Source organism: Sarcophilus harrisii, chromosome 6 (assembly GCF_902635505.1).
Source record: "Sarcophilus harrisii chromosome 6, mSarHar1.11, whole genome shotgun sequence".
Taxonomy (NCBI): domain Eukaryota; kingdom Metazoa; phylum Chordata; class Mammalia; order Dasyuromorphia; family Dasyuridae; genus Sarcophilus; species Sarcophilus harrisii.
In genome coordinates, this window is record NC_045431.1 from 233,354,868 (window position 1) to 233,426,956 (window position 72,089).

At 38.0% G+C, this 72,089-nt stretch overlaps 1 protein-coding gene across 1 annotated transcript; it reads right to left on the reverse strand.

The window, feature by feature from the left end:
• Window positions 1–4,078: 4,078 nt before the first annotated feature.
• On the reverse strand, window positions 4,079–47,174 carry NUP160 (nucleoporin 160). The gene is made up of 36 exons (XM_031943753.1): window positions 47,055–47,174; window positions 45,515–45,623; window positions 43,762–43,972; window positions 43,255–43,477; window positions 42,359–42,437; window positions 41,521–41,635; window positions 40,892–41,050; window positions 40,091–40,168; window positions 39,790–39,887; window positions 38,319–38,403; window positions 37,216–37,284; window positions 30,752–30,835; window positions 30,276–30,446; window positions 29,974–30,073; window positions 29,559–29,724; window positions 28,612–28,739; window positions 28,346–28,506; window positions 27,461–27,594; window positions 27,135–27,205; window positions 26,871–27,030; window positions 25,661–25,730; window positions 22,805–22,903; window positions 22,359–22,478; window positions 17,368–17,463; window positions 17,112–17,206; window positions 16,939–17,035; window positions 16,747–16,852; window positions 15,790–15,950; window positions 12,931–12,991; window positions 12,478–12,588; window positions 12,141–12,264; window positions 11,644–11,745; window positions 10,103–10,244; window positions 6,046–6,171; window positions 5,304–5,408; window positions 4,079–5,089 (listed from the first exon to the last, which is right to left on the reverse strand). Exons 1-36 carry the CDS (start codon window positions 47,155–47,157, stop codon window positions 5,003–5,005), a joined length of 4,206 nt encoding a protein of 1,401 aa, XP_031799613.1. The 5' UTR covers window positions 47,158–47,174; the 3' UTR covers window positions 4,079–5,002.
• Between the last annotated feature and the right edge of the window lie 24,915 nt (window positions 47,175–72,089).

A 72,089-nucleotide genomic window follows, 5' to 3' on the forward strand; every position in this document is an offset into this window, starting at 1 on the left:
CTATGCCAAGAAACCCCCAAATGGGATCAAAGAGTGTCAGACACGGCTGAACTTGAGAAGTAATATAAAGAAGTAAATGTTCAGTCCGCCTCAGAATCAGGAAAGTCCAAGTTCAAATCCTGCCTGGGACTCATAGCTACAGCTTTCAGCATCATAGGCAACTCTTCAAGATTATAGATTTTAGATTCATAATTGATCTCCAAGTGGTAGAGGAAGTGCCTGCCCTAAACCATTGAAATGGCTGTTCTGATAACTACCAAAAAAATTATACATGAGAAACTGAAAGATTAAGAGAATTACCTCTGATCATAGAGCATCCACGGCAATAGATAACATTAGACAATAGATAATAGACATGTCATCAGAGACAAAATGTGAACAAAAGTAATAGCAAAATTCTTTACAAATGTTATCTCATTTGATCTTTAGAGTTTACTGTTCATTGTTCTGGAAGAGGACCAATGACATCACAATGTTGGGATCAAGAACTGTCTCTGCTCAGACCAAGATGGGCCTATAAGGATCTGCCACAGGCCAGGCACAGAGTCTCTAAGCATTTGGGATAGAATTGTCTAAATTTGCACATCTCATGTTTCTTTTGAGTTACTGCAATTCTGCTTTGCCCATAGAGCACAGTGCCTTCCTTGAGCATGCACACTATACTGGCTCCTATGCCGATGTCTGACATGTGTCAACAATTCCAGAGTTCTTCAGAGACCTTGAGTGTACTTTTACCAATTCTTCTCACCTCTGTGTGAGCACTTTGCCTATGTGAATTATCCATAAAATAATCTTTTTTTATTGAAGTTTATTTTCAAAACATATACAAGGATAATTTTCCAGCATTGAACCTTGAAAAACCTTGTGGTCCCATTCCCCACCCCCCTTCTCCCCACCCTCTCCCTTAGATGGCATGTAATTCAATATGTTAAACATGGTAAAATATGTTAAACCCAACATAGGCATACACATTTATACAATTATCTTGTGGCACAAGAAAAATCAGATCAAAAAGTAAAAAAAATGAGAAAAATTCAAACAAACCCAAAGAGTGAAAATACTTGTTTTCTTACTCATTTACTTGCCTTTTTGATCTGATTTTTCTTGTGCCACAAGATAACTGTATAAATGTTTACACATATTGGATTTAACATGTATAACATATATTGAATTGCTTGCCATCTAGGGGAGGGAGTGGGGGAAAGAAGGGGAAAATCTGAAACATAAGGCTATGCAAGGGTCAATGTTGAAAAATTATCTGTGTGTGTTTTGAAAATAAGCTTTTTTAAAAAAGTGAAACTGCTATGTTGTGATCCACCCTCAGTTCCCACAGTTCCCTCTCTGGGTGTAGATGGCTCTGTCACAGGTCTATTGGGAACTGGTCTGAATCATCTCATTGTTGAAGAGCCATGAGTGTCAGAATTGATCATCATACAATTTTCTTGTTGCCATGTATAATGATCTCCTGGTTCACTCATTTCATCAGTTCATGTGAATCTCTCCAGTCTTCCTGCTGATCATTTCTTATAGAACAATAACATTCCATAGCATTCATATACCATAACTTATTCAGCCATTCTCCAGTTGTTGGGCATTCACTATTTCCAGTTTCTCATCACTACAAAAAGGGCTGCCACAAACATATTTACCCATGTGGGTCCCTTCATAAAATAATATTTTAGTTAAAAAAGGCCTTTGGCATTTGGGCTGTGTGGCCTGGCCATCAGAGTCACAGTATCTGTGGTACAGTTTGAGTGCTTGCCATTTCAGCTATAAAGATGACCTCAGTGTCTGGGATCCTATTGATCAGGAGAGGTGTTTTTTTCCTAAATTTTCCTAAGACGATTCAAGTAGAAGTGACTCATCCTTACATGGTGCTGGTGTCCTGTCCAGGTTTCACAGACATATAGCAATGAGGTCAGCCCAATAGCGCTAAAGACTTTCAGTTTGGTAGGCAGCCTAATATCTCTTCAATCCCATGCTTCCCAAGCACTAAGCTACTGCTCTGGCAATTCATGGGTTAACTTCATCATCTGTCACATACTTCACAACAAGCCTGTGAGGAAGATGCTATTATCCCCATTTTTATTTTGAGGAAAATTAGACAAAAAGCAAGTGCCCAAGGTCAGGCGGCTACTAAATATCTGAAGCAAGATTTAAATTCAGGTCTTCTGGACTCCAAGCCCAAAAATCTTCCCACTTCACTACTTAGTAACCCAATTAACCACTCAACCAACATTTATTAAATCCCTGTTATTTTCCAGGTATAGTGCTAAGCCCAGGGAATAAAAAAATTACAGTTTCTCTCTTCAAAGTGCTGACACAGATTAATTTGTACCTTTGGAAACCAGTGTGGGCTTTACAAAAGTTTCAGTTGGATTTTGAAGGAAATTGGGTATTCAAATTGATAGAAAGAGGAAGTGCATTCCAGGCTGAAGGCAAAGCCAATGCAAAAAAATAGATTATTCTGATTCCAAGACCAGCCTTACACGGATGAAAGGACTAGACTAGATGAACTCTGAACTGAACATTTTCCGAACATTTTCTTCGGTTCTAAAATTCTGTATTCAGTCACAAGGATGAGGAGTCATAACTAACTGTGAGTCTCTCCATCCTTCACACAGTTGTCATATTGATCCTTAAAAAAGAAATGAGAGCACATTTCTGCTTGCTAGCAATTCTATCCAACAAAATGTAAGCTCCTTTGAAAGGCAGTAATTATTTTTATTTTGTTTTTGAACCAGCCTAGAACTGCTTTGTTGACCCGAGACAGCGGTAGATGATCAGTTGATTTTGTTTTTGTTCAGTTTCAGTCATCTTGGACTCTTTATGACCCCATTTCGGGTTTTCTTGGCTAAGGTAATTGAGTGGTTGGCCATTTCCTTCTCCAGCTCATTCTACAGATGAAGAAACTGAGGCAGACAGGGTTAAGACACTTACCTAGCTAGTATCTGAGCTAGATTTGACTTTAAAAAGATGTCTTCTTGGTTCCAGGCCTGGTATCCCTTCTACTCCTTGGAAAAGACTTGAATATATGTCTTCAAATATATGAAAGCTGTCATGTGGAAGAGAGATTAATTTCTTCCTGGTTAGCCTCTGTGATAGGACCAACAGCATGGGGAAGCTTTCCATAAAAGAGAGCTGACCTTGATTGGCTTCTGGCTTTGCTAACACAACCTCGTGGATATCTAATGGAATAAAAAGCCCTAACTATGTGAGTCCAGGTCCCTCAGAAGTGGATTCAGAAGGTCATGAGTGGTCCCGTCTTATTTCAACCTTAACAATCAGACTCATTTTATTTGGAGATGTGGGATGCTGAAGAAGCTAAATGCCTTTGGATCATTGTAGCACATTCTTCTGGTGTTAGGACAAATAAAACTTTGCTTTTCTTAGCTATTGTGTGATTCCTAATTGCCTTGTTCTTTTTGAATTTTAAATAGCAACTAAGAGAGTGCTGATGTGGAGAGTTCACTCCCACATTTCCAGACAGAATTAGGAATGCTGGGTAGACTTGATGGAATCTGTTTAGTTACAAAATGAGGGAGAACTAGAATTGCTGAGGTATCTTTCTAGATGGTAATCTTGTAAATGAAATTCCCTGAATTCCTGATAAAAAAAACAAAAACAGGCCTACCTTCGGGCTCCCTCCCTCCCTTCAGCTCCCTTTCCTATGTTGTCTTCATTAGAATGTAAATGCCTTGGGAACAAGGACTTGTCTGACTTTCTTCTTGTACTCACATTCCCAGTGCATGAAGGCACAAATCATCCATTGAATGGCGGTTTATGTGTTGACTGATGCCTGAAGCTCCTCCAAGAAGGAACAAAGCCTTTCAATTCCAGATGATAAACACATCAAATCTCAACATTGCTAAAATGTAACCCATCATTTAATCAATGAATGTAAACATATGAAAGTCTGTCTGGCTTCTTAACCCAAACAAGAAGTACAATGAATTTGGTTCTGATTATGGCCCCAAAATGCAGTCTTACAGAATAGTAAAAAAAAAAAAAAAAAAAAAAAAAAAAAAATCCCCAAACTACAATATGCACAATAACCAAAGTATACACTGCTTTTTTCTTAGAAGATGATGATCAATAAATTTTAATATACAGAATAAAATCACAGAAGATTTTACTATCTTCTTTCGAAATCTTGAGGCCCATATGCCTCTGGAGTACGGAGGTTAACATTTTGGTCCAGCCCTTAGTAAAGCTTGAATGGAATCAATAAATGACTCACATCCAGCCAGGTTATATTAAGTTAGACAGTACATTGTGACAGAAATGAATGTAGAAATTTGCTGTTTCTATGTCAGTTAGACTTTGAAACTTGCAACATTTGTATCAATATAAAATCGAGTCGTTTCAAATTTGGCTTCAGGGTCAAAATCGGATATGTCATCCTCTTCAAGCACCTGCTCATTAGTTGAGTCCTGGCTTGGGCAAGATATTTTACATTTTATCGAAGGTCATACAAAAACAACAGTAACACAAGCCCACATGAAGGATCAAAAGAAGGAGCAATGTTTTCGGGTTACTTTTTGTATGGAAAATACGTGTCAGTTCTGGATCAAAATGATTCCATTGAACTACAAAACGTAATGGGGAATTAAGAGGGTTTGCAGTGGTTGATTTTGGCTGCTTACTACAACAAATCACCAGCCTGTTTTCTTGGTTGAAGGTGGTTTTAATTTGCAGATAAACAATGTCTTCAGTAATTTAAAAAAATATAAACTCTACAAAAGCTCCTGAATCATATACAAAAGCAGCTGCTTCAGACCAATAGTGAAAACCAGAAATTGTGTATTAGCACCACCAGCCAGTGAGTACAAGGACCTCTGCATGACTTCTATCTTCCTGGCCTTTAGTAGACTTCAGGCATAACACTGTACATATCATTTACAGTTCATAGAAATCAGCCTTGAGCGCAGGGTTCCTGAAGAGTCAGGTCTCAATCCCTGGGAGGCACCAAGAGGTTGCAAAGGTTAGAATGTCCACGATACTAGTGTCGGCGATACACCAAATCCCGTGTTGCCCGGTCAACTTTTTCCTGGTAGTCATTCAATTTGTCAAGTATTTTCTGATGCAGCTGCAAGGGAGAAAAAAAAACAAAAACAAAAACAAATGCTCACGAGGCACTTTAGGAATCTAAAAATTAAGCTTATTCCAGATACCGGTTACAACCCAGATGCCTAAGAAGAGATTGCCAGCAAACTCCCTACTTTATTCACTTTCACTTCTAGGCCTCAGGAAGTGAAGGGCAAAAAAGTGGGCCTTGGCTCCCAGTGAAGAGTATCACTTACAGCAAGGTTGTGTGTGTTGGCACTATTTTCTCCCAATGATTGAAGAAGCTGGTCAATAGCAGAGTATGGAAGCCATACCATCGGAGAGGTTGCAGACAGTGGAAACTAAAAGGAAAGCATAGCTTTTATAAAATGAATGAAATCACTTGAAAAATTCTCAGGTTTTTACCCCTTATTCTGAACCTTTAACAGAGTATATGCTTTTATTATTTTCTTCAGAGCTCCTCCTGCCTCCCAGTAACAAAAAGACCAGATTTTTTAAAATCTCATTTTCTTTCTTGATTTAACTGCTTGTAGGCACACCATTTTTTTCCTTCCTTAAAAGAATAAATTCTAGTTTCACTTAGCATTGCATTTTCTTTGGAAAGAACATTCTCCTCTGGGTGATTAACATAGTCAACCATTTCTATAATTAGAAATTGTGATTTTAATTAATAGGAAAAAAAGTGCTCTGATGTGGACTTCCTTTGTATTTTGCTGACTAAAAGAGAAAAACAACACTGTACCCATCTATACAACTCTCTTTTTATGAAGGACAATTCTGACCATAAACCCCTAAAATGAGAAAATGAGATATTATTCCCATTTTACAAATGGAAAAATAGATGTACTGAACATTTAAATTTTAGGGAGGAAAATCAGTGATATAATTAATTAGAAACAGAATAGTATTAACACCCAAAGAGAAGCTTAATTACAGAACCTGGTCTAACAATAAAAAAAAAAGTTAATTTGTGCTCACCTCAATTCCGAAGTACTGATGTCCTTTTCCAAGTACAGCATCAACATATTCTGAAACCAAATCTACAGCTTCTTCTAAAAGGTCATAGTTTAAGTACAGACGGAGTAATTCAGCAGCATCAACCTTCTATAAAAGGGAAGGATGGCAAAGTACAGTATTTTGTTGACTTCTCTTCTTACAGAGACATTACATTTAAGAAACTGGAACTTTCAGTGAGTTAAGAAATATAAACACTGTCTAGGGTCCTGGAGCCTTAATACCGAATAATAATGCATTCTGTAGAAACTGATTTTTTTTTTTTTTTTTAGAAAATCTCTTAGGGATGAAACAGTGTCATTTAAAGACTGGTTATTCTTGGAAAATCTGAAACAGGTAGTTTTCCAAAAGAGAACAAACTTTATGGGGACTGTGCTGCTAGTTAGTTTGATAAATGAAGGGGAACTGCAGATCAACTGAAAAAAAGTTTCATTTCAATTTTTCTAGAACACTATTATATTTTTGTAGCAATTAAACACCTAGTACTTAAGTGAACTTAAATACTTTAAAATCACTCGATAAACAAGCATTTATAACATACAAAGCAGGCAATATAGTTAAGTGCTGCATACAAAAAAAGACAAAACCTAGCCTTAGATATCTGTGGCAATGGGTTGGATTTGTGGGGTAAAAGAAGTTCAAGCTGACTCTGAGGTTGTGAGCCAGTGCAGCTGGGAGGATGTTGGTTCCCTTGACTGTTAACAGCAAAGCTCACAAGAGAAGAGGATTGTGGTTTTTTTGTGGGGGAGGGGAACAGGGAAGACAAATGATTTCGGCTTTAGATAGGACAACCAATTGAAAATGTCCAAAAAGCAGTTGGTGACATGGGACTGGAGCGCAGGAAAGAGGCTAGGACCGGACATACAGATGTAGAAATCATGTGGATAGAGCTTACTGGCCTCATGGGAACGGATGGGATGGCCAAATGAGAGTACACAGTGAAGTGACCCTGGGAAAGAGCTTTGGAGGACACCTGTGTCCAGGGGGTGTGGCTCAGATGAAGTATCAGCAAAGGAGACTTACTCAGAATGAGTGAAGGATGGTTGACTGAGAAAAGGCCACTGGATCTGATAATGAAGAAAGCACTTTTAACTCAGGAAAGGGTAGATTTGGTTAAATGATGGGACTGGAACACAGAACCCAGATATTTTAGATGAGAGGAGGGATGAGGAGGGACCTATGGCAGATGGTTTTATTTAGGAGTTCAGCAATGAGGGGAAGGAGGGTTCTGGGATGACAGCATCAAACAAAATTTTGGTTTTTGTTTTTAAATAAAGTGAGGGATTTAAAAAAAAAAAAACAATTTGTAGGTAGCAAGGAACCAGCCAGGTCTCTGTGAAGGTCAGAAGATGGAAGAAGTAAAAAGGTAAGTTTAAAACAAGACTTTTGTGTGTTATGGAACAGGCACTCTGAAAAGCCATGTGGAAGGGTTAAGATCTAGAAGGGCAACATTTTGAGAGTTGTATTGAGTTGGATAGGTCTGCAAGATAGGCAAATTGGGAATCTGAAAAAGCAGTAAAGGCATCAAACAAGAGGAAGGCATTCTGTTCTATCTGCAGGCTAGTCGAGAACAGGTGAAAAGGTTGCCAGCCAGTATTTCCTAGAACAGCAGATAAATAAGAACAGTATTTATAGGGAAATGTAATATTCTTCTCTAAAATGTAATCTTTTCTTGTTGGGGTTTCCTTGGGGTCTCTGGAGGCAGCCTTGTTTCAGTTCAGTAATCACCTCAAAAGCAGCAAAGTCCAAATCCTTTACTGTCTCCTTTCCTGTGGTCCGGTTAGCTTTCTTAGAGGTCTATTTCTCTCTCCTTGGTTCTGAGAGTTTAAGCTCTAGCTTCTGAATCTCCTGGACTGCCTTCTCTGGCTTCTGAATCTCCTGGACTGAATCCTGGTTGAGACTCCTAGCTTATATATGCTCTCTTAAAGATGTGAATTTTGTAGAACTCTAATAAGTACTAAGTATATTACCGAACTAGAGAACTGTTAAGTACCATGCTAAATTAGGTAACTGATTTAGCACCTTATTTCAAGTTCTGGCCCATAACAGGGAAATACCTCAAGGAACAAAATGGAAGTAACAATAGCTCCAAGTCCTCAAGATGAAAGGGCAAGGAATCTCGAGTCAGGGGACCCCAATGTGAATCCTTACTCTGCTCCTTGTTAAGTGTTGAGGATCAATCATCTCCCCCCCCCCCCCCCCCCACCCCTTCCATTATAAAAGGGTTAACTATATCTGGATTCAAGTCTCTGCTGAAAACCTTTCCCAATTCATCAGGTGGATCCAGCATTGGAAGGATCCTCCAAGCCCATGTAGGCCAACTCTTCCTGTTGGAGGAGAAAACTGAAGCTCAGGGAGCTTCTGTGACTTGGACCCACAACTAACAAGGAACAGAGGCAAGTCCTGACTCCAAATTCAGCCTTATTTCCATTCTACCATGAAACTCATCTCCCTCAATTGTCAGTTGCCATTTCATCGATCCTATTTAGCCCAGTCTATTAGTTCCTCGATGTTTTACATATCAGTTTTAGATGGTTTTAAGCTTTATTTTACCTTCTCTCTCTCAACAATCAAACCTTCCTGTACCTGCCATGTGCCCTGCACTCATTTGAATCTGCAGAACTCTCAGTCTTCAACAGAATAGAAATAGGTGGTCAATGGCTGATAAGGAGAGCTTGGTATCCTCAAAGCAAAACCAAAAAATTCAGGTTTTCTTAAAAGCATTTTCTCCTTCTCTGCCTAATATAATTTCCTTTCTTGTGAATTTATTTGTGATGAAGGTTGTCCCAGATCCTCCTTGATATTTCAATGTGGGAGGATGGAATAAAACTTTAAAAATAGGGGAAGACCTGAGTTCAAATCTCAGTTTTACCAACTATTAAGCTGTATGGACTAAGACATGTCACTTCGCCACTCATTTTTTCAAAAATTGAGGGGGAGTGGTGAAGTGACATGTCTACCATGTTTCCTACCCGTCAGAGGTCCTAGGAGGAAAAATGCTTGATAAACCTAAATGCGAATTATTTGCAAGCCAAGGAGGCCCCAATTATGGTGTCACTGCATGTGTGTATGTGAGGGGAGATAGGAGTGGTGGTCTTTACATTATGTCCACATATATAGAAAGGGAAGTTATCAAGTTAAATATGCTGGTAGGAGGCATTCAACAGAAATGTTTGCTGAATAATCACTTAAAGGAGTCCTGATCTGGGCAACTGAAGGCCAGACTCTTGACTGCTAGGGTGTGTGTCTTGAGTTCCATTTCTTCACTTCAGCCAAAAAAATTGATGTTTTAAACCATGCCGAGAAGCCAAATACCCTAAGTCAGAGTCCTTGAGCTGTGCTCTGCCTCTGCTGGCACTAGCTGAAGTGTTGGCCCATTTCTAGGCACTTCTGGAAAAGACACTGATCAGTTAAACTGAAAGAACGGTTGGAGAAGAACAGCCAGGATGGTGAAGAAGATGCCTGAGATCATGCAACATGAGGATGGTTTGTGGACTGCACATATTTAGTTGAGAGAAGAAACTCTGGAGTCCCTGAGAAGTATATCCGCAAGGCTGTCATGTGGAGGGTTAGATTGGCTGCACCTGCTCTCATGAAATAGCTTTAGGTTTAATAAAGTGGCAAAATTTGGCTTTATATAATCAAGAACTTCCCCACAATCAGAGCTATTCCAAAACAGATTGGGCAGGAAGCTACCTTGTCAAAGGATTCTAGTTAAGAGTATGAACTGGATTCAGTTTCCTTCTAATTCTAGGTTGGAGTGAAAATAAAGAATATTTATGCTAGCTACTTGAGAAGGCTGTTGTGGGGAAAGCACTTTGAAAACATGAAAGAGCTAGAGAAATGATATGATGTATGATGGATTTTTACATAATAAAATATACCCTTATACTTAAAGGCAACAGGGTCACACACTGAACTATAACTAGATTTTTCTTCCAAGGTACTGTTGCCTCACTACTAATCAGGTTATGGAGAAAAGTGGATGGAAAGCTTTTATGAAAACAAAGGCACTACTTACCTTGTAACTATTTATAAGCCAATTGGGTAGAGGAACCCCATGGGACAATAGTTTATTGATTACACAGTGATGATATAAGTTATTTTGGCATTTGTATTTTTCCAGGTAAGATGACAACAACCGCCACGCTTCATCAGTAGCACTGGAAAAAATGATTTTCAGATTCTATCACAAGCTACACCAGTAGAATTTAAAATATCTTTTTAGAAAAAAAATCCAAGGTTTTGGAAAGGGGAATGTTGAAAATTATCTTTGCATGTATTTGAAAAAATAAAAAGCTATTATATATATATAAAAAAACCCTACACACAAAATGTGTCAAAGAAACACGATATGCTTTGTTCAGACAAAAAGCTAATATAATACAGAATTACACTAAGAAAAACCCCATGTTGGCTATCTTATTTATGTTATTTGTGAGCACCAGAAGAAAAAAAAAAAGGATTTTCCCTTTCCACATCTGTTTAGAATTTTAAAAAGAACGTAACAAAAATTAGTTTAAACTTAAATATAAAGGGGTGAATGCCAACAATTAAAACCTAAATTTTTTACTAAATAGGAATGAAAATAAACAATTGGCTTCAAGAAAATATTTGCAATAAAAAATTCTGTAATATCTGTATATTAACCCCTTCAATAAATCGTAATTAGCTCAGGCTCTATGGGGCTAGAAATAGAAAATCATAGAGGCAGCAATAGGGGAGAAAGCAGTGGATTGGACACCCAGAGACCTAGATTCTAGAATTGATTTTGGTCTTGAGTAGCTGTACAATCACAAGCCACTTCATTTTCTGGGCCTATTTATCTGTAAAATGAGATGATTGCCTCAAATAATCTCTAAATCCTCTTGCTAGTTCTCAAATAATTTTACTATGTGCTAGATTGCATGATAAAGACTAGAAGTGCCATGGAAAACCAGAATGAAAGGTCACTGTGAGCTAGGTTAGGATGGATAAGACCTGATCTGTGGCTCAGAAATAGGTGACTTCATTATTTTTGAGGGGGAAACGCATAAGGAGAGAAACTGAAGTCTTAAACAACTATGAATTTAACTATTAAACAACTATTTATTTCCTGGAGTAAATCCAGGAAAAGGGGAATCAAAATCAAGTCAAACAAAAGAACTGCTAAACAGCAATCAGAATTAAATGGCAGTTGGATATCAAGAAGCCATAGATGATATTTAAATAGAGGGTCTTGTTTTTTTAGAGGTAAGGGAAAAGGAGAAAGGGATATAATATTGGAAATATATTAAATACAGACGTCTGACTAATCCCAACTCATATTTTTACTATACTCATGGGATCACAAAACTCTGTTTACAACAGGTCTCTGGCTGACTGGTTTAAGAATTTTTTAGTGGATGTAAGGGATGTATCAAATATTACTCTATTATTTCATTTTCATAGATGTAACCCCCCCCAAAAGCAAGGTAGTTCTCTCTATGTAAGCAAATTTATACAATTCAATCACTGAAATACGATAGAGGATTGAGACATTTAAATCCAAAACACATGCTGGAATTAATGCTAGTAAGGTACCTGGACTCCTTGGTGGTGATGACAGATGAAAGCTGATTGGCTGCTAACCAACCCCATGCCTCTGCCTGTGCTGCCTCACCACCAAATTGCAATTTGATACACCTGTAATACAAAGTAAGCATTTAAACCCTGTTCTTTCAAACAGTGACTATTATTGTGTTACTAAGTCTACCTTCCCACTAAATTCCCAATAAGAATTCAGAAATATTTTCAAACATTCAGTTAGCCAATCAATCAAGATGGGGATTGAATTATGACTAAGACAAGTCAACAGTTATAAGTTATAAATTTAAAGTTTTTTTTCAGTTAATACATTTAAATAAATTTTACATGGTTAAAAAAATCTCCATTATAAATGTATTTTCCCTCCAGAAAACAATGAAATTGTATTTAAATAATGTACACTAAAGTACTTTAGAATGAATTTATAATTCAGACATGTACTGTAACAAGAAGCAGGTTGTTAATGTTTGATAACAGGATAATTCGATACGTACTTGAAAGCAAGTCCCTCAAAGACTGGTGTTAGGGAGAGTTTAAAGGTCTGACACAATGAGATGGCTGTGTCAAATAGGCCGGCCTGCACCAAGAGAGTGACCATTTCCTCTGCTGATGAGCTTCCTGTATAGATGAGAAATATATTTAGTTCTATTCCCACTTATAAAGAAATGTCCTTTAAAAAAAATAAATAAAAGAAACATCCTACTGAAGAGCTTCTTAAAGAAAGCCTTTAGCCTGTTGTGTAGTGTCCATGGTCTGAAAGAATGCACATGTAGATGGGTCCTTATGCTTCTGTTGGTATTTGAGGAGAAATGTAAATCAGAGAATTCCTACCTGCAATGGCAACTGCTGTGGGGTCATGCTGAGCCAGAGTGAGGCGGATGCGGGCCAAGGAACACTCCCTTTCTAAGTCTTCTAGTTCCAAGATTTCAACTTGTCGGCTTGCTATAAAACCACAAAGAGAGAGAGACTCTAAAATCCCAGGATAAATCAGATAGCACCAGATAGTGCCAGACAGGCTAGCCACTTATCGATCCTCAGGAAGTCAATAAACAAAAACCTCCCAATTTCTAAAACTTTTCTGAAGAAAACAGAAAATAGCTGGTATTCCAATAGCCCAAATATTTGACCTTAAAAAAAAAAATCAAAGTAACATTGCTATTTCAATTAGTTCTCTGACTATGTAGAACTGAGTCAATAACAAGATCATGAAATAAGTATTAAGTAGCTACTAATGCTCAGATTTAATGGTAATCAGACAACATTTAGCTAAAAGTTCTCACTTACTTGGGACAGCTGTGCATTCTCCATCGTGATTCCTTTTTGGGGAGGCTCCAGGGCGTTCATACTAGCAGATAAAAAAGTAATTAGTTGGCTGATGGAAAATTCTAATTTGAAATAATCAACTAAACTATGCAAATATTGTAAAAATGATATCAATTTTAATTTAGATATTTAATGCTATGTCATACCATCAGAGAGCTAAATAACATAATGTAAATGTTTGGCCATTTTTTAGTCATGTCCAACTCTTTGGGACTCATTTTGGTATTTTCTTGACAAAGATAATGGAATGGTTTGTTATTTCCTTCTCCAGCTTACTTTACAGAGGAGAAAACTGAGGCAAACAGGATTAAGTGACTTGCTCAGGATCACACATCTAGTAAGTGTCTGAAACTAGATTTGAACTCAGGTCTTCCTGTCTCCAGGTCCATCACCTACCTGTCTATTAAGAGAACAATTACAGAAAGTTCACCTGGAGGAAAATCAAGAGAACTAATGAAAGTAGATTTAAGAATGTTGACTGAGGACACCTCAACAATATAAAACAGATGCCACCAAAACCATTTGGTATTGATTAAATAAAAAAGGAACAAAATTAATAGAACTGACAGTATAAGGAAGAATCAGAAATGATGGAGCTCAGTGTTTGATAAATCCAGAAACACAAATTTCTTAGGAAAATAATTTCCCATTTGATAAAAATATCTGATATAACGGGAAAGCAATCTAGCAGATATTAGGCTTTCATCACTAACTTAGACAATATTCTAATAATAAATCAAAATGGATATGTGGCCTGAATGGACTTCACAATAAAAAATTTAGAAAGCAGATCACACACCTTTCAGAGTTAGAAGCAGGGGCAAATTCGTAATCAAACATGGGATAGAGATAATTACAAGTTAGATAATTTGATTACAAAAAGTTTTTGCACAAGCAAAGTTAAAAAATAAGAAGAGAAGCAGTCTACTAGGGAAAAAAGCCTTTCTAACAACTTGGAATCCAAGACCTCTCCAGAGATAACTACCAGAGATTTGGGACCATGAGCTATTCCCAAAAGGTAAGAGGTCAAAGGGTATGAACAAGTAATCTCAAGAGAAAAAAGAAAACTATCAATAATTATATATAAAAGAAAGCTGTCAGTAAAAATAAGCAAGAAATACAAACCAAAATGCACATGCAGATGGGGGAGATGAGTGTGCTAGTAGGATGTTATTGCTGCCAGGGTTAGGAATGGGAACTGCCACTCTGGAAAGCAATATGGAACTGTTTATCACAGACAAAGCTAAGGCATCACATGTCAACATGTTCACAGAAGCACCTTTTGTGACTCTAAAGAACTGGAAACAATGTCCATCAAACAAGCAATGCCCATCAACTAGAGAACCGGAATAAGCTGTAGAACCTGAAGGTAATGGAATACAATGGGGTTGCAAGAAATGATGTGATAAAAACAGAGAAGCAGGAAAGGGCCTCTGTGACTAGATGCAGAGGGAAGTTGGCAGAGCTGAAGACAATACAGACAATGACAACAATGATGTCCTACAATGACTATATAAGTGGAAAGAACAACCACTATCACATAATCCAGTGTGAAGGTTGGAAAATTACAGAGAACAAGCATAGGCAGAAAGAAGTGATATTAAAATCAACCACCTCCCATTCACTTGCAGAGGTGATGATAGTAACAGAGTGTCATGCTATGAGAGACTGAATATATTTTAAAACTATTTTCCCCTATGCATTAATCAATTTTGCTGATTTCCCTTCCCCTTTTTATAAAAAAAAAAAAAAAAAAAAAATTTGTCCTTTATGAAATAGCTCTTTGGAAAGGGGGAAATGGAAGAATATGGGGAAATTTAAATCAATGTAAAAACAAAAAATAGCAACAAAAATTTTTTGAAAGAAAAAAAAAAAGAAAAAGGAAATGAATGTTGCGAAGTTACAAGATATAAGCTTGGACCTAAAGAAGAGATAAAAGACAATCCTTTCTCAAACCGAACTATGACACCATCCTTGCAGTGGCAGGAAGCCATGTTTTTAAGACATAGATCTCTTTTGTGGAATTATTTTTACTTCTTCCTCTTAAAAATTATTTGTCATAAGGGACTGCTGGAGATGGTAGAGAATGAAATCTAGGTAATGTTAGAACAAAAGATAACAACAAACATTTATTTCTGAAAAGAAAAAAATCCCCCCTGCTTCCAGCTTTGTGAATCTGAGTTGTTAGTATAGACCCTCTGGTACAAGGAACATCATTTGCCTGCATAAGTGCTCAAATAATGAGGACCGAATAAAGGAGGTTTTGGTGTTCAGAAAATGGTGTTCAGGAGTCCTGATCTTGAATCTGATCCTCACATTATAGTTAACTTTACTTAGTTCCAAAGCCATGTACTCCAATGCATTTGCAAGGCAGACGGCAAGGATTAGGAGTGAGCCTCTGTATCTTTGGTCACAATAGGAACTGAGCAAGGAATGTGGATGGATTTAAGCAAATTCATCGCCATTAAAGAAAACTTTTAAGTGCAAGTATTATGGACAGGAAAATGCTAATATGAATTTCATGAACATATATATAATAGATGTAGAATATATAATCAATAAATTTTTCACTTTCTTGCTAATACTGTATCAGGACAAATGGATGCTCAATTAGAATTGGATAGTTAAAATCATCATGAAAAGGAGAATTAATTGGGCATTAACAATAATTATTGTAATGTTACTAAATAAGAAAAAGTCCAAAGTTGAGATAATGAGAAAATGAGGTAAGAGATGTGGTTGTGTAACACATGAAAGGGTTTCATTGTTGCTGCTGTTAATAAAACAATACAAAATTTAAAAGAGAGAACATTTCAGTACCACTGCCCCAGCTGCTGGCTGTACAATCCACGCGTATTCTGGGCGGATCAGCCGCAGGCAGTTGATGGCTGCCAGGTAACAGTTTCCTTGTTTCTCAAGTCCCCGGAGAGTCCGTACTTCTCTACCAAGACGCATACCATACTCGAACATCACCGTACCAGCTGTGGAGCAAAGACAGATGAGACTTCAGAATGACAATCAGTGTTGTTCTCCTGGGCTGCACAGCCACTTTCCAGGGGCGAAAACCAACAAACAAGCTCATGGTTAACTTACAATTACAATAAAGTCTATGCTTTCTTACATATACTAAACCAGTTCAACCTCCTTGGAGAGAACCTTGAAACTCAAAATGGAAAAGAGTGTGGTCTGCAGAGGAAATGTTTGAACTCAAAGGACTGACCCTTATTACACAGATTTTAGTTATATTGGTTTCAGGATACAAATCAATTAACAGCTATGTAAAAGGAAATACCTGGACTAGATTTTCCAGCTCTAAACCCTATTCTTACAGCATGCTCAAGGACAAGAGATAAAGGATATAAAACTTGAACCTTTATTGATAATTACATTAAATATATTATATGTATTATTTATAATTAGCCACAATTTTCCCAAGTGAAATGACAATATTCCTAGTAGCCAAATAAGAGACAAGAGATGTTATACAACATTTTGCAGCTGCAGTCACAGAGCTGCCCATTGGGTGCCTTGATCAAGTTATTAAACAGTCACCTTGCTATAAAATGAAGGGTTACTGATGAGATAAGCTCAGCGTTCCCCTTCTACATCTCTTAAATTGATACTCTTCCCTCCAAAACCTAATTCTTGTATTCCCCCCTCTACAGCATTAGCACCTTGGGTGAGTGTACTTCTATTCTGTAAACCAATATAAGGTGGAGTAAATGGCTTCTTCCAGGTCTGACTTTTTATGACAATTAGTTTGCCCTAAGGCCTTACCCTTTCGATAGTTGTGCCGATAGATGTGGAAGGCATACAGAAGTTCATAATAATTATGAGTCATCAGATCTACAGCTCGGGCACGTGACTCTATTATCCCCACAACCTAAGAAACAAAAAGCCAGGTGAGTTTTCAGTGACTGACAAAGCCACCAAAGTTCTTCGCCTGTGCTCTCAGTCAGGTTAAATTACCTCATTATGCAGGTTCACATATGGAAACTCAACCAGATCCTGAAGTTGGGAACGTTCACAGAGAACTACCACCAACTGTCGCAAACAATCTAGCTGCCTAGAACAGAAAAGGGGATGTCAGGCACGATTCTTTTTGTGGGCCAAGGGGCAATGGGGGTTGGCTCACTAGCTACCTGCTGGGGTCTGGATTCTGAGTTAAAGCCTCATAAGCTTCATTATTGTGTCCTAAATCCAAATGATGTTTGAAAATGCATGTCCTCAAAGTAGCCTAGAAATGAGATAAAGGAAAAAGAAAGGGGTATAAAAACTTCAATTATAGTAGAAAGTTTTGGGTTTAAAAAAAAACAAACAAACCAAAATAGCTAACTGTTGGTATATAAAAAAGATGAATAAAAATTAGTAAAAAGAAACAAAAATTTCTCTTCTTACCTGACTTTTCCAGTCATCACCTGCTTCAGTTATAGCTAATGTGGCCAACTGAATCACTAGTTCAGGCAAACCAACCACATCCAATAATCGCAAAACCTAAGGATATAAAAGCAATTTTGATCATCACAAATGTACTCTTAAGCAGTGAATAATAAAAGTGAAATAAAATTAGGCACCTGGTTCTAAAACCAATTAGAAAAATGAAAGACACTATAAGTTCAAGCTGATGAGGTATCACGAGGTATACTACCACATAGTTAACTCTATTATTTGTGCATCTTCCTGAGCTTCTAAGTTACCATATAATGTTGAATTTTAACCTCCCTCCACTTCTATTCTCACGCATTATAAAAATGATGTCATTTACATGCTAGTTAACTCTGATTATGTGTGTCATTTTTACAGGCATAGTAGTGGTAAAAAAAAAAAAAAAAAAAAACAACAAAACAACCACCAAAAAAACAACACAAAACCTGAAAGAATCAACGATTTTGAGCTCAATATTCTTCATTCGTTTAATGGAGGTATTAGGGAATAATTAAGCAGCCAAAGGATAGAAAAGCAAATGGAAACTTGAGAAGCTAGAGGCCTGGACATAAGTGCTTCTTGCTTTTTGAAATTTTTGTAAATTAAAAGTTCTCTTAGAAGAAGAGGATAAGATCCTCCCTTACTTTTTATTAATATTTCATTTAGTATTTTTACAGTACTACCATTAGTGCTGTTGGCCCAGTTTTCCAATACCATATATGCCTTGTGAAAGAAGTTGGAGAACTTACTATTTTCTTCTTCTATTTTGAAGCAATTACTATAGAGAAGTTACTGCGGCTTGTTAGAAGTTTGAGAATTAGCCTGTGAATCTGTAGAAGCATGTTGTATTATTCTGGAGCACTTTTTTTAATGGCCTATTGCATTTTTCTTTCTGAGATAGATCATTTTGGGTCATTTACTTTGGGAGCATTTTATTCTTCTGTAGGTAATGATCCATTTGCGTTAGATCCACAAATTTAGAAGGTGGTGTATCCATGATAATTTCCCCAATCTCTTGCCTTCACAAGCTCTGCTTTCTTCTAATTTGCATGGTTTTAGTTTGGCATTTTTTTGCTTAAATTTAACTGCTCAAAGTCAACAAATTTTTAAAAAGTCATCATTTTCCTTGTTTTATTTTCATTTGTATTTTTCTCTGGTTCCATCTTTATTTTTTTTTTTTCCTGTTTAAAGCTACTGGTTCAACTACTTTTTTTCCTTGTTGATGTATCTCTGCTGATGCAACTCTGATGCAACAGTATTATTTATCTTTGCTGTTCTGAACATTTCCCTTTTAGCCCATAATTACTGAAGAAATCTTTTTTTTTTTTTTTTTTTAAATAACTTAGGGAAGAATCCTTGAGCTCTTGGAGGAGCAGCAGCACAAGCAACAAATTACTATGATTTGGTGATGATGTGTTAAAAAAGAAGGTATGGCCTCTCTTCTATATTTGCCTTTGTGGGCCAGCCCAAGATATGTCAACTTTTATCCAAGTTCTATGAAGTCTGGGAAAAAGACTTTCTTTTTCTTACCAAATTATCTCCTTACATACTTGATACACCGGTTAATGATGTAATTCCTCTCATCTTTTCGCTGGATTTAACATACTGATATTGAGATATTTAAATCTTCCATAATGACTGAAAGGCAATCTTCTTGCAAGACTAAGTTCTTTGGGAGATCTGCCACATATAGGTAAATACATATTTAAGACTGGTACATTATTCTGGATAGCATCATTTATCTTTTTCTATTTCCTTTAATATCCTGTACTTGTTAGTGCATATTCAATTTTGTATGACATCATTAATGACTTTTTTTTGTGTGTGTTTTGGCACTGGCATGATAATTGAATAATCTATTCAATTATTTCTTTGATGAAAGTACTTCCTCAAAATATATCACCAGAGTCTGTATTGTAATCCAATCTGTGGCTCCTTTTTCATTTTATGAAGCTGCTCAGTCCATTTTTATTGAGTATTATAACTGCAACATTTGTTTTTTTTAAAGAAATTCTACAGGAAAGGAATACAAGTTTTTTGATTTTTACAGTTTCTCTTATTAGTCAAATTTAAGAGAACCACACAAAGGTCCTCTGTCTTATATTTTAACTCACTTTAACTCAAACTCCCTTTTCTCAAAGAGAGATTTTACTTTAGGATCCTTCTCTCCAAACTCCCATTTACCCTCTTAAATGTTCTTCTTCTCCTTTCCTGTTACTCCAAGTTATTTTTCTGAAACTTTCAGAGATTTAGCCAACTATTTTAGATTGATTTAAACACTTACCTTGTTTGGCCACAAGCCTCATCAAAGGTTTTTGAAAGATTAAGAGGATGAGTCTCTAGATCTGTTTTCTTCTCAAACACAAGTCTCCAATTTTCTTAGAACATGCTGAATTTTGCAGGCTGGTCCATACTTCTTAATTCTGTACATAATGCACTTCAATTTCTGTGATTCTCCTTGGATCTCCTTGAACATTCCACTGGGATCCAAGCTATCCTTTCTTGGCAAGTGATTTAGGCATTTTTGGTAACATAATGTTGTAATTTAATTATGATATTGCCTTTGCACAGATATATGAGTTTTATGTTTTGCTGGTTCTTTTTGCCAACTCCAAGGAATCAGCTTTGATGGTTTCCTTATATATATATTTGGTTGTCTACATTCTCTGGGATGATAATAATAGCTGTATTTGGTCCACTGGTTTGTCTCCCTAAAGACTAGACAATCTATTCCACTCATATCCAGTTTAGAAATAAATGTACCTCTAGCATTTTCACGCTTTCTGTTGATGTTTGCTTTCATTTTTTTTCCTTCTCAGGTGTTTTTGTTTTCCCTTTCTAGATCCAATTTATCTTATGCAGCAAGATAACGGTATAAATATGTATAAACATATTGGATTTAAGACATGTTTTGTAAATTAAAAAAAAAAAAAAAGAAATGTAGCTCAAATATATAAGGAACTGAGGTAAATTTATAAAAATAAAAGCCACTCCCTAGTTAATAGTCAATGTATAAGAATGAGTTTTTAGAAGAAATTAAAACTATCAATAGGCACATGAAACATGCTGCAAATCGTTAATTAGAGAAATGTAAATTAAAACAACTCCAAGATAGCACCTCACATCTATGAGATTAGCTAACATGACAGAAATGTTGAAGGAGATGTGGAAAAACTGGGACACTAAAACACTACTGGTGAAGCTTTTTGAAGAGCATTTTGGAACTATATCTAAAAAGACTATCAAACTGCCTTTGCTCCAGCAATATCATTATTAGGTCTATTATTTGATCCCAAGAGATCAAAATAAAAGGAAAAGAACAATGTATACAAAAGCATACATTTATATTTATAACAGCTCTTTTTTGTAGTGGCAAATAATTTGAAAGTAAGGGGTGTCTGTCAGTGGGGGAATGAATGGACAAGTTGTGGTATATGATTAGGATGGAATGATGAACAGGAGGGTGATTTCAGAAAAACCTGAGAAGATTTAGATAAACTTATGTAAAATAAAGTGAGTAGAACCAGGAGATACTTGTACACCTTAACAGCAATCTTGTAATAATGATGCATCGAAGGTTTAACTCTTCTGATCAAGACAATGATCCAAGACAATTCCAAAGGAACTATGATGAAAAATGCTATCTAATTCCACAGAGAGAGAGAACTGATGAACTTTGAATGCAGATTAAAGCATACTTTTCCATTTTATTTTTCTCCTTTTTGGTCTGTGTTTTCTTTAGCAACATGATTAATATGGAAATATGTTTTGTATGACTTCACATGTATAACTGATATATAGATTGCCCTCTCAATGGATGGAGGAGGGAAGGAGAATATTTAGATCTCAAAATCTTAAATAATGCAAGTCCAACTATCTTTTTTACATTTAACTGGAGGGGCAGCTAGGTGGTGCAGTGGATGGAGCACCAGCCCTGAAGACAAGAAGACCTGTGTTCAAATGTGTCCTCAAAACACTTAACACTTCCTACCTGTGTGACCCTGAGCAAATCACTTAACCCTAACTGCCTCATAACTGGAAAATACTTAATAAAAAACCACTTTAAGAAAATTTTAATGGCAAAGTAAGCTGTATATGAATCTGGTGGCTAAGTATTTTGTTTGTAAATTTGTCATTTTTGCTTTCTTCAAGTTCTCCCGCTTGATAATTTTGATCTTTATGGAATTGCTGTGCCATCTGGCTGAGGATACCTCTCACAACTTCTACAGTTTCCTTTCTCCGGCCTTTCTAGTACCAAGATGCTTTTGAAATCTACACCTTTTCATTGTGCAGACCTCTTTGGTTTGCTTGTGTTTACATATTTTTCTTTGCATTTCTATCTGTTGTTTTTTGAGGAGGAGGTTTTGGTCTGTGAGGAGACTAGCAGTTTTAGTGTCTCTAATTGTAATATTTTGGTCTAGTTTCCTCATTCTCATCTAAATTCACAAAAACAATTCTATAGATGGTTAAGGATGCATAGATGAAAGCTGACAAATGATTTATGTTGGATACTAACATGTTTTATCAACTTAGAAGTTGTAAGCTCTTTGAATTTATTAGCGGGTGAATAATTTCACATGGAATTTCAATATGATGAAAAAATAAGTTTGGTTTCTTATTGGTACTCCTTATCTTTACCAAGGAGGAAACAAATTCTGGAGCCCAATAATATATGCCTGGGATGGAATATTGAGTGGTATAAGCCTTTTCTCTATAGTTATCTTCAATTTATATTTACTATCTACTGGGAAATAATGTAATTGCTTGGGAGTGTCTCTGAGCCTGTAACTACTCAATAACATTGAACGCTGCATTTTCCCTTGACACTTCACTGGAGGTGTGGTAAGTAACAATTTAACAGCATTTATATTTACAAAGCATTTCCCCCTACTTTTCCAAGATACAGCAATACAATTATACGTGTTCCAGAAATCAGTAAACATGCTTTTTATAAGATTTAATACCTTATCATAATATTGTAGTCGGGGAGTAGAAACTATTTCTCCCTCCTCTGTGCGGATCAATCGATCTAAGAATTCCTCTCTGCCCACTTCAGAAGCAGCTTGGCAAAAACATTCCAGAGCCTAAGAAAACAAAGCAATTACAAGGAAGGGAAGAGGAAGGAAACCAGCATTTATCTTCTAAGTGTCTGCTATGTGTCAGGCATTATAACAAGGCTTCACAAATATTAGCTCATTTGATCCTCACAACAACACTCAAAACAAAATGAGGAGTTTTGTGAATTTTGGGTGCCAAATGCTGTAGTAAATTAAAGCTGGCACTTGAATGATTGGGATGAGAAAAAAGTTTGAGACCCTCCCTCCTCCCCACCCCGGCAATGATTCTTCACAGCAAACAGTTAAGCTCCAGACTCTCATTAATCAAGCAGAAAGAAAAAGACTAAATGTACCTTATGTCCTTCTCCCATAACCAGGTAGCATCGGCCCATCATGAATCGGCAAGAGCCAACACTCACTTGACACCAAGGCTGTAGCAGGCGAATGTATTCCTTAAAGACAAAAATAATTCTTTTATTAGAACAGGAAAAAAGCAAAGCAAGAACCAGGAGAGCCAGGAATAATGGAGAATGAATTCATGTTCACAGAGTGCCTCCATCTCACTATGGCTCAGCAAACTGTTTTGTAAACGATGGATCACATATGTACTAACTTGCAGGGCCTTGAGAAAAGTTTAGTCAATCATAAAGCAGGATATGAATGTGATTACTGAGAAAAATAACACAAGGCTTAGCATATCTCCTTCCTTCCTGCTCTGTTCCTATCCATTGAGAGGGCAAGATCTATCAATATGAAATCATACAAAACATTTCCATATTAACTATGTTGAAAAAACCCTCAAAAACGCAAAAAGTATGCTTTAATCTGCACTCAATGTTATCGGTTCTCTCTCTGGAGATAGACAGCATTTTTCATGGCTCCTTTGGAATTGTCTTGATCAGAACAGTTAAACCTGACAGCAAAGCACTGTTACTGTGAGCAACTTTCTCCTGGTTTTGCTCAGTTCACTTTGCAAAAGTTTCTATAAAGTTTCCCCAGGTTTTTCTGGAACCATTTTGTTCACCATTTCCTATAGTATATTAGTATTCTATCAAATCATATACTATAACTGTTCTTCCATTCCCCAAATGATGAGTATCCGCTCAGTTTTAAATTCTTTGCCACTACAAAAAAAAGCTCTTTTAAATACTTTCATACACATAGATCCTTTCCCCTTTTCTTTGGGATACAGACCTAATAGTGATATTGTTAGGTCACAGAGTATGCCCAGTTTGATAACTTTTTTGGGTTTAGTTTCAAAATACTCTATAGAAAGGTCAAAACACTTCACAGCTCCACCAAAAGTGCATTAGTGTCCCAATTTTTCCACATCCCTTCAGTCTTTGTCATTTTCCTCTTCTGTCACATTAGCTAATAAGTGTAAGGTGCTATCTTGGAGTTGTTTTAATTTGCATTACTCTTGTAAGTAGTGATTTACAGCATGTTTTCATGTGACTACTGAGAGAGCTCGGATTTCTTCTTCTGAAAACTGTCAGTTCTTATCCTGTGACCATTTATTAACTGAGGAATAGTTTTTTTTTGTTTTTTTTTTACAAATTTGCCACAGTTCCCTGTATATTTGAGATATGAGATCTTTATCTGGGAAACTTGCTGTAAAAATTATATCCCTAGTTCTTGTCTTTCTTTCTTGTGGCTGCACTGATTTTGTTAAGTGAAAACCTCTTTTGAGAAACTGTTTCTTAACCACACAGATGGTGGTATAGTGGACAGTGTTGGGCCTAAAGATCCAAGTTCAAAGCCTCTGACACATTAATTATGAGACTCCGGTCAGCTGCTTAACCTCTGTCTTCCTCAGTTTCCTCAACCATACCTACTTCACAGGATAAAACGAGATCATATATGTAAAGTGCTTTGCATAGTGCCTAGCACATGTTTACACATTACCTTTCCTGTCATTTACAAAATTGGGATGATAATATTTGTAACTATTTTACATACATAATTTACAATAGCCCTCGGTAGTTTGAGAAAACAACTCAAAACTATGCAAATAAAGACTTTCAACCATTCAGATACTTTAACCCAGCATTCCCCCTAGTGGGCATATGCCCCAAGGTTAAAAACAGAAAACAAGATCCTTTCCATACACTCTGCTATAGCAATAAATTGAAGTAGAACATTGCAATCGTCTGGGGAATGGCTGAATAAATTTAGTGCACTGATGTAGTGGACTATTATTGCACAGTAAGACATGACAAAAATGAGGAAGAAAAGCAAAAGGCAAGTTGTGTCAAGAAATAAAGAGTGAAGAAAGTATTGGGGAAAATGATACACAATTACTACAACAATCTTAATAGAACCAAGGCTAAAAATCAGATGAACTCAAATGAAATGGAATCACTTCTCTTAGTTCTAGAGGATGAGGACTATGGGTATAGAATGAGGAATGTTCCACTTTGTTGTGTTACATGGAAGGATGCAGGCAGGGTAGGGGACATATTAGAAAATGATTATGCTGTTTTTACAAGTGAAGGAAGAGTCAAGAAAGTACAGGATATTTCCCTCACAAATAAATTCAGCAAGTTTCCAAATTCTGGTGTTCATTGTTTAAAAAGTGTTTTTAAAAGAGGATTTTACGGATTCATGATGATTCTGTTTGTATCCACACACTAGAATGTTTGCTATTTTATTTACTTATTTATTTTTATTAAAGCTTTTTATTTTCAAAACATATGCATGGATGATCATCCTTATGGAACAATAATATTCCATAACATTCATATACCAGAACTTACTCAGCCACTCCCCAACTAATCATCCAGTTTCTTGCCACTACAAAAAGGGCTGCCATAAACATTTTTGCGGGTCCCTTTCCCTCCTTTAAGATCTCTTGAGATATAAGTCCAGTAGAAATACTGCTGGGTCAAAGGGTAATATTTGCTATTTTAAATATAAGACTGTGCTTCCCATGTGAAAAAGAGCCCATTCCTTGTATGGAATTAGGGTAGAGATATGATGTATATGGCTAACTTCTTGAGAATGATATTGTAGGGAAAAAGAAAGCAATGATCTCACTCTCCTGAAAATCTGTAATATATATTGATAGAGAGGCAGTAGTAAGAGAGAGCTATTTGTGTGACTAAAGAGGAAGCTATAGTTTTGGCCAAGATAAGTAATTATATCCAAATGTGTAATTCAGAAAATGACCCTGCTAATTCAAATGAACAAATGTGAAATACTGAACTTACCTGTAACTGTGTGTACTGACAGCTTCCCATCAAACACTCTGGAAAGATGCATCCAGGATTGCTAGGCCACCTAATTATTAGCTAAGAAAAAAGATCTTTTACTGTTATCGGAAGAATTAAATGAACACTACAAAATAAGCTGGGACACAGAAGCTTTTGAAAAACCATGTTAAAGGATGAGATGAATGGACTGAAGGAATCAGAAGAGCTAACTATCATTTAACATTTTAAAAGTTTACAAAGTTTTATATCTACTCCCTCATTTCATTCTCACAACACAATAAGTGTTATAATTATGCTCATTTTACAGGGAAGATTCTGAGATTCTGGAAGCTAAGTGGCTTGTCAAGAGCTGCACAGCTTGGTGGAATTTGAATCCAGCTCTTTCTGACTCCAAGTCCATTGCTCTATCCATTACATCACCCTGTCTGTCTGATATATATTCTTTTCACAATTAAGAGGCAATAACATAGATCACATCAAATAATTGCATCAAGAAGATAAATGTGAAGTGTTCAGTCATCTGTACAGCCTGTCCATGATGGCTCAACTGGTTAGCAATTAATGCTCAAGTCAATCTGGCCCCCAGTCACCTTTCCAACTTCATTACATTTGATATCCTGTAGCTTGACAAATGGACTTTGAGCTGCTTTTCCTACTCTATTGCTACATTTCCTCTCTCTATACAAAAAAACATGACAGCTACATGTGTGGTTATCATTCCTGATCCATTAATAGCTCAACTCAGACATTAAAGCAAGCTTTTCCCAATCCCTCCAAATGTTTTTCCAGGCTGTGTGTTACACCCTCATTCGAGGATAACTTGGGTTTCCTGAACATCAGGCCCATTTAATTTTTAATCGTGGGACAGGTCTTCATGGGGTTTTGTACACAGCCTATTATAAACTTAATTTAGATACTTGCTGCACTGAATTAAGCCAATGTCATTAAAAAAAAAGGTAATGTTCATGTGAAGTAGTTTTACCTCTGCCCTAATCTAATGGCACCGACTATATCCTGAATGGCATCTATATCTTATGCCCTAATGATGACATATCAGAAGTGACATCTTTATATAAAAATAACCGCAATGCATTATTCTCCACCCCCCCATCAAAAACCCTGTGCAATTAATTCGTTAAAAACATATAACAACGTCCTTGAAATAGAGAGAAGAAAATTTCTTTGAAGTTTTAGAATAAAAGGATACAAAAGCTGTAAGAAATAATTGGTAATTGTAGTAATCAGCTGAGGCCAATTCACATCAGTTTGAGTGAGAGGAGCCTTTGGTTGGGAGAAGAGATGAGACAGAATGTGTTTTCTGGCCACTTCTTGGAAAAATAACTCCACAATTGTCTGAGGGTTGGATACTTAAAAAAAAAAAAAAAAAGTTTGCAGACATTATTAATCATCAGGAGATGTGTTACCAATGCTTCAAGTAAAGTAGAAAAGACTGCCAAGAAACAGTCCTTACCAAGTTTATGTGACGTCAAAGTGTTGGAGTCTGTCAGCTCTAATACTGATAAATGCTGTAGATTGGATTCCCTAGAGGAGGAGAAATGCACACTTAGCACATCTTTTAAGACCGAGACACTTGAACTGTTAAAGCAATCTCTCTAAATTATTGGATAAGGAATTCTGCATCCCCAGCATATGGAAAAGGAGAAGACAAATCATAAATTAAGCTGCAACACTAGAATCAAGTCCTCATATATGAAAAGTATTCAGAAAAGCTTTTTAGTTATTAATAATAATTAAAAAACCATTACCAACTCACAAACTTGGGGGAAAAAAACTCACAGTGTATCCACTGGAACTTCAGATGCTAAACATTGACTTCCCCACTTAATGAGGTAATATGATAACAGCAAGGGGGCCGTCCGATGGAGAAGGTCTTGCTGAGATTGGAAGAGTTGATTCCCTCCTAAAAGCACCTAAGAAAATAAAATGTTGATCGACTTTAAGGTTCATTGAGATAAAATGACAATGCTTTTTAAGAGGAGACAAGAAGTCAGAAAAGTGACATGTTTATATGGCTTACTGACAGAATACCAAAAAGTCTGTCAGCTAAGAGACATTGAGTAAAATGTAACAAGGGTCATCCTGATCCACTCTATGTAATGATGGGCACTAAGTGCAATATTAAAGGTTAAAGAGATAGCAATTATCTCGTGTAGAAGATACATACTATATGGAACCCAGCAAAGCTAGAGACATCTTGGGTCTTTGTTAGACTTCTGTAAAGTGGAAGGATTATAATTCTGATTTTACAGATGAGAGACAGGGTGGGGTGGTGGAAAGAACAGTGGAGACTCAAAGAGACCTGGCTCTGCCCCAAGTTGTGTAACTTCAGGCAGGCCTCTTCTCTTAGATGCACAGTGGAAGCTTTCTTAGGAGGATACCGGTTCTAAACATCTAGGATTCTTTTATGACATGCAGGTACAAGATGCAATTTTCCAAAGATGTAACTTCCCTAATGTTAAAATTTAACTCAAGAAGAGAATATCAGCCTTTGAGCCCCCTTCCTAAGGATTCTGCTCTAGATTTCCTTGATATTTTACAAATGTAGAAGTATCCTAATGGAAAAGGAGAAAAGTGCTCTGTACAGCATTCACACTTCACTTAAATTTGTGACTATGTCATGGGCACCTGGTTGAGTTTTCTAAAGTTGAGTTTTATACTTACAGCATCTCCTAGCCTCATCAATAGCTGCTGTAGGATCAATAGATCTCGGCAGATAAGGAAGCGAGTACTAGCAATTTTACATACACCTCTGCAAACCACATTCCCTGTTGTTCCACTGCCATACAGCTGAGCAAGGTTCATGCGAACATTTAGAGGCTGAGCTGCATCAAGGAAAACAAAGAAATGCATATGATAATGGAGCTGTACTGGTGAAAACTGTGACTTTCTTTAAATTGAGGGAGAATGCTTGCTTTTGTGCCACTTACCAGGATTGAATCCCTTTTCCATTTCTACTTCTGTCTCATAGTCCATTTCTCGTATAAGAAGTCCAATTGCATGGACTGGATTCCTGATCTCCTGCAGTTTACTGCAGATATCCTCCATCACATTTTCTCTGTAGGAATAGAAAGAGAAATCGGTACTAAAGGACTTCAAACAAAATATCCTAAGAAGCAGGTGAGCCATTGATATGACCCAAGAGTCAGCAAAGTCATTAAGCAAAGATATATTTTTAAGCTTTTACCAAAGCTTTAAAAAGAGTTAAGAATTATCCTCTGGGAGAGAACTATGGAGACTGAATGAGGATTGAAAGATACTATTTTCACCTTCTTTCTAGTTTGCTTTTTCTTTCTTGAGGTTTTTCCCTTTTGTTCTGATTTTTCTTTTATAGCATGACTACTATGGAAATATGTTTAAAATGATTATATATACATAACCTATATCAGATTGGGGGAAGGATGGTAAAAGAGGAGGAGAAAAAAATTTGGAACACAAATCTTACAAAAATGCATGTTGAAAACTTTCTTTACATTTCAATTGGAAAAGCAAAATACTACTGTGAATGAGAAAAAATTGCCCCCTAGCACAATGTTTTAAGTAATTGCCTCCTTTGGTTTCTCAGAAATGCTAAGATCCACCATTGGAGAAGAGAACATTTTTCCTTATGGTTCATAAGAAGAACTCTTTAAAGATGCTGATGCAATTAATAATTCTTGTTATATCATTTGGATTATGATTCACATACCTGTTTCTATATAGGTAAAATAATTTGCTGGTTTTCCCATGCATAAGTTAGCTCACCTACTTATTAACAATACTGACTCACTTTACATAGTACTCATCTGAAATGTATTTCTACTATATTACTTTAATACCAATATTAGATTTTAAAATCTCCATTATGAAACAGACTTTACCCTAAGTTCTCCCTTACACATCATTCGCGATCAAGTCTTCCAGAATCTGTTCTGCAGCCCTCTCTGGAGATTGAAGGTGATAGCAAGCCATTTCCATCATGAATGACATTTCCAGAGAAATGGATTCCCCAATCAATCGGAGGCATTTGACAAGACATATAACGTCACGTGCAATATCTAAATCTATAAGGAAAAGAAATACCACTTAACTTTAAAGACGTGAATATCAAATGACAGTATTTTTTAAACAGGCAGAGTTGACAATTTTCATAAGCATACACGTTGAAAACATTTGTACCCAATCAGTTTTGCTTGAATATCTATGGTGGCAAAGACTTTTCTAGAGAATATCACGTATTGTATCTATTTGAAATAAGGATAGGGATTAAAAGGCTGAAGGAGGAGATTCAAAAAGGAAATAATTATTGTTACCATCAGAAATGGTGGTCTCATCCTCTGTCAAAAGATTCTCATCAGGCAAGAGATAGAGATGATCCACAAGGGCACAGGGCACAAGAAAAGAGAGGAACCCCTGGAAATGTAAATCTTCTGGTTAATTTTAATATGTTCAAAGAAATAGGGGACAATCTCTTACTCCAAAGGAGTTGCAATTCTACAGGAAAAATCAAGTGATTATGATATGGTTATAAGGAATTACAAAGTGGCAGATGAACATTCAGAGGATTCTAATAAATAGTAGTAGGAAGTCCTTCGGCATGCTTCTATAGCCTTACTTTTTTTAACAGGCACATCATATTTGCATGAGGGTTCATGTGCAGTGCAAGAGGGCGTGAGAGTGCTTCTTGGTACTGAAGACAGCAAGCATAGAACTTGGACCAGAATTCAACTTGTAACTGTCGAAACTCTTCCTGTGAGAATTCATACTCTGTCACACTTGCCTGGAGCTGGCAGAAGCATAAATAAAATTAAAATATTAGTGAAATTTATGATGTTCTTCCCAAAATAATAACATTCTCATTAAAAAGGATTCTATACAAGGATAGTTCAAATGGAGTCAGAGACAAGAATGACTTTATACTGGTCTCACTTTTTTCCTTCACTAGGGAAGTACACATTTGCCTATGAATCTCTAGTTTTAAAAGTTCACATATTCATATTTCTTAGTAATAAAAAGTTATTTTCTTACCAATACTGATGAAAAATATGTAAGGTTATATATAAAGTTATAATTTTTCAACTCAAATCTCACCTCATTTTCAACAGCTAAAGTAACTTCTTTCTTGAGCTCACTCCAGGAAAGATCCAAATTCCTCTCTGTTCCTCGACGGAAAATCTAAACAAAATCACATTTTAGTATATCATGCAATACACCAAACCTAATCAAAACATTCTCATTAAGATGGCATCATAATACTGCAGAAAAATGTATAGTACTGAATAGGTATACTTTGTTTTCTGTAACAGTTATCTTCCTGAAAAGTTGTGTAAATTACATTTTTGCAAAATGAATTGGTTTTGCTTCCTCCTGATTTCTATGTATTCATATAAAGAGTGATGAATATTAGTGCCCAAACCATTTAGGTTAGGATAAAAGTAGGACTAGAAGCAATACTGAGGTGATATACTACAGAACACCCAACCAGACAGAGGATATGGATGATGCCTTCCTCATACAGATTATAAAAACGGTATAGAGGCTAGCTATAGTAATAACAGAAAAATTCAATAATCTTGACATCTGTTGGAAATCTAATTCTGCTAAAAGTAGAGCATCTAAAATTCTTGACTTGCCTTGTTGACAATTTCATCTCTCAGAAGGTAGAGGAAGCAACGAGGAATACTGCTATTCTAGACTTAATTCTGATCAACAAGGACTGGTTGGCGACGTGGAAGTGACAGGAACCTTGGGAGAAAGTGACCACGTCATCTTGAAGTTTGTATTAGTGAGGAAAGGAAACACGGGGGTATAATTGGACACTAACTCATTCAATAAATATTTACAAAGTACCTACTAGGTGCAAGGAAGGTCCTATGCTAAGTGCTATGGGGGTTGCAAAAGTAAATAAACAATCCCCACCTTAAGTAGCTAACAAGAAAGAACAATAAAATAAAGCAAAATGTACCTTGGGCTCCAAAGAGTTTAGTGAAAAAATACTGCTATAATCTTATGGGTAAAGGCTAAAAAGATAAACCATTCACAATGATCAGAATAAAAAAAAAAAAAAAAAAGAAAAAAAAAAGAAAAGAAATCCTAGCTCTGTAATTCTTAATAAATCTAATTAAGAAAAAAAGGAAAACATTTTATTTGGAAGGGACCTCATATCTAAAGCAGTTTTTGATTCTCTGTAAATGATTTTAAGAAGTGTTTATCTGCTTGAACAACTCCAATAACAGGGAACTAATTATCTAAGACAGTCCACTCTATCTTTAGATCTACCTTTTAGATATTTCTATGTGCCAAGCAGAAATCTGCTTTCTTCTATTTGCCATCATGTTGTCCTCATACAAGTTCTTTGAACAATTCAGAACAAGCCCAAACCCTCTTCCTCTGTGAGTCCTTCATAGATTTCATTTTCATTCATTCATCCAGTCATCAAAGTTTACTCTGTGTGATATACTATATACTAGGCACTGGGCAGTACAAACTTACATACATATACAAGAAACCCCCTTTTGTCTTTTCTTTTTCAGACTAAACCTTCTAAACAATCAAGAGATTCTCAAAGAGCCAGAGTTTTGAATCTCCTCTTTTGGATATGCTAGAGATTTTTAATATTCTTCCTGGAGGGTATGGGTATGTGTGCGTACCTACTATGGATATGGAATACTGCATATAATGTCAGACTCGGCTGATGGGTTTAGTTTTACTAACTGCTTTCCTTCTTCTTCTATTAGTTGACTCCTTGATTAGAGGTTAGAGAGGGAAAAGACTATATTTGAAAATGAAGGTGATATAAAAAAATCAAGAATTAAATAAAAACAAAAAATTTGAATAAATAAAATGTAGTACCCAGAAAGGAACATGGTAATTCTGATTATCAGCTAACATATAGTACTGTTAGCTATTGTTGAGTTGTATCCTTTTGTTAATGCAGCCCAAGATCACAGCAGTATTTTTAGGAGCTGGGTCATACACACTGTTGATTGAGAAAGAGCTTGTACTCACTTAACACCACTTTTTCAAAGAAACGGCTGTTAAGCATCTCATACCTGATTTTCAGATCTCAGAATTTACCCTTGTTAAATGTCATCATGCTGGATTTAGCTCTTTATTCCAGAATGTTGCCATCATATTTGGTCATGTTGGACATGCTTAACTTGGTCATGGCCCTTGGCTTCATTAGGTCTGTAAACTGGATAAATATGCAACCTATTTTCCTCCAAGTCACTGATAAAATGTCTGATAGAATAAGGCAAAAGACCCTCCTTATGCCCTAATCATTTACCTACCGTTTTCAGTTAAAAATACTTGATCAGACTGGCAAGTCTATAATTGCTATGAGAGGGATTTTGTAACTAGTCAGGAACTCATTATTCCAAAAGGGCTTATTAGGGATTCCTAGCCTGAGTGTTTTTAAACAGTATTTTTTTTTGGTAACTATAGTTCAACATTTTTTAAAGGGGGAGGGAGGGGTAATTCTCTGTATTTTATTTTATGTATCTAAAATCATTACTCTATGAAGATTCCATGGCTGTCACCAGAGTGCTAACCAGGTCCTGAACACAAGAAACTGCAAGAATGTCCGTTTTACAGGGGACTTTTCCGATGCTCATAGATTTTGAAGGAATCTGAATTCTAAAACTGAAAAAAACTACCAGAGACCATCCATATCTTCATTTTAGTTCACATCAAATGATTATAAACATAATAGTGAACATCAATAAAATTAAGCTTGCTTAGAACCATTTAATTTCAACACATAAGCTACCATAAGTTTTTAGTCATTGGCCTAAGATCTCCCGCAGACATTTTTTTTTAAAAGTTTACTTTTATTCATTTGTAGGCAGAGTTAAAAATGTACTCTGTTCTTCTGCAGGGGGGATGGAAGGGGGATTTGAATTCTTTCATAAAGATCTTTCTAGATTTCTTTATAGAGTTTATATTTCAATGTTAGCTGAATCAGAGTATCCCATTACAGAATTCATGTTTATCATATTTATTTAACCATGCCTACTATAGTCTGACAGTTTGGCTGCATCCAATTTGTTTTTAAGCAATTGCAAAGAATGCTGCAATGAACATTTATGAACATTAACAGATCCCTTTGTTCTGCTTTTGCCAACATGTACTGGGTGTAGTCTTATCCTATTAGGTCAGAGGATATGATTATTCTAATTTTTCCTGTGTACTCTCAGACTGCTCTCCAAAACAGATTCTGCTTTGGAATTTGCAATTCCACCTGAATGAGTAGAATGAAGGGAATGAATGAGCATATATATTTCTTCACAACTCCACCAACACCGATTTTCATTGCTTTTAATTTTTTTCGCCAATCCGACCAGGGAAAGGTGCCATACCTTAACGCAACCTTAATTTTAAAGATAAGGAAGTGAAAGCTCAATGAAGTTGAATGATCTGAGACCACATAGTGAATGAATAGGAGAAACCAGGTTCTAAGAAAGATGCTAATGATGAGATAAGCCAAATACTATCTATTTTTAAGAGGACAAAGAGATTAACTCTGTTGATATAAGCAGGCTTGGCTGCAATTACTGGCAAATTTCTAAAATAATCTTAAGGAAGTCTTTTAGACTTTAGAAAAGAACAAGGTGGACCATTAGAAAAAAGCCAAACCAAACACTGTTGGTGGAATTAGGAAGTGACTCAAACATTTTGGGAAAGAAATTCGATTTATGTGAGGAAAAAGATTACACTTTGACACAGTAATCCTAATATTAGGAATATCCTCCCATGCAATTAAAAAGTAGAAAGGTCCAGTATATGCATCAAAATGTTCACAGTAACACTTCTTGTGGAACAAAGAACTGGAAACAAAATTATCTACCTATTGGTTGGAGAATAACTGAACAAACAAGCATATTATGACTTATCATACAGTAAGAAATGACAAAGGGCAACACAGAAATGTGGGAAGATTTTTATGACTTGCAGCAGAGCTAGAAGAGTAATAAATATATACTAAAAAAAAAATACAAATGAAAAGATTACTAAAAGTAAAAGGCTTACTAAAGAAAAATCCCCCCCCCTTCTCAATAATGGTTATAGAACACAGATAGGAAAGCCTATCTTCCTCCTTTCAGCTTAGAGATGGAAAACAACAATGGCATAATTATGCCTTTATTGTCAGATATAATCACTGTATCAGCTGCTTTTGCTGAATTATTTTTCTTTCTTATAAGGGAGGAATCAATTCCAAAGCTTGGTGAGGAGGCAAAGTATGATAATGACTGTGATATAAAAGTAAGATATCCATAAAACCTATATTAAAAAAAAAAAAAAAAAATGAACAATTTGTGTAAAACTTTGTTTCCTTATAAAACAAGTTAAAAATACAGAAGAAAAAGTTAGGTAAAATTATTTCCTTTTCTGAAAAGGGAAATAACAGCTTATAAACAAATATCTAGGCTGGTGGATTTATGGACTCTCATACTGATTCTTCACTTTAGCATCATAATTGACAGACTTTCATGGAATCCTTGTAGGAAAGCAGCAAAATGTGGGTTACATGATTGTATTATTAGGTGGAGTTTCAATTAATTATGTACCTGCACCTAAAAGCTAGATAATAGTCACATAGTGTTAAAATGGAGAGAGATAACACCATAAAGCTCTCCCCTTGGCCTTGCCTCATTCAACACTTTTATAGACATCTTTCAGAAGTAAAGGAAATGCTTAACTATTTTGCAAATGAACAATGAGGTGACAGAATTTTGATTCAAACAATCTTAGGGGCTGAAATGTTGGACTCAAATCAATGACATGAAATATCATATGAATAAAACTCAATTCTATCCCCTCAAAATCAACTGTACCTACACAGACTGGAGGAGATGTGGAAGGGGAACAAGGTTATGTGAAAAATAATCTAAATTCTAGCTGCCAAGTTTAATATGAATTAATAGCATGAAGGGGCTGCCTAAGCAGTTATTATAATCCTAGGCTTCATTAACGGACATATCACACCTTGAGGATTGTGTTCAATAATTGGCATCATATTTTAGGAGGGACATATGCAAAGCAATGTGCCCTCTACAGGATTTGACTGAAGTGACCAGGGTCCTGGAATCCTGTTATATAAAGGATGGAGGGAGCTGAGGATATGGAGTCAAAGAGAAAGATGTGGTTGGAAAGTCATGTGAAAGAGAAAACTTGCTTTGTGTAGCTGTCCAGTGGCTGGAAGTTTTAAAGGATGCATATTTTCACCTAAACATATAACAAGTTTTAATGACTAGAGCTGTATTGTGTGAGGTAATGGATATTGTCCCAAATGCAGCCCTGGCACATCAAAGGTTTGATGCCTTAGCAGATGGTATACAAGAGATTTCTACTTTCTGTAGGAAATTAAAACAGCTGTTCACTAAGGCTGCTCCCAACTCCAATATTCATGACTTTATCTCAACTTTACCAGAAAAACTTCTTAGGTAAATCCTTTGGTAAAAAATAATCCCTTATGCTTTCTAAACCAAAAGAAACCCACATTCCTTCTATTATAGCCTGACACTACCAATTAAGATGAAGCCCACATCTTCCCAGTACTTCTTCCAAAGGTGGACAATCTAAGGAAGGAACTCATTTTATACTGGAAGGCAATGTCTCATGGCATTACAACTAGGAAATGCTGGCAGGAATTTGGAAAGTATGCGAAGGAATTCCTTCACCAAGAAGTTAGAGATTTTATTAAAGAGTGCCTCCCTCCCCCTTATTTTTACATCTTTATAGTTGAAGTCAATGCAATTCTTAATTCTCCCTCACCTTCTAGAGTCAGTTACTAGGCCTTATAGATCTGGCCTCCAAAACACCTCTTGCATTCTTTCCATTCATACAGATATTCATCACCCTAATCCAGGTCTTCATAACCCCTTTCTAGGATTTTAGCAATAGCCTCTTAATTGAAGAGTCTTTCTAAAGCTCAGGTCTGGACCATATCACTCTCCTGCTCAAAAACATCCCTACTGCCTGTAGGAACAACTTAGCCTGGTACCGAAATCCCTGTATGCACAATCTGGCTCTAACATTGGTTACTTTCTAAATTCATATCACACTACTCCGTCACAGCATGCTCAGTCCCAGCCAAATTGGACTAGCTGTTTCTGGATTTCAACATTTTCTCTCCTGCCTCTGCACAAACTATCCTGCATAGCTAAATGCAATGTTTACTTCTTAGAACCCCTAGCTGCCTTCATGGAGTTCCCTGTAAGATTTCCTGATCCCCTAGTTATTGATGCTCTCTCCTTGCTCAAATTATCTTGTATTTACTTATCTGTTCTACACCCTAGTAGAATTAAGCTCCTTTAGGATGGGGACAATATATATCCCCATTGCCTTATATAGTGCCTTGAACAAAGCATGACCTTGATCAATTGCTTGCTGAATTTAATTGAAAAAGTAGTAGTTCTTTACACTGTAATTGTTAGCACATCTCTTCACATGGATGCATTGTAATTAACAAATGAAAAGCATTTATCACTTACTATTTCTTGCATAACAACACAAAAATATTAATAACAAATATGGATTGATTTCTTGCTAACCTGTAAAGCTTTGAAAATAGCGGCATTTGTGAATCGTCCAGGTGTGAAAAGACTCTCTAGATATGTCTCCTGTAGGGATGTAAAGCAAAATCAGCAAAGCCAAGACATTGAAAACAGAACCTGAAAAACTTCATTAAAAAAAAAAAATAGTCCAAATTCCTCCATTTTTATTCACATTAGTCACAGTATGGACATTACTTCTGTATTTGAGCAGAAAAGATGCTCTCAAATCTCTACGAGGTGAAATGAAACATATGTTTGCTTTCCTTCTACTAGGTGAAGCTATCCTTGACGGGCTTCCTTGGAAGAATGCAGCTGCAGAAGTCCCAGGTTAAATGGACTATAGGCAGATGAGGACAGGAATAGGAAGCTGCACTGCCCACTTAAATAGCACTACAACTCTGTTGAAAATTCCCTACTAGAAAATGCCTTTTTAGACCATACACTATTACACTGGCTCAAAGAGAAGAATTCTCATTTGCATCATTTCTAAGGTTTTCACGGGATATTCTATAGATTATCTAGACGATTTTATTTGATTCTTAAACCAACCTGGTGGGTTAGGTTTACAGAGGCCATTATGGCCAACATTTATATAGTGCTTAAAGGTGACTGTATGGTAAAATGGTGAGCCTTGCAAAGCCTCCAAAACTAATGCTCTCTAGGGAATCACTGGCTTCTAATGTGAAGTATTTCACATTAGACAAGAAATCAAATAGGGGTTTTGAACAGAATTCTGGGGTCCCCAAATAAATCAGGCAGAAGTGCTTCCCCTTCTTTTCAGCCTCTAGTCTTTTGCACACTACCACCACGAACTTCCATGTGAATACCACCTGGGTTTGCAAACTGCTTTTTTGACCTTCATTTGACCCCTTGAGGGTTAGGCAGGGCAACTACTTTTACTCCCATTTGGCAGGTGAGGACCCATGTCAATGAGCCAGGTCTCCTGACTACCTCCATTGCTCTAGCAATGGACTGCCAAAGTCTTCTGAGAGCTCGTAAGGGCTTAACTGAGTGGGATTTCCATCTGTGAAAGCCAGTTAAAGCACAAAGTTAGTCACCTCTTACTCCTTAAGATTTGACTTTAATTGGGTGCCACTTACTCTTGGATCTTGGTCATCTCTGATAGTGATTTCCTCCTCTGGCAGAGACTGCATGAAAACTGGGTTCCACTGTCCTGCAACATTACTGAACAAGAACACACCTATCAGGACAGTAACAATGACCACTCAGAGACAAGCTGATGACATCATTACCTACCCAGCCAACTCTCCACAGAGTTTTACTTTAAGCTCACGCTCTCAGTTAAGTTTCCAGCAGGCTGTTCCAAACCTCCAGCCTTTCCAATATTCAGAATAATAAAAACAAAACAAACAAAAAAAACCTCTCACTTGTCAGAGTTGTCCAGCCAGGACAATTCTTCCTCTTTACATGCTAGGATTTTAGAATTGGAAGGAATCCTTGGGAACTAAGCAGTACTACTCTGGTCATTTTGCAGATAGCACAAGTTTTATGTTACCAAGATTGCTACTCAGAAAGATCTGAAAAGCTTAAAAAATTATATGTCTAATAACAGTCTCAGTGTTGGAGCAGTGAATCCAGAGTATGAGTAAGTTCCAGAAATGTAGCATTACTTACAAGAAATAACATTTTCCTTTTCTCTGTTAAAACTTACAAGGATAAATTATGTTTATAGATCAAAATAAGAGCTATTTTTCTCTAAAAAGAAGGCAATTCAAGTCTAACAAAATGGTCAAATCCAAGGCCATATCTTTCATAAAAACCATAGCTAGTAGGCATACCCTTTGATCTGGCAGTGTTACCATTGGATTTGTATCCCAAAAAGTTCCTAAAAGAGGGAAAAGGTTTGTAGTGGCAAGGAACTGGAAATTGAGTGGGCACCTATCAACTGGGGAACGGCTGAATAAATTATGGTATGTGAATATAAAGAAGTATTATTATTCTATAAGAAATGATAAGCAGGCTAATTTCAGCATAGTCTGGGAAGACTTAACATAAACTGAGACCTCATAAACTTAAGTGAGCAGAACCAGGAGAACACTGCACACAGTGACAACAGGATTATGTGATGGTCAACTATGACAGACTTTCGGCAATGCGGTGATCCAAGACAATTCCATTAGACTTGGGATGAAAAAAGTCATCCACCTCCAGAGAGAGAAACTATAGAGACTGAATGTGGATCAAAACATACTATTTTTTTTTTTGTTGTTGGTATGTCCTTTCTTTCTCATGGTTTTCCCCCCTTTTGGTCTGATTTTTCTTGTACAACATGACAAACATGGAAATATGTTTATATAAATATGTATAACTATATCAGATTGCTTGCTATCTTAGGCAGAAGGGAGGAAAGGGAAGGTGGGAGAAAACACTTGAAACACAAACTCTTACAAAAATGAATACTGAAAACTATCTTTACATGTATTTGGAAAAATAAAATATTATTGAGAAAAAAAACAAACAAATCCTAGTTACAAATCATATCATCCTGTTTTTCAAGGATGGGTATGTTTTCAGTGGGGTAGGGTCATAAAAATGGAAAAAAACTCTTACTGTTCAAAATTGATGTATTTCACAATTGTTTGGTTCTCAACATCATGCCACAGAGCCCAGATATCAGTGGATGTTAAGGTAAAGTCAATCAGGGTCTCCTAAGAAAAAGGAAGAGAAAAGGTAACCACATCAAAAACTAAAAGGATATTACCACATCAAATGGTGGCAGAATTCAGATAAGGATTTCATTCATGTGTGCAGTGAAATCTTACTTGATAGCATGAAGCCTCTTAAACCATATACTGTTTTGTGGTTTTGATCACTAGTTTATAAATGGAGATTTTTTATCACAGGAACCCACCTGAGATGTGAATAATGAAGAAATGTGATCTAGACTGTAGCGGTTATTTTCAGTGCTCACCAACTGGAAAACGCAGAACTGTTGAAATACAAATGTTTAAGGAGGGTGATCAAACAATCAGCATAACCAAGGGTGGATGAATTCAAATACTATTTTTTAATTTTCAAAAATTTTTCTTTTGAACCACAAAGCAATATTGCAACTAACTAGAAATTTCACGGCAAATTTCTGAAGTGTCAGCATTTTCTTTAAAATGAAGAAAATAAGGGGGCATTCATCTAGTCATCCACCCACTTCCCATCTGTATACTGCTGCATGTTTCAACTTGCTTTTCATCTCTTGTTCTGGACATGGTACTCAAATGAACTACTTCTGGGAAGTGCTACTAAAGTATTATCAATTCAATGTTCCTATGACTCCTCAGAATAAATCTCCCTTCTCTGGTCAATATTTCCCTCTATATCTTTCCTCCTTTAAGAAAGAAAGATTCTTGAAGGGAGGGCCTATCCCATTTGTATTTGTATCTCCAGCACTTAATGCAGTTCCTTGTATGTAAGCAATTAACAAATTCTTATAGATTCATTCATTTGAGAAAATGCCTAATTTTGAGAGCTTTAAGAATCACTTAACCATGTTCCCACAGTAATTGCTAGTGTCTCACAAATGATAATTTATTTTTTTTATGAAATATTCAGTAAGATAAATTCATGAGATTAGATTTTAAAAGACAAAGGGTTTCACTTTATAAAGTGGCTCCAAAATATCCACGTAAAGTTAATGAAAATGCTAATCATCATATACCTGCCCCCGTTTTGGCGCATGCATGTAGACACCCAGGCAGAGTCCCATGGAAGGAGAATAGGCAAGGCGCAATTTGTGGCCAGTCCCAGCTGCTAGTCTCAGGTCTTTATTTACAGGTACATATTCTAGCATGTCAGTTACCATCAGGCACATCTGGTCCTGTTTGAGATAAAAAACTTGTTAAAGATCCTTTCTCTTTTCCCTCTTATCATCAGAAATGTTCAAGCCAAGCTCACTACCACAAAATTCATTATCAGCATTTATTTAAACAACTTGGTAGGTTTTATTTACATAAAAGAGTATGGTGAGACATTTCTCTTCAGTTTGGCAAATCCTAAAAAGGAAATTGGTATCATGATGATTTTTTTAGGTTCTTTTTTTTTTAAACGTTTAATTTTAACAAAATATAATACTGTTGACTATAATCCATTTCTGTTATATTTTAGAAGTTATAAGTAAAAACTAAAATGTATGATAACAAATCTCTTGACAAAGTTAGGATTTCCACAAATTCTGATCTAATTATCTTTCAGACCAACACAATCAGTTTCAGTTTCTCATCATTCACCTTCCAATATAAATCTAAGAATGAGAATGGGCCCAAAGTCAATGGCTCCTCAAGCCTTTACCTTATATGACCACATCCGGAGCTTGTGATCCTGGCAAAGTGCAAAGATGAAGGCATCATGCTCCACACAGTGAACAGAGAGACTGAGGGGGCGGTCAGAAGGATTCTGGTCACCCCTGAAAATGTAAGCATACAGAGCTATAGCAGAACCAGAGAGCAGTCACTTAGGAGGTGCACAGATAATAAGAGTTTTGGAGGTTTTCAGGTACTTTTGATCAATAGTAGCAGCAGCAATAATTTATCATCTGTTCAAGTACTTTAAAAATACTGTTTTGGAATAGGATCATTACCAGTTACATAGGCTAATTTTGGACTTGTATTAAGTTTATACAATACATTTGAACTTGACCTAATCAACACAATAATTTATAAAAGAAAACTGTTTCATTCTAACACTATTTTTTCTTCATATGCTAATCTGTTCTAAGAAACAAGCATTTTCTACTCATTATTCTAGATGAAATTGGATTTAGCAAGTTAACAACATATGCGTATATAAACATATGTTTGTGTATATGTTCCCATGCCATGAAAAGTGCTGGACAGAATGGATGCTATGAGAAATATATGGAAAATTCATAAACGAACCATAACTAATAGATTCTCTGGTCTTATTTTCAACATACATGATGCTACAAACTTTTCCTCTCTAGAATGTTATTTAATGCCATTAATTACAAAATACTTAACAAATACTTTGGAATTAATACAACATTCTCTATTAGAAGGCATCAAATTCTATAAGTTGGCGTTTTTGTAGGCCTTTAAAAAAAATCAAGGCCAAGGCATAAATTAGACGAGTACAGATCTTTATGACTTCTTTACAAGCTACTACTAACCTGATAGCTGTTGGCATCCAGCCTGTAAGCAATCGTTGCATCACCGAGCTCTGTTTTAATTCTACAACTGACATAATACCTGGAAGAACAAAAAGGAACAAAATATATTTGAGGTTCTCCTTATTTAAAGTAGTCCTCAATAATAACAACAAAAAAAATAGAATAAAAGATTCAACACTGAAGGGAGAAACCTGGGCTTTATCTTTACCCAAGGAGAATGAATATATTAAAAAATGTCTCATAATGACTGGGCAAACATATGTACTTGGAAGTTCAACAAGATGACCTGCTATCAGGGTCTAGCTTTACAAAAACACTTTACTTCTTACTGGAATTTTCTAGTCACATAAATCTCTATTATTTATTTATCATTAAATATTCTTTTTATTGTTACAATTTATTATCCATAATATTATTTATTATAGTTATAATTTTATATGCTAGTTTGTGACTCAGGATAGGAGCCTATGTTTTAGTCCTATCATCTCCAATAATCCCTTGTATAATCTGGAGTAGATTATATAGTATGAGAGCTCAATCTTAATTTTCCTACTCTTTTAGAGGTTTCTTCAGACATCAGAGAACTGTAGCCCAAAAATGGTCTTACTCAATTCAAACCAATATTAATCAAGTATATACTATGTACAAAACTCATAGGAGTTCCACTCTAGCATGGGGGGATAAATTAAAAATTTATAGAACAAATAACACTGACTATGGATTCAATGCTTTAAAATACAGGAAGATGGAATTACTTGAGTTAAGCCAATGAAAGCCTGTTAGGAATGCTTGGAAGGGTTCTCCTTTTGAGGAAGGAGGCAGAATGAGATGATGTGGAACCCCCTTCTTCCCTCTCATATGACAATTACAGGATGTATGCCAGGTCCCCATCTTACCAGGTATATCATGAGGAGGCAGTTTAAGGACAAATAATCCCCCAGAAGCTGAAGGCAGAGCAAACATTGCTTCCCCCTCACTGCTTAGCCAAGCTATTGAAGTGGTAGAATTGGGGGCCAATCCAGGAACTGTAGGAATTAATTGGTAGTTGCAAGGATCACTAAAATCAACTTTCCCAATATCAGTGAATATCGACTGCATTTGACTCTCAGTTACCAACTCCTGCAAAATAAGAAGTCATTTGTAAATGAAAAATAATCACTCTTTTATACTTTTATATTAAAAATAATCACTTTTCCCTCTCAAAGTAAAAATGGACAACTAGAAAGCAAAAAACGTTTTCCAAGAGACCTTTAAATATTTAAACTGATGCACATTTGGTAATTACAGTTCTAGTAAGGAAATTAAGTTTGTTCACAATCCAAGGGGATAATGTTCCAAGGTATAACTAAAGGGAGATTAGGAGTTAGTGAGAGACATATATTCTGGAAACTACACAAACTTACACTCCTATACATCCGGGAAGGGTGTGGCAGTACTAATCTGTGTACTGTATGATTGGTTAAAATCAAAATGATCACATGATTATGAGTCTCAGAGACATGAACACCTCCTGGTAAAACGTTACAATTTTGGAATTTGAGGCGGATGGCATTATTCAGAAGATTTATGTCCAGAGATTCCTCCACCAGCTCCAAAGTATCGCCAGAAGTGACCCTGTTGAGAGAGAGAGAGAGAGAGAGAAAGAAACACTGACTTCCTGGTAGTTATCAAGTTTATGACAGTATAAGAAATATTATATGCAAATAGCCCCCCTTTGAGAACTTAGATAAAAGACTTCCAGTCAATGTTACATACACATTGCTGTCCAAGAGTCCCAAATAACAAAATCATATTTGAATTTAAAATACAGAGAACATAAAATCTCATATTTCAAAAATCGCCATCAAAGTTTCATTTGAAGCATTTGAAAGAACCCAGGCAGTTAAGTGGAGCACTGGACATGGAATCAGGAAAAGTAGAGTTCAAATCCTGCCTCAGTTATTTAAAGTTGAAGGACAAGTCACTTAAACTGTTTGCCTCAATTTTCTCATCTGTAAGATGGGGACAATGAAAGAAAGCATTTGCCTCCCAAAGGTTGTGATGAAAATCACATAATATTTGTAAAGCTCTTTGCAAAGGCACTATACAAATGTTAGGTATTATAAAGTACTTTTAGGTACCAGAGAGAAATAGAAAAAAGTATTTAACAGCTCTAGTCCTCACAAAATTTATGTTTTACTGAGGCGGAATAATGGGGATACAATGATGCACACAAAATAAATATGGGAGTGTGGGAGATTACTAACAACTGGGAAAATCAGGAAAAGCCTGGTGTGGGAAATAACCCTTGAGGCAAGAGCTTTAAAAGAAGCTAGAACAAGAAATGATAAAATGTAATATGATGGAAGAATTGATTGTTGCCATGAAGTTTCCATGAATTGGCCATGAAATACCAAGTTTAATATATTATTAATAATTTCTCCCATAAGACCGAGAGTAAATGCCAAATGAATGAAGAATGGTTGCAGTTACAGTGATGTATGAATATCATGGAATATAACATCAAGCAAAGGCAATTTTCACAAACCTGGGTGATCCATCACTAATTTCTATAATTTATGGCAGGGCTTGAAGGAATAGCATGTGGTCAGGTATTTGTTGGTCATCTTTATATACCATTACTTTAGTTAGCAGTTAAAAGGAACATAATGGCCTTTCGACATGTAAAAACAATCCTAATCTGATTAATTGGAGAAATAGGTTTAGTCTTCATTGAAAATCCTGACAACCATCCTCATATCCATGATCTCCTCATCACAGTACATAAACTACAATACTATCTTTGTCCCAAATAAAGAACTCCTTACTTTTGACTATCTAATAAAGCTGTCTTCCTTTTCTAGTCTCCTGGCAAATTTGTAGTGGGAAAGAAAGGCCATTCATGAGAGGTTATACAGTCCAACATCCTCATTTTACAGATATGGAAACCGATGTCCAGGGATGTTAAATGTGACCAAAGTTATACAGGGAGAGAATCAGCAAAGTATTAAATCAGAATTTCCCCTTGCTCCATTTGTTCTCTATATAACTTTGAAATTAGATTTTTCAAAAAATCTCTTCCCATTTCCCCAAAACTATTATTCACTTCAGGTAAGGTCACCCCATTTTACAAGAATATATGGACCAAATCTCCTTTCTGGTAGTGGTAACACTCACCAATGAATGAACCTGTTTCTGGTGACAGAGAACAGCTTGCTGCTTTCCATATAGTAGAAGCCACCAGCACTTTCCCCATATTTCACAGCTCCTGATAAACCCACAAGCTCTGCAAAGGGAACATCAGAGAGAGAAACTTAAAAGAGTTGAAAGCAGAATAGATCACAGAACATTAGAGCTAGAATGGACATAAGAACATGTAAAAGGCAGAACTCTGGAGAAGTATACTTGAAACAAGGTGTTAAACAATTCAGTGGAATTGATAAGACAAGGGTTATCTAGTTTATTAACATGTGAGTTCTCTAGTTCAATCTTACTACAAATAATGGTTCCCTAGTGATATAATGATTGGTTTATACTCAGTATATTGTAATGATGTAATAGTAATAAGAGCATATAAACTGGAGACAAACTGAGCCAGGGACAGACTTTAAGATAGAGAGCGTGGCGGTGGCTCTCCTGCTTCCCCCACTGAGACCAAGGCCCATCTGAAGGCCTCCAGAAAGCTAGTCTAGGCCCCAGGCAAGGAGACAGACCACGAAAGAGACAATAAAGACTTTTGGACTTTATCCCTGGTTATTCTCGTGATGATTATTCTGCTGAAACAAAGACTGGTCCCAAGACCTCCAGAAAACTAACCAGAACATTACAAGAACAGAGAATGTCAGAGATGGAAGAGACTTTGAAGCATAGAATGTCAGAGTTGAGAAGGGCTTTAAAACCTAGAATATCAGAACTGGAAAGGATTTTAGAACGCAGAACGTGAGAACTGAAAGGTTTCTGAGAACATGGAACGCCAGAGACGGGAGGCACTTAAGATAAAGACTGTCAGAGGGTTCCTTGGAAGTGTCAGAAAGGTAGGTATTTTAGAATAGAGAATGTGACATTAGAGCCCAGAGAGCGAGGGGAGGGAGGATCCTTAGAATCCAGATTGCCAAGGGCGGAAGGGCTCCTACAACTCAGGCATGAAGGTTGTCCGTAGAACGCAGAATGTCAAGGATGGGAGAGCTCCTAGACCTCAGATGTGGGGGGGAGCCAGGAGGGCTTTTAGAAGCTAGAATGTCAAGGCCCTTAGAAACCAGACTGGAGGGGGCGAACCCAGCCTGCGGAGGGACGCGGGAGGCCCTCAGAACCCAGACTGCGGAGCGGGGCGACCCTGGGAAACCAGACTGGAGAGAGCGAACCCTAACTGCAGGAGAATGAGAAGGCCCTTAAAACCCAGAGGGGGGGGGGGGAGGGGGAAGGGCGGCGGGAAGGCCCTTTAAAACCAGACTGGAAAGAATGGGAGGGCCCTTGGAACCCAGGCCGGTCCAGCGGGGAGGGAGCGTCCGAGCCGCGGGCCCATCCCACCTCCCTTTCCAAGCTCCCCTTTTACAGACGGGGACACCGAGGCACGGAGGGGGTGGTGACCGGGCCGCCCGAGGCCGGCACTCTGTCCCAGCCCCGCGGCGGCCTCGGGGGCGTTGACATGCCCGGCTTGCAAAGCCGGGGATCCCGGGGGAAAGGAAGGCCGAGGCCTCGAGGCCCGCTCGCCGAGTACCGGAGCAGCCGACGGAGAAGTCCCGGAAGTGCCGCTGCGTATCTCGCTCGGCGCCGCACAGCTCCACGAAACTCTTCTCCAACGCTCCCGCCGCCGCCATCATCCCGCCGCCGCAAAGCCCGACGGGACGCGCGGGTCCGTCCGACTGCTCACGTCACTTCCGGCGGCGCCTCGAAGCCGAGAGAATCCTCGGGGTCGGCGCGACCTCGGCTCATTCCTAGAGCCTTCGGAGCCGAGGAAGCGACCGAGCCTCGAGTTCCTGGCTAGAGCGCCCCCCCGAGGCCCCCACCCCGAACCCATTTCCGCCGGACTCCAGAGGGGGCGGGGCCGCGGCGGTTTCGTTTTCTTTCGCAGGCGCAGAGCTGCTGGGGCTGGGAGGCGGCGGCGGGTCTCGCGGTGTGACGGAGCAGGAAACTGAGTCCCAGCATCCCAGGCCCAAAGGCCGCCGGGCCCCGCCCTCTTATTTGCATAAATTAAGACCCAGCGAGGTCCCACAGGTAGCTAGCGGGACTTGAACTTAGATACCGTTAGTTAGGGAGGATGTTGCTGTCCATCCACGGCTGAGAAGCTTTGATCTATAGGATAAGCGAGAAATAACAGAGGGAAGACACTAGAGCTAAGTAAGAGCGGAGAAATGGCTTCCTGTAGCAGATGGGCACAGATACTTTCACGTAGCTGCTATTTTGATATCAGTAGTGTATATTATGCTTTGTAGATGCAAACAAAAGCTGTCCTTTTTCCCAAAAAATGGCTTATTTGAATATATATTTTTGATACGACTTGAAATGAAAGAAAGAAAGATGACCAGGTTTATGGGATTTTAAAAATCGTTTCAATGTTGGTATTTATCATTTGCATCTAAAACTCCGGGTTTTTCTTTGTCCGGTTGTTTCTTGCAGTTAAATCCAGCTCTTCATGAACCCCCTTGAGGTTTTCTTGGTTAGCTAACAGAATGGTTGTTATTTCTTGTTCGGTCTGTTTTACAGGCGAGAAATAAATCAAATAGGATTAAGTGATTTGGTTAGGGTTGCAGTTATTGTCTGAGACCAGTTTTGGATTTGGATCTTCCCGACTCCAGGCTCTGTGTTCTATACGCTGTACCACCTAGATTGCTTTTTTTTGCCTCCCCTAGAGACAGTTCCCAGTGTAGAGCTTAGAGGTTTTGTGTCAATATTTCCTTGGTAAGTTTTGAATGCATTTTCTTGTAGTGTCAATAATGTGGGCAGTTTTCCTGGCCATGTGATGAATGTCTATTTAATATACGTTGTAAGCGAGTGCTGGAAGGCTCTTGCAGTTGAGAAAGTCGTCAAATTCAGGCCCGGTGATGGGCTGTGTACTGTTGTCTTGAGAAGGTTTGGCGCAGGGCAGAGAGTTGTGGGAACCCCTTCTGGTCAGCGTAAAAGAATTTACAAATCCGAAAAGTTAGACTGGCAAAAAGAAGTTTATTGGCACTGAGAAGTCAGCTTTTGCTAGGAGGCTAATTTCCTGGCAGAAAAATAAAGGTCTAGCAAAGAAATCCTGGCAGAGAGATAAAGAGGCAGAGGATCCTCACAGGCAGCTACGCCAAGGAGAGATCCCTTAGCCTGGCATGTTCCTGCTCTGGGCCTCTGCCAAGAAATGATCCCAAAGTTGCTCTTTAAAAGAGATTTGAGACTGAAGTTCCAATTGAATGAGATCTAAGCCCCCAGGCCTAGATTTTCAGTAGAATGGGATCATTTACTGGAAGTGGTCCTGAGCCAATCTTCAGTTCAATAGGGGGTCCATATAAATCTAGATGTCCAGCTAAATGAGACTACTTAAATTTGAGCTAAGTAAAGAATGGTCCTGGATTCAACTAATCCACCAAGATAACAGAATGAAATCACTTTATCTTGATTCTCTGAGCCAGGCCTCTCCCAGGAGAGTTTCTCCAGAGTTCAAGGAGAGTTTCTCAAGCATTTACCCCAAAGTCAGGACAGTTTCAGGGTTCCCCCCCCCATCAGTCTGAAGGTCACCTTGTTGTCTAAGGTGGGAAAAGCCTGGTTGGCTACAAAATGACTAATTTAAAATTAAGGAAGAGCAGAAAAGAAGAGGTTTTCCCCCCACATTTATGTAATTTTTAATTTATGGGATAAGATGAGAATTTACATAATATAGTATAACAAAAAAAAGATTGCACATGAAACTACAAATCTATTAAATACAATGTGTTATTCCTTTTAATTAGATAAAATTATCATGTAAGTTTCTTTTTTTCCCCCTTTTTTCCTTCTCCTCTCCCTCCATCCTAGAGATGGCTACTATTAGACACAAATATATATATATATACACCTGTATGTGAAATTCTTCTATACATGTTTCTATTTATCAGTTTTTTTGATGTAGATAGTGTCTTTCTTTATCTGTCCTTTGTAGTTATTTTGTATATATATAGTAGTCAAAATGACTTATTCCCTCAAAGTCGTTCTTAAAACAATAATTGCTGTTACTGTATAGTGTTCTTGGCCCTGCTCATTTTGCTCATTATTCATGCAAGTCTTTCCATATTGACCATGTCATTGAACACATCATTTCATATAGCACAGTAGTATTCCCTCACAATCATATATCACAACTGGCTCAGCCAGTCCCTAATTGATGGGCATCCCTGCAGTTTTCCACTAATTGTGACTTGAAGAAGCCAGGGGAAAGATGATAAGGAAGAGCATTCCCAGCACATGGGAAATCGAAGGGAAATGCTGGAGTGGGGAAAGGAAGTTTCTGTGCAAAGTAGAGAAGTTCTCCAGAGAGGGTGAGGTTGGCTTGGGTTAGAAGTGAGCCTGGCTGGTGTGGCTGCTGCCTTGTGGGGATTCTAGGGAAAAATTGGAAACTGGCCTTAGATGAGTCATCCACCAATCCACTTAGGTCATGGAAAGATAATAATCAGACAAGAGGCACTTTTTATTCCAAGTTTCATTGCCAAGGCTTTGCAAAGGATTTGGGGCTGGAAAAGTATTTATTTCATATTTTTAGTTAAACTAAAAAGGATCTTTTAAATATGCTTATGTACCAGTGAGGAAGTCCATTTGTATTAGAGATTGCTGTTTAAATTGTCAACCTGAATTCAGGAACAATATAGCAAAATGTTGAACTTTAATAGGGGCAAGTGAGCTGCAGGTTGGGGACCCACACTTCTGGGTATTTGAGGAGGGGGATGGAAATAGGATTTGCATAATTTACCAAGGCAGAAGAAAAAGCATGCTGCTGGCGGTAGGAGCCAGGCTGCAGGTGGGAGGAGCCAGGCTATGAGTTGGGGGGATAAGGCTTCAGGTAGAAGGGGGTCAGGATGCAGATGGAAGAAGCCAGGATGCAGCTGGGAATAGCGGGCTTCAAGTGGGAGGGGCCATATTGCAGGTGGGAGGGGTTAGAAGAAATCTCTCAGTTTCACCAGGTAATTCATTTTGCATAACAAGGGAAAGTCCCAGGAGAACATTTGGGAATCTGGAGGGAAGATTTTGAGACATTTATGGAAAACTGACTGGCAGTGATTTATAGTCTGGTCATCCTCAGATAATTCATGGGTTTGGAGAAGGGGACTAGGTCAGATTCAGTCAGTTTAGTTTGATGTAAGTTATGAAAATAGGCGAGTCTGTTAGAAAATAAATTAGAAATTGCTTTATCAAAATAGTTGAGGAAGAATACCCAGATAGGACTCAAACTAATCCAGCCCCCAGCTCATGAGAACTTTAGGATCTACAAGTATTTATTAGCACCAATCCCAATCCAGCCCCCAGCAGATAGTATGTAAATTTACCCACTTCTCAACTAGAGTGCAGCTTACTCCTTTATGGAGAAGGACCTATTGTAAAAGCCTTTACTCAATAGGGAGACAGTTATTTAAAGGTGACCTATAACACACCTCAACATAGTGACATTGATACTGAATTCTAGACTTGAAAAGCATGGAGCATCCCAAAAAATATAATTGCTTTGTATTTATACAAACAGGAAAAACAAATAGATTGTAAACTTCTTGAAGGCAGAGACTTTCATTTTTGTCTTTGAATTTCTAATTCCTAGAGTGATAGCTAATTTATGGTAGTGCCTTATAGGGCAGCTAGGTGGTGCAGTGGACACAAGCAGAGGTGTGGAGAATCTTGAATTTAAATATGACATCAGACACTACTGATAGGGTATAGCTTCTAGGGGAAATATAGCAATAATTCTACTGACCTTAGAGTACTAATTTTCTAACTGTCTTGTCAATATTTCTAAATGTGGCCTTAGGACAGTCCTACAAACTTTGCTGGCTGGTCAGTGATAACCAAATTCCTGAGACCACTCCCCAGTTCTATTCTAGGCATAAAGTTAACAATATCAGTGACATGAAAAACTGGATAAATTTGTCTCCTTGCTCCTGGTTCTTTGCTAAATCTTTTTGGAACTTGACCCATTTCAATTGGTGTTACTATTACAATAAACTTTGCCCCTTAACTTGAAGATGGGTTCAAGCCTGCAAATTCTGTTGAGACACCTCATGACACAGATCTGTGACTTCCAACCTTTTAGGATCTCTTCTGAACCTCAATACTCTCAATACTACTAGCTGTGTGACTCTGGGCAAGTCACTTAACCTCAGTCTCCTCATTGTAAAAATGAACTGGAGAAAGAAATGATACAGCACTCCATTATCTTTGCCAAGAAAACCCAGAATGGGATCATGAAGACCCAGACATTGCACAATAGCACCTTATAAATTCCTGCTGGATTGATTTGATCAACTTCTGCCTTCCACAGGAGGAAGGAGTAGAGAGAAGGTACCAGTATAGATAACCATTATATTCTGTCCTAGACAGACCATATCTGGGTTACAGTATATACTAGATGCTTGTAGAGGGCCACAGACAGTGGGGAAGTCTAGGTGAGGTATAAGGCCCTTCAACCCAGAGGGAACCTGCTGACAGTATCTGGGTCGGCTCCCCATCTCCCCTAAGGGCTCTTGGCCTTCCTGAGAAGTCAGGAGGTGGTGACAACCTGTGCTGTAATTGAAGCAGAGTGATACCAGGTGGCAAACTACATAATAGCAAGTTGTTTTTGTGGTCCCGCATGCGCAGTATATAGTTAGTGCATGAGCAGTGTGCTATGGTTTTATAAGGGTAGTGGAGTATGTAAGGCTGAGAGAATTTGGAATAAACAGACTCCATGTTTGACCATCCATGTGAATCCCTCATCATCACTCCTCTCCTAAGACCAAGAACTCAGGCTGGTACCGAGGTCCTCCAGAGAACTAGTCCAGACACAACATTTGGCACCTAAACATGGGGCCCTAGAAAGTAAGGTAAACAGGAGCTCAGTAGAGGAGTCCCCATGACTTTAGGAATGAGGCAAGTATAAAAATAGGAAAGTGGGAAGATTCGATAAGAGTTAATCTAGTCACTTTTGTTTTTCAGCTGAAATGGGGCAAGTGCTTACAACAGAGCCTCCCTCCCGAGGGAAGTATGAAGAAGACAGGTTGGTGGAGAAGCAAGGTTTGTTGGTGACTCAGAAGCAGATTACCCAGTTCTCAGATGTTCTGGAGTACATGTCTCTGTGGCTCTCTAAGGAAGAGAGTTTAAAGCCAGAGATGTGGAAGGTAGTGGGAGGACAACTAACTGAATATAATGGGATAAAATTGGCTTTAAGGGATGCCATATATAAGAAAAAGAAAAAGCTTTTAACTTTGGCGGCCATATAAGGAAGTATCAGGAGAAAAACAAGCAGAGGGTTAGGTGTGTCCTTGGGGCATCCTCTGCTTCCAGATCCTCCTTCCTTAGCTCTGCCTTCATGGGAAGGAGGAGGAGCAGCAGGAGGAGCAGTGACACCATCAGCCCCTCCAGCCTATGACCCGAGGCAAGGCAAAAGAGAAGAGACATTTCATTGCAGTTAGGATTAAGATGGAGTGCTTTGGCTTTTTAGGCAGGGCCTCTGATGAAGGGCTGCCAACCATTATACCTATCCTTATCCAATGGGAAACTAATATATCAGTGTGAGTGGAACAGTGGCTCTTAACCAGTGAAAAAATCCAGGCTTTATTATATATAGTACAGGAGCAACTTGACCAAGGACACTTACAACCTTCTCTAAGTCCTTGGAATTCCCCAGTATTTGTTATAAGAAAGAAATTTGGAAAGTGGAGGATGTTGACCGATTTAAGAAAGGTAAATGAACGATGGAGTCAATGGGCGCTCTTCAACCTGGACTTCCATCTCCTACTCCATTGCCTAGAGAAGGGCCTCTTTGGGTTATAGACATTAAGGATTGTTTCTACTCTATCCGTCTGGATAAGGAGGATATGAAAAGATTTGCCTTTTCAGTGCCCAGCGTTTATTTAACTGAGTCTTATAAAAGATTTGAATGGACAGTTTTGCCACAGGGAATGAAAAATAGTCCTACTATGAAAAATGTATGTTGCTGCTGCTCTTCAGTAAGAAAAGCATTTCCAAAAGTTATATTCTTACATTACATGGACGATATATTGGGCCGTGCACCTGATTAACAAATGTTAAGAAGCATGTCTACAAAAGACCATAGAAACACTGAAGAACTGCCAATTGTATGTAGCAGGGCTCCTCAAACTTTTTAAATAGGGGGCCAGTTCACTGTCCCTCAGACTGTTGGAGGGCCAGACTATAGTAAAAACAAAAACTTTGTTTTGTGGGCCTTTAAATGAAGAAACTTCATATCCCTGGGTGAGGGGGATAATCGTCCTCAGCTGCTGCATCTGGCCTGTGGGCTGTAGTTTGAGGACCCCTGGTATATAGCCTCATAAAAAATTCAAAGGCATGCTCCTTTTCAATATTTAGGATATGAAGTGAATACCAAAGTACTTACAATACAAAAACTTTCCTTAAGAACAGAGTTCTTAAGGAAGTTGGACACCCTAAATGACTTTCAGATATTGATAGGAGATATCCAATGGATACATCCAGTGTTAGGCTTAACTACCTATCAATTACAACCTTTAGATGACATTTTAAGGGGAGACAGTGCTTTAAACTCACCATGCCAACTTACAAAAGAAGCGCAAGAGGCTTTGAGAGAAGTTGAATTGACTTTATCCAATATGGCTGAGTCACTTGGAAATAACAGTTTTTACTACAAAAGAGGCACCCACAGCAATCCTTCATCAAAGAGAGTGTGATAGAGTGGGTGAACCTCCCCGCACAACCAGAACAAAGCCTTACTCCTTATCCAGTGCTTGTGGCTAGAATCTTATTAAAGTCCATTAAGTGAATAATACAATCATCTGGGGACAAGACCTGACAAGATATACACTTTCTATACCAATACACAAATGAACGTATGCTGTGAAATCATCTCAGAGGGGCAAATCTTATTGGCCATGGCTCCAAATTTTACACACGGATCTTCCTTAAAGATAACCAGACTATTACATAATTGGCAATGGATTCTTGAAGAAAAGGTTTCTAAAGTTCCTCTTAAAGGACCAACTATCTTTATAGATGCATCCAAACATAGCATTTGTGCTGTATATTCTCATGACTTAGCAATAAAAAAAGTAGTTAGAACTTTCAGTCCAGTCAGCAGAATGAGTTGTATACAATTATGCTAGCTCTTATTACCGAGGAGATGTAAATATAATTTCTGATTCGGCCTATTCAGTAGGTGTGGTACAAAGAATTTCCATAGCCCAAATAAAATTTGTAGCCTCTAAAATATTTCAAGTTTTTAAGGAATTTCAGGAGCAAGTGAGAAAATATCCAGGTAAGTATTACCTCTAACATGTCTATTGTCATACAGGACTTCCAGTTCCTATTTTTGATAGAAATTCAAAGGCAGATCACCTTCTCATAGTGTTAGCCAACACACCTCTATTTTAGGCAGTCCAAGAATCTCATTCTAAATATCATCAGGCTGCTCAAGCTGTATATCTGCAGTTTGGGATAAAAAAAGGAAGCTAGGAGCATAGTAAAAGCCTGTACAACTTGCCTTCCTTTCCACGTTCCTATGTTCCCTCCAGGGAAAAACCCTCGTGGTTTGAGACCCAATGAAATTTGGCAAATGGATGTGACCCATTATAAATATTTTGGTTGCCTGTCTTTTATCCATGTTGTTGTGAACTCCTTTTCAGGATTTACTTTTGCAATACCAGCAACAAAAGAGACAGCCCAGGTGGTCACTGAATGCCTTACACATGTCTTTGCAGTTACGGGTGTGCCACAGGCAATAAAAACAGATAATGGACCTATATATACTTCCAAACATTTTGCACACTTTTGTGCTCAATATCAGATTTCACACACGACTGGCATATTCTTCAGTTCTCAAGGACAGGCAATAGTAGAAAGGAGAAACAGTGATATCAAGACGCTCCTCCAAAAACAAAAGAAAGGGGGACCACAGGCAACCCTAGAAAACCTCTAAATTTACCCCTTTATACTATTTTTTTGGTTTTTGATGATGCACTGGCTCTGGCAGACAGATTTCATAACCTGCTGAAGGGCAGTGTTCCGTCCAAACAGCTTCAGTATCTTTAGATAATTGCCAAGTGATATGAGAGATATGGAAAGTGGTTAATGGAAGGGACCAGACAGACTAACCGCTTGGAGCAAAGGGTTTGCCTGTGTCTCTACAGATGGAGAAGGAATCCGATAGGTATTGTTGAGCCATATCTACCTTGAGACAGAAGAGAGATGGAAAAAGAGAAGACTTTTGAAATAAAAGGGAAGACCCAAGAAACATTGAGTGGTTCCATCTGTATGTCCACCATGAAAGAGCATGGCAGTTAAATCTATGTTTATGGCAATTGACTCATGAACATCAAAAATTGTTAATGAGACTGATGCAGAACTTCAAAACCTGCAGGAATCATTGGAGTCCCTGACACATGAAGTGATGGACAATAGATTGGCTTTGGACTATCTCTTGGCTGTTGAAGGAGGTATATGTGTGGTTATGAATTGATAGTTATTTTCTATAATTTCCTTCTGGGACTCATGGAAGTCTTTTATAGTATCTTGTTTATTCATATTTGTTTGTTATATTATTACTTGCTTGTGTGATATTACTACTTGCTTGTCTGCTTCCTCCCATGCTGATGGATTTAATCATTGATGTATACCCAATGCAATTAAAACAAAAGAAAGGGAGAGATGTAGAGGGCCATAGATAGTAGGTGAACTCTGGGTGAGGTATAAGACCCTTCAGCCCAAAGGGAACCTGCTGACAATGTCTGGGTCAACTCCCTATCTCCTCTAAGGGCTCTCAGCCTTCCGAGAAGTCAGGGGGCTGTGACAACCTTTGTTATAGTTGAAGCAGAGTGATACCAGGTGGCAAAGAGACATCTACATACAAGAGCAAGCTGTTTATGTGGTCCCCACAGTGCTTTGGTATTAGGGTATATAAGGCTGAGAGAATTTGGAATAAATGGACTCCATCTTTGATGATCCATGTGAGTCCTATCTTCACTCCTCTCCTAAGACCAAGGACTTGGGCTGGCATCAAGATCCTCCAGAGAGCTAGTCTGGACACCACAGATGCTAGTATTTTACTAGCTTTTACTATGCTAGATTTTAGATTTCTAAATCTAATTTAGATCTAAAATCTAAAACACTATATTTTAAGAAGGGAGTCTGCCTGAAAGGAGAAAGAAGGTGAGTAACCTGGACCCTTTGCTATGCATTACCCAGATATGTTTAACATGAACATAAGGAGACTTAGAGGGGAGAGGCTGTCTTCAAATATTTGGACGGTTTGTCCGAAGGGACAGAGCTTGAATTTCCTCTACTTCACCCCAGAGGGAGGAATTTGGAGGAATGGATAGAAGTCTTTAAGAGACAGATTATTGGTTTCAATCATTAAAGTTGTGCAAAATGGCTACCTTGGAAGGTAGTGGGTATATGGAAATCTAGTAGAAGGAAATTCTATTCAGAAAAAAGTTTGACTGATGCCCTTTAAGATCTCTCTCCTGTGCCTCACCCAACTTTGAGATTTAATGACTCTCTCTGTATATCTGTGATCACATTAAGTAGAGCTGGTCAGCAAGAATTTGTTGACCGCAATGAACTTAAACAATAAATGAAACTATGCTTCCACCTAGTGGTTATTACCAAAGCCAGCTTTTGGCTTTGTTCTGTCCAAATGAACGATTGTTTTCTGAGAAATCTCCTTTATCTGTCTTCTTTTGTATCTTTCATGGTAGCCATTATAGTGTTTGAGTACACAACAGACCTTAGTAAAATTGGTTGGTAGCATTTAGGGCAAGTGGATAAAGGTGGATAAAGCCTGGGACCTGGAGTCAGGAAGATCCATCTCTGAATCCAGTCTCAGTTCCCTTACTAGATGTGTGATCCCAAGTAAATCATTATAGTTTGTTTGCCTCAGTTTCCTCATCTGTAAAATGAGCTGGAGAAGGAAATGGCAAACCAGCCAAGAAAATCCTAAATGGGGTCATGAAGAGTTGGATATAAATGAAAAACAGCACCATTTAGACCTTCTGGTTCTTTATGAAGATGCTTTATAAGTATGAAAGAAGGCTCATTCATAACTATACACCCTTTGTGACTCTTGTCTATCTCCTTGGCATTTTAGATTTGGAGCTGGAAGGGGCTTTAGAGGCCATTGAGAATAAACCCTTTAACTGAGGAAATAGAAGCTAATTCAACAAACCCACAAGCATTTATTAAGCACCTACTTTGTGCTAGGCACTAAACTCAGGGCATGTAAAGGACAAAAGCAATCTCTGCCTTAGAGGAGATCACATTCTGATGGGGAAGGCAACACAAAGAACTGTGTACAAACAACATATATACAGGTTAAATTAGAGATAATCTCAAAGGGAAAGCACTAGTGTTCTCCCAAGTGCCCTTGGGAGAAGCTTCTGCAGAAGATGGGATTTTAACCAAAACTGGGAAGAAACCAGAGAAGCTGGGAGGAAGAAATAAGGAGGGAGAGAGGTCCAGACATGGGTATAGCCAGTGAAAAGTCTTGTGGAAAGCAGTGTCTTGTGGGAGAAATGATAAGGAGACCGGAGGGCACTGGATTGGAAGGTAGGTGCAAGGGAGTCAGGTTTAAGACAAATGGAAAGGTAGGATCTGGCACTCCAGGTCTTCCCCATACCTAGTTTAGGACTCTTCAGCAGCACGCTCTGCTCCTTGGGGAGTTCCTACCAATGTTGCTTTCTCTTGACTTTGTGAGACTATCACGTGTGATGTACATTGGTGATTCCTCACTATAACCACATGATTAGTCTGTCTTTTTTGCTTATACATATTTTTTGGGAGGAGACTATCACCAGTTGTCTTGAGCTATGTCTTGCCACGGGATTCTGGAGAAAAATGAGTCTGGAGACTTTGCACAACTCTGCTTCAGTCAAATCCAATTCACTTGCAAGTCAAGACATCTCCCTCCTGATGCCATCGGTTCTCTTTGAGGATGAAAGATGAACAACAGCCATTTTTTGGATATAGACCTTTTGGATCTGTTTGCCTTCTGAGGACCACTCTGGAAAAGCAGTGGGAGGCTCATCTCTAGTGGGATATCCAAGGCCACACATGAAATAAAAATACAAAATGACTCTCAGCCTGGGTATGCCCCCTTCTGCTTTTGCAGTGACCACTACAAAGACTGTCAATCGACATTAACTTTTTGAGGATATTAACACTAAATATGGAACCTTTTAATTTGGAACTCTCAGGATGAACTGATGATACTTGTTCTGAAGGACAGATAAAGTAATTAAAAACAGATAAGGAACAGATAACAGATAAATATATATGTATATATATATAAAATATAAATATAAAAAATAGGATCCTTTCCATATATATGTATATATATGGAAAGGATCCTATTTTTATAAGAATGAGAATGAAAATAGAAAGTCTACAGAGTATCAAGGTAAAAAATAGCTATGGAATGGAAGAGGATGAGAAAAAAAAGAGAATAGTAATGAAAGGGTGCCTGGAGGGTGTCTCTTGTAATATTAATTGTTGTTATTGTTCAGCTAGTAACTAAATGCCTGAGGGCAGGAACCAAATCTGGACCTACAACTGAACAGGAGGAGGAGAGGAGCAGGCTGGAAGGCCTGTTGTTGTTGGGTAGTTTCAGTCCTGTCCTACTCTTCATGACCTTATTTGGGGTTTTCTTGGCAAAGATACTGGAGCAGTTTGCCATTTCTTTCTCTAGATCATTTTACAGATGAGAAAAGTGAAGCTGAAGTGACTTGCCCAGGATCATTTAGGTAGTATCTGAGGTCAAATTTGAACTCAGGAGATGAGTTCTTGACTCCAGGTCCAGCACTTTATCCGCTGTGCCATGTAACTGTCCAATTTTAATGATAGCTGACCTTTAAGATTTTAAGATAAGGGCAGCTATGTGGTGCAGTGGAGAGCCCTTAAGTCAGGAGGACCTGAGTTCAAATATGACCTCAGACACTTAACACGTTCTAGCTGTGTGACCCTGGGCAAGTTACTTAACCCCAATTGATTCAGCAAAAAAGAAAAGAAAAAAATTAAGGTTTATAAAGGGCAACTAGATGGCAAAATGGACACAGTGCCAGGCACCAGAGTCAGGAAGACTCTGAGTTCAAATCCTGCTCCTTTGGGGTTCCTGAGTTCAACTCTCTCATTTTACAGTTAAAGAACTGAGGCCCAGAGAGGTTGAGTCATTTGCCCAAGAACACACAGGTAAAATAACAAATGATTTCATCTAACTTGCTGAATTTTCATATCAGGAAATGGGCCCAGTGTTTTGACTTTTTTCTCAATAGTATTTATTTTTCTCCCAATTACATGTAAAAATAGTTTTCAATATTCACTTTTTCTTTTCTTTTTTTTTAACTGCAAAGTAACTAGCCCAAGGTCATTAACATTCACTTTTGCAAGAGTTTAAATTCCAAATTTTTTCTTCCCCCCCCTGCCTTTCCTCCCCAGGATAGCAATCTGATGTTTTACATGTACAGTCATTTTAAGCATATTTCCATATTTGTCATGTTTTGAAAGAAAAATCAGAGCAAAAAAAGGGAAAGACCTTAAGTGACTTTTCTAAGGTTAAAAAGGTACTCAACAAGAAAGTCAGGATTAAAACACATGAGCTCTGAACACAAATCTGGTGCTTCTCCCATCATACCTCATCATGACTAGGTATCAGTGTTCTTATGCATGCAGTTTGAGACTCCAATAGCTTTAATCTACTCTAAGACTTCTGGGACATCTTGTATTTCTTTTGAACGTGTAACAAGCTCCCCTGGCCAAGGAGGGCCTACAAAGGGCCTTTAACTCTGGATTCACATACACTAGGTGAGTCCTTAGGGAGCCTGGCCTCTAAAATACAGGGTCAGACTTTGTTGTCTCTGGTACATTATATTTCTGCCCAGAGTAAAATTTATTTTTTATTTATTTTTTGCTGAGGCAATGGGGTTAATTGGATTTGCCCAAGGTCACACAGCTAGGAAATGTTAAGTGTCTGAGATCACATTTGAACTCAGGTCCTCCTGACTTCAGGTTCAGGCCTGGTTCTCTATCCACTGCGCCACCTATCTGTCTCTCAGAGTGTAACTCTTCAGGAAAATCTCTTACACTTCAGATTTGGTTCATATTTAGCATCTTCCCCAAAAGGATTATGTTAAGTCAAGTCATCGAGCATTTATTAAATGCCTGTTATGTGGCCAGGTCCTGTGGTAAGCAACAGACTGTTATTTTTGAAGAGCATTTTTGGGGTGGGCTCCAATCCAAACCCTTCCCCCCATATTTGTATTTTATATTTACTTTTACATGCACATGTTCTTTTCCTCTGGGAGAATATAAGCTCCTTGAGATCATGGACTTTTTCATTTTTTGCTTCATGTCATTAGCACCTAGAACCATGTTTGGTGCTTAGTATGTGCTTAATCCGTATTGAAATTAATGAAGTTCTGCCCCTTAAAAAAAAAAAAAAAGCTACAACATAAAAATAAGAGCTGTGCTCCTCCATTTTCTCTTCCAATTTACCACAAATACTAAAAGGTATTAAGTATCCATAAGAAAAAAGTCATTTCTAGATCTCAGATTTCTAAATGATCTATGGTCTAGATAAGGAGCAAGGCCTTCATGAAAAGGACTGATCTACCCTTGCATCTGATACTTTGGTTCTGTTGGACCTCTCCTCTGGCCTTGTCCAAATATTGAGCTAGCACTGGAGATCACTTGTCGCCCCCAGCACCACTACCAGCCAGGGCCTGACCAAGCTTCTCTAAGCAATCCCAAGGCCACCGTTTATATTTCTTTTGCTTCCTTTACAGATCCTGTTTATATACCGGTAATAGTAAAGTTCTTTTTCTGTCTGCATGTGACTGTCTCAGATACAACGCTGACAATGTCCGTCGCTAGAATTGTGTGTTTCTGACTCTCGGCCAAGAAGAACAATCTCTCTTCCTTTCTATTGCCTCTTCTTTCTTAGTGAGTCTGGGACCGCACTTGTCAAGAAGCCATCCAGACAAGGAAATGCTCTTTTCTTGGGATGCGACAGACCTTTTAACAAAAACAATGTGACCTTTGGCCAAGTACAAAGTTCCTTCCTTAAATGGCCTTTTTCTGTAAAACTTCTCCAGGACTTAAAAATCCCCAACACAACCCACATAAACTCATTAATTCATGCAAGATTTATTTAGGAGCACTGGATTAGTAGTATTGAGACTTTGGTTTTACAGAACATGAAACTGAGATGCAGTCTGGTAAAATGATTGACTCGGGAGGTCTCTGGTAGGGTTTGACAATTCTATTATTTAATGACTTTTTTAAGCCTTTTGCAAATTATTTTTCTTCTAAAAACAACACAGAAAGAAGCAAAACTTTTCCTTTCCCTTAAAGATAACAAAAGTATCATGATAATAGACATATAAATAGTTATTTGAGGTTTAAAAAAAGTGCTTTAATACACAATCTTCCTTGATGTTCACAGCAATCTAGTGATATTTAATAACAAATTTCTTCTCCTCCTCCTCCTCCCTTTTCTCCTTTTCTTCCTCTTCCTCCTCCTCCTCATTTTTCTTTCTCCTCCTCTTCTTCCTCTTCTTTCCTCTCCTCCCTCTCTTTCTCAGACTAGAAATGTAGCAGCCACTCACAGACTTGATCCTAATTTGGGACTCCAATTTGGGGTCTAGCTTGAAACCTTTAGTTCCATTTTTTTTCCAACCTGGGACTGTTAGCACCTCTTTAGGCAACCTGGTGACCCTTTGCTCCTTTTACATATTGGTGCTAGATTGAGTAGTTCCTACTCAGGAATACCCTGTCGGCTTTTACCCTATTGTAGTTTAAAACTCTTGAACTCAGACTATCAGTCTCAGCCTCTCCAATAGCATCAATTAGCTCTAATCAAGCTTAGCTTTTTTTTTTTTTTTTTTGTCCTTGAGGAAAATTCTATCTGGGGTTTCATGGCAAAAAAAAAAAATCAGATGGAGGATTTGAATTCAAGTTTCTCTTGACTTCCTTATGGTCAATGGCTGCTAAGTATCAGATTCAGGATCTGAAATCAAGATTCCCGTTTCCAAGCCTAGCAACATGTTACACTCATTCTTTCATTCTCTCTTCAATCGGGGTTAAGTGACTTGCTCAGGATCATGCAGTTAATAAGTGCCTGAGGCTGGTGCTCCAGATCCTCCAGACTCCAGGGCTGGTGCTCTATCCACTGCATCACCTGACTACTTCTCATTACGTTGTTTCTAAAAGTCAAATTTCTTGCCCAGAAGTACATTGTGATTACATAGCTCCCATTGATTACAATGTACTACAAAATCCCAATACTAGGTCTACTCATTCACCCATCAATACATTATGCTGTTTCTGAAAGTCTAATTACTTTTATCTGTCTGGCAATGCAAACATTTCTCTTATTTTGTAGATAAGGAAATCAAGGACCAGAAAGGTGAAAGGGATTTAGCCAAGATCACATGGTGGCAAACAGGGGAGCCAGATTTTCCAACTTGAGCTCCAACTGGAGTCCCATGGGCTCCAACTGCCTCTCACCATGAGCAGGAGGTATGCGTTTTATATAGCCTCATGGGAGGTGAAAGAAATGGCACATCAAGTCAAGTGAGTTGAGTTAATAATAATTGTTAATAGCCAACTATGTGCCAGGCGCTGTGCTAAAAGCTGGGGATAGGAAGAAAGACAAAAACAGTCTTGCTCTCAACAACTCCCAGTTTGATGGATATACAGACATTTGATTCCCATCTCTCAACAAGGCATTTAACAAAGCCTCTCATTCTATCCTTGTGGACAAAATGGGGAGATAAGGGCTGGACAATAGTATAGTTCGGTTGATTCGGAATTGTTTAAAACGACTGGGCTGAAAGAACTGTGCTTAAAGAATTAACTGAACATATTGTTGATGTTTAAGTAGGGGAAGAGAAGGTTCAGGGGCACAAGCCATTCGGGAGATAATGGGTTTTCCCTCACTGGAAGTCTGATTCGGAACACCTTGAGGATATTCTAAAGGAGCTCCTGGCTCAGAGTTTGAGACCAATCCTCTAAACTCTTATTCTGAGATTGCATGATTCTCTTTTTCTATGTGTCTATGGATTCCAAAAAGGAAGCTGTTCTTCAAGTTTCCACTGAAAACCCACCATCTTCAAGAAGGCATCCCACTGGTCCCTTAATGCTTGGTCCTTCCCTCTGTTGATAATCTCAAATTTGTCCAGTATATATCTTGTTTGCACTTTGTTGTTTACATGTTGTCTACTTCCTTAGACTCTAAGTTCCTCGAGGGCAGGGAATGTTGTATGCCTTTCTTTGGACTCTTAGCTCATCCCTAGCTGGTCCCTAAATGAATGTTTGTTGACTTCAATTAATGGAAACTCTAATGGACCTTTAATGAATGCTTGTTGACTTCAATTAGCTTCAGCGCGAATACACACACACACACACACATACATACACATAGACTTCCAGTGTACTAGCCATATGCTTAACTCAACCACCTCTGTCTCTAGGCTTTTGAGCAAAGGGCAGGACTAGACTATTTCACTTGCCTCTTTTAAAAATTTTGTAGTTTTATGATTTCGAGTGCTCTGAAATGACTTAGAAAGCCTTAAAAAGTTTGAAGGGGCATCCCAGCACCTGAGCTAGTGAGCTACATATCACCATCTGTGAGGGAACTGAAATCAGTGATTCAGGCAGTGGAGGGTGTCGGCTCCAACTTCCTCAGGATCTAGGAAACAGGGTACAGTGGGCACCATCTGTTACCGATCGATGGCCAACCAAGTCTGAGCCCTGAAGCCGGGAGCTGTAGCTTTGTTACACCCTTGGAGCAAACTGTTCAGACTTAAAATACAAGTTAATCTAATGTTGTGGACATTCTTTTATTTTATCTCTAGCCTTTTCTCCACCAAAGCTCCAAATGTTTATTCAAACATTAATTTATTAATTAATTAACTCAACAATTAATTCAAACATTAATTAATCTGATGTATTTGTATTGAATGGCTGAGTTATTTCACTGTCTGTTCCTTTACCTGAGAAGCCCTGTATCTTTTTACTCTATAAATGTTCCTTTGTCTAAACAGATGAGTCTTTCCTTGTTCTCCATATTCCTAGTCTGTGCTTTCTGCGTCATTAACTAAAGCCTTTAGTATCCTAGTTCCTTTTAGCACTTTTCCAATCCAAATATTACTTGTGAGGGCCCACAGTTGCTTTTTTTTAACTTAAAAATGCAGCATTTCTTTTTCCAATAACCAAAGTTCTGAGGGTCAAATATCTTCTTCTCTGCCCTTTAAAGAGACACGTTTTCTTTTCTTTGTTTTTGTTATTTTTATTTTTTGACACATTTTCTTTCACCTGTAAAATACTGTTAGGCCTGTGAGTTATTCCAGGGGCTCCCAGAGAGCCCTTCTGCTTTGAATGTTCTCCATCTGAAGGTTTTCACTCATTACAGATCACAGCCGAGTTATCGCCGTGTCCCAGTGGCTGGAAGTCTTGTTCATTTAGCAATATCAGGGGTCAGTTATTTTAGGGGACGTTTCGCTTTGGAGTCTTTTCCTCCCTTTCCACATGGCTTCAGTTACTGCAAACGTTAGCCAACTTTTTTTTTTTTTTTGGCAGTTGTAGACAATACTGAATTTAGTCCAAGCTAGCATTAGTGTGGACAGCAGCTAGGTGGCGCCATAGTGCATAGCATCATGGGGAAGACGCTTCTTCATGGGGGATAAATCCAACCTCAGAAAACGGTTACCAGTTGTGTGACTCAGGGCAAGTCACTGAACTGTGCCTCAGTTTCCTTAGCTGTAAAATAGCTGCAGAACAAAGCAGCAGAACTGCTCCAGACAAGAAACGTGGTCGTGATGAGTCAGAAGCGAGTGAATTAAGCATTTTTGTAGCATTTTAAGGTTTGCAAAATGCTTTGCAGATATGAAGATTTAAACTCAGGTTTTCCTGGCTCCAGGTCCAGTGTTCTATCCAGTTTGTTATCCGTTGACTAATGAAAACAATACAGCCTCCCGCGCCTCCAATGAGAACCAGAGAAAACACTTTATTTTTTTTATTTCAATGTATTTTATTTTTCCAAATACATGCAAAGATAGTTTTCAACATTCATCTTCAGAGCAAACGCTTTAGATGGAGGTATTCATGTCTCTTTTCAGTTTCTAATGATTATACACATAAACATTCATCACATTGCTGACTTCTGCTTCCTCCTGTCCTTTACCTCTAGACAATAACACAACATTGACCTTTTTCCTTTGGATCCATCCTGGGAATCATTGAAATTGGAAAGAACCTTGTTGTCTGTCTAGTTCAGTCTAACCTATACTGATCCAGAGCCTTCCTCACAATAAATCTTACACGTGTTTATTCATCCAGAGCCTTCCCCACAATATATCTTACACGTGTTTATTCAGTCTTTGACTGAAGAATATTAGTGAGAAGTCACTATCTTGGGGACACCATATAGTAATGGGAAGCTAATTTTAATTTAATTTTAATTGTAGTTCTGTCCTTTGGAGCCACGCTGAACAAATCTTTTTTTTTTCCCTCAATAGTATTTTATTTTTCCAAATACATATAAAGATAGTTTTCAACATTAATTTTTGTAAGACTTTATGTTCTAAATTTTTCTCCCTCCCTCCCTTGCTTCCCCCTCCCCAAGACATCAAGAAATCTGATCTAGGTTAAATATGTGCAATCCTTTTCAACATATTTCCATATTTGTCATGTTGTGCAAGAAAAATCAGATCAAAAAGGAAAAAAAAACTATGATAGAAAAAAGAAACAAAAAGGTGAAAATACTCTGCTTTGATCCACATTCAGTCTCTCTGGATAAGGATGGCATTTTCCATCCCAAGTCTATTGGATTTGTCTTGAATCACCCCATTGTTGAGAAGAAGGCAGAACAAATCTAATCTCTCTTCCAAGGGGCAGGTCTTTAAATGTTTGGAGATAGCAATACTTCCGCTCTCACTCCCCCAAACTCCTTCTTCTCTGGGTTTCAACAATCCCCAATTTTTTCATACGATTCCCACAGAGTGGTATCTCAAGGCCTTTGTTGTCTTACTCTAGATTCTTTCAATTTTACCAAGGTCTTTTTTTAAAAAATGTGATACACTAAACTGAATACTTTAGATATGGTATGATCAGGGTAGAGTATAACAGGACTATTAATAACATTAATAATGTTGTAGTGGTTGCTCAATTGCATCCAAACTCTTCGTGACTCCATTGGGTATTCTTGACAAAGATACTGGAGTGGTTTGCCATTTCCTTCTCCAGCTTATTTTACAGATGAGGAAACTGAGGCAGACAGGGTGATGTGATTTGCCCAGGGTGACACATCTAGTATGTATCGGAGTCTGGATTTATCTAAGGTCTTCTTGATTCCAGGCCCAGTCCTCTGTGCACTGGAGCACCTAGCTGCCCCACTAATCTTGTCAGTGGACCCAGATAGATTTGGAGGAAAGAGTGAAGCTGGGGACTTTGCCTATTTCTTCCTTACTTAAATCCAATTTCCTTGCATGTCATAGCATCAACTCCCTGATGTCATGGTCTTCTTTGAGAAGGAAGGAGGAGTAACAACAATAAATAATAATAATTAATTGTAATATCTAATAAGGAAATAATTAAATTACTAATGTTATCAGTATAATAATACATATATGACAAACATGGTAATAAATAAACTACTACTAATGTACTATTATTTTATACTAATATATTAATAATCATAACGACTTTAAATAGCTGGTACTTATATAGTATGTTAAGGTTTGTGAAGCGTTTTTCACATATTTTATCCTTCAACTCCAGGAGGAATGTGCTATTATCCCCTTTTTATAGCTGAGGAAACTGAGGCAGACAGAACAATATGACATGAGAGTTGCTTAGCTATTGAGTATCTGAGGTCATTTTAAACTAAGTCTTCTTGGCTCCAAGTTTAGCACCCTGGCCACTGTGCCACCTGGACCCTCAGCTTTTCAATGTAATCTAAAATTCATTAGATTCCTTTTCCCTTTCCCCTTTCCCCTCTCCTTTCCCTTTCCCCTTTCCTTTCTTTTTTCTCTTCCCTTCCCTTTCCCCTTCTCTTTTCCTTTCTCCTTCCCTTCCCTTTCCCCTTCTCTTCCTTTCTCCTTCCCTTCCTTTTTCCCCTTCTCTTCCCCTTCCCCTTCTCTTTCCCTTTCCTCTTCCCTTCCCTTTCCCCTTCCCTTCCCTTTCCTTTTTCCTTTCCCTTTCCCTTTCCCTTTCCCTTTCCCCTTCTCTTCCCTTTCCCCTTCTCTTCCCTTTCCCCTTCCCTTCCTTTTCCCTTCCCTTCCCTTCCCTTCCCTTTCCTTTCCTTTCCTTTGACTTGCCCAGGGTCACACAGCTAAGTTTCTGAATTCCCTGGTGCTCTAACCACTTTGCCACCTAGTTGCCCCCTAGCCCTGACTTTTTCATTGGGAAGTTTATTTTCAGAATCCATGTGGAAGGTTTTATACAGATCCTGTGCAGTTTCATATTTTGGCCCAATGATCTAGTCCGTCAAAATACTTGGGTCTGGGTCAGTTATACAAACCTGATTTCCCTTCCTAGCTTCATGTTAATTGGATCCCAAGGTCCTCTTTGTCTATCTGAGTCTTTGATAAAAATGTCTAACAGCCCAGGTCCAGGTACAAATCCCCTGAGCATTTCACTAAAGATGTCCTTCTGAATGGACAGCAAACCATTTTTGTCTTTGGGTCTACCCAATCAGTTCTGATATCATTAGTGGAACTATTATCTAGAGCAGTGATGTCAAACTCAGAATGAAAGTCTACCACTAAATGTATATAGAAGGGTCCCTGGGGGAGCAAATTGTCTTAGAAAACCACATATTCACATTATCTATGTCTTGTTGTATTTTCATTTATTTTGTTAGATATTTCTCAATTACATTTTAATCTCGTTCAAGAGGTGGTGGTCCCTGTTGTTTACTCTTCTTAACATATCTGTCCACTTTGACCATAAGAAAAATGGGAGAGCTTGTTGAACGCTTGGATAAAATCTAGTTAAACGATATCTACTGCATTCTCCTGATCTAGCAGTTCAGTGACCCTGTCAAAAGAAAACTGAGTTTAGTCTATAATGACTTCTTCTTGTCACAGTCAGGCTGATTCATTGTAGTTGTCACTTCTTGTTTTTCTAGATATCCACTAATGAATTCTTTATTAGTGCATTTTAGAATTTTGCCAGGAACGGAAGTCAGTCTAATTGGGATAGAACTTGCTGACTGTATTTCTGTTTTGAAAATTGGGACATTTTTCTTTTCTCTAATCCTGTACCATCTTGCCTGTTGGACCCAGGCTTTCACAGATCATTGGTAATAAAAGGCCCAGGATCCATATCTGTCAGACCTCCTGTTCTTTAAATACTCTGGAGTGCACTTCCTGGATCTGATAACTGGAATTTATCAAGGTAGCCAGGTGCTCTTTTTACTCTTTTCCTGACAATTTGGGGTCATAATTCCTATTAGCCATGTTTTTTGGTTCTGTCCTGTGTAATCCAAAGACTGTGTTCCCTGGCACATTAAAATGGGGCAAAATAGGAATCGAGAAGTTTTGCTTCCCCTCATCTTTCCCAGGGAGTTCTTTTTTTGATTTCCCTCATATCAACTACAAGGCAAAATAATGATAAGGAATAAAATAATAGGGATGGTGTTCTTTAAACTTTCAACTCACTTTCACCAATATAATTATCTAAATAGCTGTTTAAAAATAGGTCTTTCTACCCCAGACTACACTGGGGGCATCTGGAGGGCCTTAGTTTTAACTAGTATCTGTGCTTCCTCCCCCTTCCCTTCCCTTTCTCCTCTCTGGGGCAGACACCTTCTAAGGACTCCAGGGTTTTACCATCAACATTGTAACTGTAGCAGTGGGGTCTCTAGGCCTTTTCCTCCATCCTGCAGTTCTGGGCTCCTACATTTATGGTTTTCCTAATTATAGTGGATTCTCTGAAAGTAGGATCTTCTTTGTATCTCTTAGTACTTAGTAAATGCTGGTAGTATAATAAAAGGCATAGAATAAATATTAATAAATGCTACTTCTTTCCCTTTTTCTCTGCTCTTCTCTTTTCTCCCTCTCTTTCTTCCTCTCTTCCTTCTTTCCTCCCTTCCTCTCTTCCTCCTTTCCTTCCTTCCTTCTTTTTTCTCTCCCCTCTCCTTTCCTTCCTTCCTCTCTCCTCCCCTTCCCTCTCCTCTTCTCTCCTTCCTTTCCTTCCTCTTCCTTTTCCTTCCCCCTTCTCCTTCCCTTCCTTTCCTTCCCCTCCCTTTCCCTTCTCTCCTCTCCCTTTCCCCTTCTTCTCCTTTCTTTCCCCTCCTCTTCCCTCACTTTCCTTCCCTTTCCCTTCTGTTCCTCACAAATGATTATGAGACTATTATAGGAGGCAGAGAAAAAAAAAACCTTTCAGTGCATATAAGATCTTAGATTTTAGACTACAAAGGACCTCAAAGGCCACCTCATTAACCTTACTTTAAAGCTAAGAGTCAGATGAAATTATTTGCCCCAAAGATATATAGATAATAGGTACAAGAGGCAGGCAGAAAGGTGACACAGTAGCTAGGGCACGGGGCTTGGAATCAAGGCATCTCCCTTTCATGAACTCAAATTCAGTCATAGACACTTATTAGCTGTGTGATCCTGGGCAAGTCACTTAATCCTGTTTGCTTCAGCATCTGATCTGTAAAAGGAGCTGGAGATGGACATGGCCAACCACTCCAGTATCTCTGCCAAGAAAACCCCAAATGGGGTCACAAAGAGTAGGATATGACTAAACTGACTAACTGACTTCTGACTCTAGAACTTAGTACTCTTCCCTATGGCACCTCACTCATGGCACTGGAAATAGAAAACGTAAAAAATAAACAATCATTTCTCCAATGATCCAAGAACTTATCGTCGGTGTATACAAAACTCTATCCAAGCCAAGGTCACAGACTTCCAGAAAAGTGGCTAGAACCTCTTCTAATGAATTGAAGGAAATTTGCAGTGAGGAAAAATACACCCATCTGAAAAGAAACTCGGTTCACAAGGTCAGCTCAGCCCAAAACAACATCAGGGAATGGGAACTTCTTTCCGTGAACAATACCAATCTCAAGCCTGTGGCAGGCCGACTCATTAATTTTTAAAGTCCACCAATGTTCACACCTATTTTCATGCTCATAATTCTATGGGAATCTTGAGTGAAAAAATACTGGAACAATTACAAGTCTGAAATCTTGACTTCATTTTTTTGCACGATTGCTGCAGGATGTGTGGTATATTTCTTTTTCGGTGCTGCAATGATTGATTGATACTCCAAATATCTGTCCAACTGAATTACTCAGAGAGCAGAGAAAAGCAAAACCATTATTTCATTCACTCAGGTCCTTGAGAAAGGCAGGTGGCAGTCTTATTTTAACATTAAAGAGTAACAAATGCTCTCTTAAACTCCCACAAACCAGAATGATGATTGTTCAGATTTCCATATTGCTTTGACATTTGCAAAACACCTTCTCCACCAAGGCCCTATAAAAAAAAAGACATCTTTGGATTCTTCTGTCCATTTTTTAGAAGGGATTTTAGGGAGAGAAGGTTGGATTGGGTGATCCCTTCTGACTAAATCAGTGGTCCTATGGGACCTCAGAGATCATCATCTGGGTCAGCTCTATTATTTTATAGGTGAGAAAAGTGAATCCTAGAGAGGAGATGACATGCAGTAGTGAGTATGAGAAATGAGATCTGAACCCAGGTCCTTTGACTGAATCGATCCAGTGTCCTTTCTACTGAGACTCAGATAGAATGACTTGGCTATGTTCCCACAGTTCATAAGTGTCATAGCTGGGCAGGGGGATTATATATGTGTGTATATAAATTTATAAATATGCATATATTTATTTATGTATACACACACTTATCTACACATATACATATATATACATACACATAAATATATATACACATACACATTTATAGATGTGTGCTTTGTGTATATATGTATATATACACTTTATTAATTCATTCAACTATATATATGTAAATTTATTACCACGTACAAGGCACTGGGGATCTAAAACTCAAATTAAACAATATTTGCTCTCTAATAGCTTACATTTATGGTTAGGGATTGATTAATTGAATCCTTCCAGTTTACTTGATGGAATTACAGGTTCTAAGGGACAGGTAACAAATAGGGAGATATGAACTTTACTAGCAGGGAATGCAAGCCATTTAAAAGTCTGAGAGCGGTAAACCCTTACATCTCAATGTATTAACAATCTTTTACATTTTATGATTTTACAAGATGAATTGGGGTGGGGGAAACTTGATTAATTAGGTCTCCTTGCTCTGTGCACACAGATAGATAAAAACAAAATATAATACCACCTCTGGGTGATTCCTCCAACTTGAAGGAAGGATAGGGTAGCTGCTACCTCTACTTCTAGTATTAATCTTGTGGGTGGCTAGTATTATTGCTCATGAACCCCCACCAATATGTTTCACATTGACAATCAGCCAACAGATTTAATTAACATTTAACTATGGCATTTACTACGATAGCATAGCAGAAACAGTCTACAAAAGTCTTCTCATGAAATTGGGGCGTACTTTCCTACAAATATATA

What these genes read in the sequence shown, in the direction of transcription:
- NUP160 (XM_031943753.1), bottom strand. Translation starts at nt 47,157, where the DNA reads ATGATGGCGGCGGCGGGAGCGTTGGAGAAGAGTTTCGTGGAGCTGTGC. An exon ending in AGAATGCACAGCTGTCCCAA is followed by an intron (nt 12,589 to 12,930) that starts GTAAGTGAGAAC and finishes GTGGTTTTATAG; the next exon opens with CAAGCCGACAAGTTGAAATC. An exon ending in GGCTTATAAATAGTTACAAG is followed by an intron (nt 6,172 to 10,102) that starts GTAAGTAGTGCC and finishes TCCCTTTTATAG; the next exon opens with AAGGTTGATGCTGCTGAATT.